The following is a 72,089-nucleotide window of genomic DNA, read 5'->3' as shown; positions in this document are numbered from 1 at the left end:
AGGAAGAATAAAATGTTTCTGCAACATATTCATTAGCCAACAGGACCAACAAAAGTAGACAGATCGATATTGATCGCAAACAAGTAAAATCACATTCTAACAGATAACTTGTGACACACCAATATATATATATATATATTTGGAAAGGTAACATGTGACATGCTCATATTAATAGAGTCAAAGTGAAATCTAACATTGATTCGTAACTACAAAACCTTGGGATAATTGTTGACCTTGATGTTATTTGATTAATAGAAATGATATACTTGCATGGAGAGAAAGCCTACAAGTAGCCTATGAAAGAAATGCAAAACATATCTGAAAGAACACTTGGGTAGATTCTGGATGAACTGCAAATTTCTTGTCAAGACATCAACCATAAAATGAAGCCCACTAAAACTGGATCTTAAGGAAAACAAAGAAAAAGCCATATGTTTAATAAGAGGTAGAACTGAATTTGACTTGAACAATGGCAGATCAAGTTAAAACTGGCCAAAAGTTCAAGAATAGTAAAGAAACTGAAACCAAGCGGATGAAACAATCACACAGCTACCAGAGAGGCCATACTGATTTATGCTTCAATCTGTGCTGAATCTGAAAATGAAGAAGCAGATGTTGTTGTAGAAGGTGAAGATGAGGAGTCTGAGGGGGGGTAACTTCTCATTATAAGTGGATTACCTATCCTTTTCTAAGTCACCTGGCATACGCCCCAGCCCTGATCCGAAAAGGACAACAACAATTCCAAGAGACAGGCGTCCTGTCTGTTCTGGCTGCTGAGCCAGTTTGGGAGACATGGCTCCACGCGCTACACAGCCAAAGGGTCTTTCGAAAAGCAAGAATGAAAAGTGCCATTGAAAGAAGAAAAGTTGCTAAAACCCCGTCTTTTTCGGGATCAACCCAATAAAGTTATAATATGCAGAATACAAATGACTCTCATTTTCTTCCAGATGGTACTGTTGAGCGTATCCAAAACTTGTGACCGCCTCGCCTTCACAGTTGACGAAACGAGTTGCCTTTTTCCCATCTATATGGCCTCCAACTAATGGCCCCGCCTTCCGCTGCATACGAATTACGGCTCCCCCTCTGCTTTTTAGGGCGACGAGGAAGCCTCATACTCCACAGCTCTAGAGATGTGAGGCTAGCTCAACCATTTGTGCGTATCTTGGGATACTCACTCACTGCTAACACTTTCTTTGCCTGGCTTGCTTGTTTGTGTTTAAATAAAAGTGAGTAATCTACTCTTCCTATTCCTATGCACGATATAGACCTCACTAACGGGTCTCATTCTATACCTAGGTATGGATCTATATCACTAAGGTCAGTATATGAATCTGCTGCGTCTTTTATCTCCGCTAATGTATAACCTTTGAAACGCTTTCATTGGAACTTCCTTTCGGTGGAAGTTCACTTCACAACCACCTTTTCTTCGGGAAGGCATATAACCGCAAAGGATATTTAGTACTTCAATTATACCATTTGCTCCAGGATAATCAAGCACTAGGACATTAGGAACCAATGGCATGGAAGACCAATTTCACAATAACCATCCTGGCCACTAAAAGTTAAAGGAGAGTGAAATCCCTTAATGTGATGGAAAATTTTTGCCTCAAAATAGGTGATGGAAACAGGAAGGAGGATCATATGTGCCCAGATGACAGGCCCACACCATGGCCAATCGTATATGCCCAAGGAAATGTCGTGGCCCCAAATGCATAGCCTGACAAAAGTTTTGGCTGGACAATCGTCAGTGCCCAGATGACCCAGCCTATTACAGCTAATGATATAGCCAAATATGGATGACTATGGCTTGCATGGTTAGGGATGACTAAACTTTGTGATGCGTTGGATATATGATAAAGGCACTATGATGAGTGCTCACCCCCAAAGCATATTGTATGCGCTATATTCATAATCTTCTCTGTTTGAAAGACCAATATGGTGGGCTATAATTGTCAAAAATACAGGAATGCAATTACCAAAAAGAAACAAGAACAAACTTATTGGCACAAGGCATTCAAAAGAAGTTCAGGAAAAATACTTCACAACCTCACATGAAACCAGTGATAACTGATATATGTTATTATTTTCTTTCAAAACAAAACAATAAGCAAAAAGTGTCTGATTCATGAGGACATTTTACAGGTATGTAAAAACAAACTAACACCACAATTGTTGGAAAGCATAATAATGTAAATAAGGTGTAAAAGATGCTTACAGGACGCAAAGGAAGACCAATGAGGTTAAGAACAACGTTCCTTTTTGGTGCAACCAGTTCAGGTGGATGATGATATCTACATGAGGAGCCAAATTTACAATCTCCCGTCCTCATGTAATGCGGACATTCCTGTTGGCCAGGTCTTTCTGGAAATGAGTATTCCTTCTGACTACTTCCTGGAGGACCAACAGATGAAGTTAAGGGTTGATACGTTCCAGTATAGGTAGATGCTGCTGGATACAAGGGTGTCATCCCATAAAGGGGCCCAGAACCAACAGAGGCCTGAGAACTTGGAGAGGGTACTGGACTTATGGGTACCTGCATCAGGTGGTTATCAGCTTCATAAAAATGCATAGGGTTCAAAACAATAATAAAATAAGGAAGCTCCACCTACCGGGTAAGAATTCCATCCCGGAAAGGGAACCATGCTTGGTAGCAGCACGGGACCATAAGGACTTTGAACATATGAGCCCGATAGCAGAGGAGGCCTTGCAACAACTACCCCATATTGTTGTGATGAAGGAACAGATGAAGACTGCACACCTGGATGTAATGCTTGTGTAGGCATAGCTGCAACCGGTGGTGCCAATGATAATGGTGGAACTTGTATGCCAGCAGGTTGCGGATGATGGAATTTACACGTCCCACCAAACTTGCACTGCCCAGTTTTTACATAGTAGGAACACTCTTTTTCACCCTGTTATTCGAAAAAAAATCCCTGTTTAGATCGAACTTAAGGCACACTGAGGAAATATGATTCCAATAAAAGAAAATATTTGAGATATTAGGCGAAGACATCAAGAATACAGACCTGACGTAACGGATACCCAAAATAATTTAGTGATACAGGGGTAGATTCTCCTCCCTGCCGAGGATGGTGGTATTTACAGGAAGCACCGAATTTACATGTCCCTGTCCTCATGTAATACTGGAAATGCAATAGCAGGATAGTCAGCACGATGGGGGGACTCACTATTTTCATAGATAATCAAATAATAAAATATCACAAAATATATAAAAAACAAAATGCTTTATTTTTAAAAATTACAAACATGAACTGTAGCAATCCAGCAGAACTGAGAAAATGAATGTACAGACAGTTTCCTATATCAACCATTTTGCATACAACGCAAGCTTCAAAATCAGCTACAACGACAAAATTCAGTACCTGGCATACAGGCTGGCCCACTCGCTCTGGGTACTCCCCTCCACCAGGTCGTGCAGCTCCTATAACCTGAGTAGTGCACTTCCGTCAAACTCAATTAAGGAATCACTATATCAACTGTATAGATCTTATTCACTTAACTTCGAACATATAAAAATTCCTTCCACAAATAGTAAAAACTACAATACCTTCACCTCAATTACACTAACCAAACTGCTCAAGTGTCACAAACCCAATAGGAACCCAACATAAAGCTAAGATCAAACCAAATTCAACTCACAGAATCCGAATTGATCACATTGAAAACCAATAGGAACTTCCAATTAAGCCCTAAATTAAACAATGAGGGAATTTCAAAAAAAAAGAAGTTACCACGCCGCGGTCACGGGGATGATTGAACCGACACCGGGAGCCGTACCCACAAAACCCGGTTCGCAGATAGTAGATACAGTCGGCCTCATCCGGTCGTTCAGGGTACGATTCCGGACCGCCCAATCCCAATTGCCACATAGGCTCTACATTCCGCAAAACACACAAAAGATCAAAACCCAATATAGCTCGCATACATTCCACTGCAATTTCCGATCAAAGTCGCCAGAACGCAGAGGATTTCGATCAAAACAACAATGAAACTGAAATGCAGGGTCTCCGAGCTTACCTTCCAGTCCGGTTTCGGGTCCCTGAGCGGTCCATTCAGGAGACGGATCGGACATAGAGCCTTCAGTAGTCAGACCGTACCGCTCCATTGTACGGGCTCGGGGAGGGATTTCGGAACCAGACAAGAAGTGGGGTCCTGATCGTACAGTAATCCGAGGACGGTCCCAGAATGCTTCTGTACAATGAATGAGAGGTTCCGATCAAATGGGGGAGATAGACAGAGAAAGCCCGGAAGTGTTTGGATATCTGGGTTTTGCACTTTGCTCTCTCTTTCACACAAACAAACACACACACACACACGCAGTAGCGTCTCTGTTTTGGTTTTGGTTTTGGTTTGGTGCTTTTTTTTTCCGGGTTTGGGGCTGCTCGCTCTAAATTTTCCTCTCACGTTCTCTTTCTTTTCACTCACCCTCTTACAGTTTCAAAGCGTTTCGTTTTTTTGATGATCTTTCTTTCCATTCCATACTTTGAGAGAGAGAGAGAGATATTTCTTTGTTTTTTTTCCCTTTTCTTTCGATGGGTCCGGTGGTGTATAAACGCGCCAAACATGGAGTAATTTTCCTTGAAACAAATTGCTCGAATATCTTTATTTTTATTTTTTTTTTCTGAATTAAAAATAAAGCATGCTTATTTATTTATTTCATTTTAGTAGAAGTTAAATAACGGGGGAGTTTCTGTTAGAGTGTAGGCGTCGGATGAAACGACAGGAATGCCCTTGAGTCCCGTGAGAGGGGGCCCGTGGTGAGTGTGTGGAAGGAATGGATCGTGTGATATGACTAAGGTTGTCCTTTTGCTCCGAGTTATTACAAAAAGGTCGTGATGGGAATTCATGGGATTACAAATAAATGAATCGTCCTCTGCTCAGCTGACTACAGCCTGAAAGAAAACGAGGTAAAAACAAAAAAATAAAAATAAAAAAGGTCATTTTAATGGATGCATTGCAAAGAACAATTCTCCCTAAAACAAATGGTGAGAAGGTAAACGATTTTATTTATTTTAATTTTTTTTTTTTTTTTTTTTTACAGATAGAAAAAAACAAAACAAAACAAAATGATTGGGATCCTGTCCTCCCCACTGCCCTGCCCTTTTTATTCCCACCTTTTGAGTGTTATCAATCGCCTTCTCCTCCAACTCAGATCCACTACTTTTTACCATCAAATTCTTGGGGAATATCTAGTCGGCTTTGCATGATTCTCTCCATTTTAGGAGGGGGAGAGAAAAAGAGTCCTAAAATATTGAAATCTAGAAGATATTGTAATATCCTAGATATGCTTATTATTCATATTCACATCTAATGATTTTGGGTATCTGCAAATAAATTTGTGTATTTTATTGGTGATGTCAATTTGTGTATTTTGAGACGTAAATTTGCTTGTCAATAACTCATGGGAGAAAGAAGTTAGCCCTTGTGGGCCACTTCATCCGTATTTGCATACTTCGTATAAGTTTTAAAAACACTTTTTACAATAAAAGGTATGTAATTTGGTTGGTATAATCTTCAATCTTTAAAATAGAGGTCTGTAGTTTGAAATCCCCCTCCTCCAAATAAAAAAAAAATACAAAAAACATTCATACATATAAGTTTTAAAACGAATTCATTTGCAATCTTTTTCCAACAACTCTTTTTATTTATTTTAGTTTGCATGAGTTTTTTTTCCAACAACCGATATATATAGCAATACTGAATATATAAAAACAAAACAAATTGACAAAAAACAAAAAAAAACAAATTGTGAAATGGTAAGAGAAGTCGCTTTTACAAGATTGGTTTGGTGAGCATGTTAATGATTATGCTAATATCAAATTATCAATGCACTTTTATTTTTTAGCCTATAAATTCTCAAATTAATTACGTCAACAGCTTGGTTTAGGCATATTTAGCAGCCCAATAGGGACACCTGGGACATCCACCAACTTGAAAGCATTCACAACGCAAGTCGATGGGTGCAGCATAAGGACACCGAGAGGATGGAACACTTTTTGTGTCAACCAACGACTGACTGACACGTATTCCTCAAAGCTCTGGCTTGTGATCTTTTGTCCCAGGCAATTGATCTGCTGAGCCTGAGAACATTCCGTTTCATAACCTCTTTTTTTTTATAATTTAAGAAAAAATTTAATAAATACTTTCAAAACCTCCTTCTATTCAATCTCTCTTTTAAAGAAAATATTTAGAAAATAAATAGTAATATCCTATATTTGAAAAATTATTATTTATTTTTTAAAGCACTTTTATTAATATTTTATTCATTTTAATTAAATTAATTTTTCTTTCAATCATCTACACTTTCTCTCATACTCATATTTGTTATAGTTTTAAATAATAGTTTTAAAAATAATTTAAATAATTTCGAAAATATAAAATAATAATAATTTTAAAAAGATTAAAAATAATTTAAATTTTTATTTAAAATATTCACTAGAGTAATAGTTCAAAACATAAGAAAAAAATATTGAGTAGTTAAATTTGTAAATAAAAGTAAGAGAAAAATGTAATAAAGAAATAATAGAGAAATATTATTTTAATAAAATAGGAAATAGATAGAGAATGTGATGTAGAAAGTTTTTGAAAGATGAGTAAAATTTTAAAAAAAAAATTTAAAGAATGTACTTTTTAACTAAATTATAAAAAAATTTATGAGAAAACCAATGTGAATGCTTTGAGAGATCTCCATTCGAAAAGATATTTATAATTGTAAATTGTATAATTATTGTATAATTATTTTTTTAAAAATAAATAAAATATAAAATTCACATAAAAAATAATAAATTTTTTAATAATAGATTCTATTTATTTTTAAAATAATTACGTAACGTTTATGTAATTTATAATTATATATAAAATTATTTCATTATTTAAAGATTCTATATTAAATGTTTATTACCCAAATAATTATCTGAAAATAATCTTTTAAAAAAGTAAAACTATTTTTAGAAATAGAAAGTGGCTCTCACTCGTCGTACGATGGCGTGCGAATTGAATTAATCTTTTTATGTGACAAAAATGGCAAACATCCTATGTAGGTAGTTTTAGATGCATCTGTCTTGGTTCTCCAACTAAAAACCAACGGGTTGGATCACATGTTTTCATAAATAGACGGGTGAGATCTCTTAAATGTCATGGTTAGTACGGTACCAGAGTGGGAGTCGGGTAGTAGGTAAGAAGTCCATAAATTCATAATTGTTCTGCACACAAGGTAAAACGTGTGACCGGGTGTAGGCGGTGGGTGGCCAGAGTGAATGCAATGGAGGGAACATGGTAAACTGGTCATCAGGTGGAAAGTGAGTTTTCTGACTTGGACAAGCTTAGGCCACAAGTGGGTGCTTTTAAAGATTTGCTGCCATTGGTCAGTTTTTGAAGTGACGGTGACTGTGTCTCATCGAACCTAATGTCGGCGAGTTTTTCCTTTGGATTTTGTGGGTACGTTTCGTTGTTTGAATTCTGAAACTGCTACACCGAAGATTGTTACCGAAATCTTTCTACCGAAAGGTAAATGTTTTTTTTTTTTTTGCTTTTTTTAATCATTTTTTTAAACACTTTAAATATTTTTAAAAAATAAAAGAAAATTATAAATTCATTTAAAATAAAATTTTAATCATTAAATAAAATTTTTTTAAAAAAATAAAATACAATTCGGTAGAAGATTTTGATAACAATTTTATATAGAAATAGTATTTTCCTTCTTTTAATTACCAGATAACTTTTTTCTTCTTTTTCTTTTAAATTAAATATTAAAATATTTTTTTCCTTTTACTTCATTCCATTCGCTCAGTTTTTAAATTTTTACTGTTTACTTTTGATTAAATTAATAATTTTATTAATATATAGTGAGCAACCTATTAAAATGTCACATCAGTACGTGGCATGTCAGGTCAGACGTGCGTAGGATGCACCTTGCCTGAATTGTTCAAAAAATTGCTCGGATTCAGAAACAGATCAACGTCGCCTGCACCGCCCTTGCCGCACCAAGGGCGAGGTATGTTTTGAATGTAATAAGATTTTTTCAATAAGATTAAGGAATCTTATTCACTATTCACTCTTATATTCATTCTGGTTAATTATTATTTATTCTTATATTTTATATTTATAATTTTTTCATAAAATATGAGATATTTTTTATAATATATGAAAGTATTTTTTATAAATATAAGGTATGAAATGATGCATAGTAATTGATAAAAAAAAATTTTCCAACAGTCAAACATAACCTCAAAAGTGCCAAGCTCGCCTAGATATCCTTGGTGTGAACCAAACATCACCTATGTCATCTTAGATGATGATGCCTAGGTGTCTTAGAAACACGTTCAGATGGGTTTAACTTTTTAAATTGAAATATATGAAATAAGTTGAAATAAGTTACTTTTTTTAAAAAGTAATAAATTTCATTAATAATTAATTCGAGATGAATCAAGATGAATTTAGTTTGACTCAATCAAACACAACCTAAATAGTATATCCCAAGAGGTTTTTTTTTTTTTTTTAATAAATTATATTATTTATTATTTTACATAACCTGTGGCATCGAAACACTAGTGACATTTCATTTTAACAAGTTATCTACAATAATAGAAAGATTGCTATTTTAAAATTGTATTGTTTAAATGATATTGTTATTTACGTGACACACAATCATTCATATTGTCCAAATTCGCCCGATTGGATATAGATGTGAGATTTCACTTTATCTTATCTCATTTTGTTTTAATTAATAATCTTATTATTACTTACAAATCACCTCAATTCTTCTTATATTATCTCACTATCCAAACAGATTATACGATAGATCAGCCGTATACTAACACAAGAATTGACTCGATCAAAGTTAAAAGCATTTGGAGTAAATAGCTTAAAACTAGAGTATAGAAATCTTAATATATAGAAAAGGCAGAGCATAATAATTATTTTAGTATTTAATCAGTTTTCAATGAGAAACTATATTTTATTCTCAATTTTTCAATGTCACATTTTAATTAACATTCTATTTAAATAATTTTGATATGAATTCATTTAAAAGTATATCGTATCAATCGGTGTAACTAATTTTCTAAGATTATGAAAGATGAGACTGTAAAGGACGTGTCCTACTACCAATCATGATTGTTAATTTGTAAATTGTTACGTGGGCGGCACAATGTGCCTATGACAACTCCGATACTTGGGTTTTTTTTTTTTTTTTAACTTAACTCCGATACTTAAGTTAGTAATAAGTGAAGGATAATAATTCATGAATACTCAATCAGATGATTTAAACGTTACCTATTGCCCCTATATATAGGAGTAGAGAATATTGGATTAGTACTATAAACTGATTAACTTTGCACAATTATTAGCTATTAGAAGGCTTATCCCTGATGCATCAAAATTATCTAATCGCCATATTATCCATATTCATAATGTAAGGGTTTATCCCTAATAATCAGGACGGCTAGGGCCTGCGTTAAACTACATGATTCATTTGAGTAGCTATCTTTTATGGTGATTACACCCAAACTAGTACGCGGTGTTATAGTATAGTTTAGAGTGTCGATCCACATGAAGTCGGAAGGAAGACAACAAGACGTAAGCTTAAAAGAAAAGATCAAATTATAATATGATAAGAATCTGAAAATTCTACCTAAACGTAATTAAAATGAGATTAGAGCATGGATAAGAAGACAATTAAAGTTTTGGGCTTCTATCAACCGGATCCAATGCTATGAATTTTTCAATCCAAACAATATATACAATTAAGAATTATAGCACCAAATTTGTAATTGAAAGATATGACATTATATTCATCGACTTTCTCAAATTTAATTCTAGAATCTATTATCTTTTTAGAAAATACGGGTTTTATATATAAAAATGAATATCAGATCTAAAAACGACCCTATGTTCATAAACAATAGTGCAGCAGAAGATCACATCAATGTCATGAAAAGCTTGTTTAAGTCACAATTATATATTTATAATCCTATAGTTCAACAAAATCAAACCATAGTAAGATTTAGTATAATTGTCTCAAACTTATAATATCCAAAACAAATGGAGAATTGAATTCTAGAATCTTAAACAATAAATCAATTGAAATAAAGCTAATCAATTTCCACCAATCAATTTCCACCCTAGACTTTATCCAACATTTAGTTCTCCATAGAAGAATTAAATAATAAAAATAGAATTTTTCTCTTCTCTAGAACCGTGTCTCCTCCTCTCCAAAAAACTCTCAATTTCGTACTAATGAAATACTTATATAGGGTAGGAAAGAAATGCTAATGTCTTTCATATTCCCGCATACAAAATCACCTAAATTTAGGACTGATCTTGGCAGTCACGTACGCGCTTCAGAAGTTCGAACTTAGAAATCTTTATTAGAGACAACTTTGTAGTCCCTTAAGATATCTTTCTAATTCATCAAGAATCGAATCAATACGATATTTGAGCAGAAAGTTATGATTAAAACACTAAAGTATGTACATACTGTCTTCTAGCGAATTTCGGACTGACTATTTCTCTTGATCCGAATTACTCTTAAACTCCATCATTATCCTTATTTAAAGAGTCCTATACTCCTTGAAAATCCTTAGGTTATTCCAAAGTCTTGCCCACTTGAAAGTCTTTTGAATTTAACTGAGTTTGGACTTGCTATTTTATAAACTTTGAAATTAAACATAAAAATCTGCTCAAGAGTATCCCAAAGTAAATAGAAACTCAATTCAAGAATACGCATTAATTCCTATTATTTCTATTCATATTTTAGCATTTTAGTCCAATAATAGAGTATTTAGAGTGCACTTTCGTACACTCATCACAACCCCAACTCTCTTATTACTAGTCTCTAGCAATTTTCATGCCAAAATAATGAAGAAGACCAAAGAAAATCACACACAAAGGCCACCAAGTCACACTTTCCAGATTCATATATCAAAACAATTTTAGGAATTCAATAACCCTATCACAAGCAATCCAACTATAGCAATCCACAGAGTGTGTGTATTCTAAACTATATTTATCTAACTAGAAGCTCTGATACATGCAACATCAAGAATATCTTAAGCAAAAGGTTCAACTCCATAACTCACGAATATAAGAGTGTTTCGTGTGAGGATTCTCTCTATGGAGTTGACAATAGGTGTACACACACTCCCATGAGGAATTAGACAATTATGTATAAGCAACAAACAAACATTGATATTATGATAGAAACACTAACAAATCAGACTTCCACCACTCTTTCCAAAAGCTTATTTAGGATCATGAAGGTCAACACAAAATGTTGTTACATGGCTTGGGTTCAAGGTTATATAAAAAAAAAGGATGAAAATGATTCAAAAACTTCCAATTACATATAAGGGGAATCTTATTAAATATCTCAATAGACCACACTTCTTACTTGATGTACTTTCTAACTTTTTAGATCATCGAATAATAATATTTTTACTTCTTCTTCCTCTTCTCTCTCTCTCTCTCTCTCTCTCTCTCTTTTTATTCATAATAATTTGATGAATAAGCACACGCCACTTTGGTATTCTTGCATATCTACCCAACCTCAACTTTTTTTTTTTAATTGAAAAACTCAACACAAAAGAAAGAAGATGCAAATTCCACACCTAATATACACTTGGAAGTAAAAAGGGTAGAAAAATCAATGTATAGACCATACTCTAATGTCGAGAGGCATGAATGATATGGGCATATGAAAAGAAAAAGCTACATATGTTTATTAGCTCAAAGTTGGCTACTAGGGGTCTATGATGGAAATGGTTAGCTTGAAAGGCTCAAACGTTGATCCTAACTTGACCTTCATCATATCCCAAGTATATCCATCATCTTACCACAAACTATGTAATGATATTCTCAAAAGAAGTGCCCAATTCAACAGATCAATGAACGCTAATCACAATTTACTGTATTTGTAAGCTCTCAATCTTCTCCAAGACTCACATGAACACTTAAGCAAAAGAATTCTCTAACTACATGTATCAAACCACCATCTTACCACAAAGTTCGGATGAGTGCATTAGGGGTTCTGTGATTGCTTCAGCCAAAAAAAAAAAAAAAAATTTGGTGGGTGAATTCACGAAGATGGCTATGAATAAGAATAAGTACAAATGTGAAAATGATACATGTGTGATGCAAATTAAAAGAAAAATTAACACATAAAAATATGTCATAAAGTTCCAACGAGCATTTTAAATACTGAATTTGCGCCACCACCCCCAACTTAAATGAAACATTGTTCTCAATGTTTAAGAATTAAATTTTAATGGAGAGTAACTAAAAATGGTAGAATACACCTGATGAGTGATGTGGGTAGCTCGCTAAGCACCAAAGATGGTAACCTGAAATGACAAAATGAAACTAACCTGCAAACAAAAACAAAGAAAACAACAGCATATAAAAAGGAAAAGAAAAAATAATAAGACGAAAAAAAAAACAAGACAAAACAAAACAAAGAAACACATACCTGCGTGGTGTGGTCAAGATTGATAGACCGGATCCACAAATGGAATGTTTTCCACTTCTGAAACTTGCCTATCAATTAATACGTTAAGGCATTGACTATTTACTTTAAAGATCCGACCATCCATAGGATCCTCTATTTCTACTGCCCCACTTACAAAAATATTTTTCACTACAAAAGGGTCAGTCCACCTAGACCGAAGTTTTCTTGGGTGCTTATAGAGTCTAAAATCATATAAGAACACTCGATCATTAGGCATAAACATTTTTCTCAAAATATTTTTGTCATGAAACGCTTTTATTTTAGCCTTATAGATTCTAGAATTCTCATAAGCATCATTTATCAACTCTTCTAACTCAGTCAATTGAAATTTTCTAACCTTACCTGCTTCTCCTATGTCAAAATTGAAATGTTTGATGGCCTAATAAGCTCGATGCTCGAGCTCCACAGGTAAGTGGCAAGGCTTTCCAAAAACAAACCTATAAAGTGACATGCCTAAGGAAGTTTTGAAAATTGTACAGTATGGCCAAAGCATATCAACTAGTCTCAAAGACCAATTTTTGCGATTCGGGTTGACCATTTTTTTCTAAAATTTGCTTAATTTTCCTATTTGCAAGTTTTACCTGTCCACTTATCTAGGAGTGGTAGGCAGTAGAGATATTATGAATCACCTTATATTTTTTCATCTAAGCCTCAAAAGAATGGTTGCAAAAATGTGTACCCCGGTCGCTAATGATAGCACGTGGTGTACCAAATCGAGATAACACATTCTCTTTGAGAAATTTAATTACGCTCCTATCATCATTGCTCCTGCAAGCTGTTGTCTTTACCCATTTTGACACATAATCTACTGTCACAATAATATATTGATATCTAAAAGAAGGAGACAATGGTTCCATAAAATCAATGCCCCAACAATAAAAAATTACAATCACTAAAATTGGGTTTAAATGTATCATATTATGACAGGACATAACTCCTAATTTTTGACATTACATGAGCGACAATTGATATTTGCATCTTTAAATAAGGTGGGCCAATAAAATCTACATTGTAGAATTTTATAACAGTTTTCTTCATTGAAAAGTGACCCCCACAAGCTTGGGAGTGACAAAATTCCAAGACGCTAGTAATCTCTTTATCAGAGATGCAACGTCTTAAAATTTGGTCAGAGAAGTATTTGAAAAGAAAATGGTCATCCCAATAGAAATTACGTACCTTAGTCATGAACCTCCTTTTGTCCTGAGTGCTCCAATTCACCAGCATCTCACCTGCAGCCAAATAATTCACAGTATAAGCAAACCATAGTAGAGATGTAATAGAAAGTAAATGTTTATCGAAAAAATCATCCCTGATTGGCAGGTGGCCAGAGGTGTCCTCAAATATGAGCCTCGAGAGATGGTCAGCCACTACGTTCACCACTCATTTCTTGTATTTGATGGTGATGTCAAATTCTTGTAAAAGTAAAATCCGCCGTATTAGTCGCGCCTTAGCATCTTTCTTTGTTAGAATGTACTTAAGGGCTACTGCATGATCGGTGAAAATAATAATAGGAAAACCAATCAAGTAAGCACAAAACTTATCCAAAGCAAACACTATAACTAGCAACTCTTTTTCAGTGGTGGAGTAATTCATCTGAGCACTATTTAGAGTTCTACTAGCATAGTAAATGACAAAAGGCTTCCCCTCCCTTCACTGTCCAAGAACAACACCTACAGAAAAATTACTAGCATCACACATGATCTCAAAAGGTAAAGTCCAATCAGGTGGCTGCATTATGGGTGTTGAGGTAAGCTTGCCAATTAGGGTTTTAAAGACCTCTTGACAAGCTTGTGTCTACTCAAATGAGGCATTTTTAGCTAGGAGGTCACATAGTGGTCTAGATATGGTGGAAAAATTTTGTATGAACCTCCTACCAAGGCCCGCATGACCAAGATAGGATCTCACATCTTTTACTGTCCTAAGTGTAGGCAACTTAGAGATTAATTCAATTTTAGATTGATCAACCTCTATCCCCTAGAAGAAATAATATGCCCTAAGACAATACCTAAATGTACCATAAAGTGATATTTTTCCCAATTCAAAACCAATTCATTCTCCTTACAACGAGTCAACACTCTCTCTAAATTCAATAAGCATGAATCAAAAGAAGATCCAAAAACAGTCAAGTCATCCATAAAAACTTCCATGCAATTTTCAATCATGTCACTAAAAATGCTCATCATGCAACGTTGAAAAGTAGCAGGTGCATTACACAATCCAAATAGCAAAAGCATAAGTACCAAAAGGACAAGTGAAAGTGGTTTTATCTTGGTCTTCTAATGCAATTTCAATTTGATAATAACCAGAATAATCATCCAAGAAACAATAGAAAGGATAACCAGCCACACGCTCAAGAGTTTGATCAATAAAAGGGAGAGAAAAATGGTCTTTCCGGGTGGCAGCATTCAATTTTTTGTAATCGATGCACATATGCCACCTAGTCACAAGTTTTGTAGAGACTAACTCTCTCAGGTCATTCTTCACCATAGTAACACCTGACTTTTTAGGAATAACCTGTGTAGGACTTACCCATGTACTATCAGCAATATGATATATGATTCCTACATCTAATAGTTTCAACATTTCATTTTTCATCATTTCTTTCATAGTGAGATTAAGCCTACACTGGAGGTCTCTATGAGGGCTAGTTCCTTCCTCCAAATTAATTTTATGAGAACAGACCAGGGGACTAACACCTTTTATATCAGTAATGCTCTAATCTAAAGCTGACTTATGCTCACTTAGGGTCTGAATTAATTTCTCACATTGAGACTCGGATAATTCAGATGAGATAATAACAGGAAAAGTATTACATAGACCAAGGAAAGTATGTTTTGAACCCTTAGACAGAGGCTTCAATTCAACTTTGGGTGCTTCCACACTTGAAAGAATTTGTTGATCACCTTTCTTAGGCAACTCCTCAAACTTCGATTGCCATATCCAAGTGCCATAATCCTGAGTTCTATAAAAAATAAAACAAATATCAACTACATCAGATGGATCACTGATAGAATCAAACTCAAAATTAACAAGAAAATACTCAAGGGGATCAAAATCATGGGCTATAAAAACTCCCCTATCCGTGAGTGAGTCAATCATGTATGTCTAATGGCTCTCGTTATCATCTTCTGGTTGTTTTGCAATACGGAAGATATTCACCTCGAGAGTCATGTTTCCAAAAGATAGCTTCATGAACCCATTCCTGCAATTAATAAGAGTATTAGCAATGGAAAGGAAATGCCTACCTAAAATCAAAGGACTTTTAGAAGTAGTATCAATAACAGAGCTAGTGTCAAGGATTAGGAAATCAACAGGATAATAAAATTTGTCAATTTGAATTAGAACATCCTATACCACACCCCGGGGTACTTTGATTGAACGGTCAGCCAAATGTAATACCACAGTAGTTGGTTTGATTTCTCTCATCCCCAAATGTAAATAAATAGAATATGGCATTAGATTCACGCTAGCTCCTAAATATAGCAAAACTTGCCCAAACTCATGATTTCTAATGCTGCATGTAATGGTTGGACAACCAGGATCCTTGTACTTGGGAGGAATCCACTGCTCAATTAGAGCACTAACTTGCTCTGTCAGGAACGCTGTCTTCTTCACATGGTGCTTTCTTTTAACTGTACACAAATTCTTGATAACTTTTGCATAAGTAGGAACTTACTTAATCACATGCAAAAGAGGAAAATTGATTTTCACTTGCCTTAGATTGTCTAGGATTTCATTGTTAAGATCCAGAGTTCGCTTGCTTGTTTTTAAAACTTAAGGGAATGGTACCTTAACAAGACTCTTTATCACCTCAGGTTCCTTGGGCAACTTGACATCACTACTATCTTGATCCTTTTCAACATCATCTGATTTGTTCATTGTTGGGATGTGTAATGACTTACCACTTCCTGTCACAATGACTTTCACATCCTTGAAGTTCTCTTGCGCCATGTGTTGTCCATGTGGTGCAGACTGAGCTTGAAAAGGGAACTTACCTCGCTCATTCACACTTAATGAGCTCATCGATTTGGATACTTGGCTCTTTATCTCTTTTTTTTTCAACAATCTACGTTATCAAAGATTCAAAATTTTGGTTAGTCTTATCCTGTGCCTTAATAAAAGCATGCAAAGTGTCTTCTAAAGGACTCCTAGAATATGAAGGTACATGATTTGGTACAGGATATGATTTAGGGGGTTGTGCAGACAGTTGATTTTCAGGCTTCCAGCTAAAATTGGAGTGATTGCGCCACCCTGGCTTATAGGTATCAGAGTAAGGTATAAAAAGCTTCTTGTACATATCTAAGGCAATACATTGTTTCTCATACATCCGTCTCATCTCAACAAGTGTGAGACACTCTTGGGCGAGGTGATCTATCCTGCCACAAACAAAACATGGTCCAAAAGACTCTGCATGATTAGTCACGTGTGTTGACTTTAAGTCCTTAGTCTTTAACACATCTAACTCCCTAGTGAGCATCTGAACCTTAGCCTTTAGGTTATCTTCTTTCTTGATATGGTAAATTCCACCACCATTTGGGTTTCTTGCAATCCAAGTGTGAGTTTTTTCAGCAAGCTCATTGAGGTATTATATGACCTCATTAGGATCTTTCTGTAAGAACTCATTATTACACAGCATCTCCACAAATTGACGCTTTCTGGGTGTAAGTCTCTCATAAAAATAGCTCACTAAGCGTCAATTCTCATACCCATGATGAAGACACATACTCAACAACTCCTTAAATTTCTCACAAGACTGAAACAAAGTCTCACTGTCCTTTTGTGCAAAGGTGGAGATTTGTCTTTTTAAAATATTGGTCTTATGTTGAGAAAAATATTTATTAAAGAAAACCCGAGTCATCTCATTCCATGACCCAATAGATCGTGGTCTTAGCAAATATAGCTAACTCTTAGCTCTATCCTTCAAAGAGAAAGGAAAGAACTTAAATCTCACAACATCATCAGTTGCATTTTGACTATGAAAAGTCGCAACTATTTCCTCAAACTCCCTAATGTCCACATATGAATTTTCATTTTTCAAGCCATGAAACGTAGGTAGTAATTGTATTATCCCTGTTTTAAAATCCAGTTGACGAGTATTAGCTGGAAACATGATGTATGATGGTGTGGCTGTGCATGTAGAGTGGAGGTAATCTTGAAGAGTTCTGGTGAGTTGATCTTCATGTTTACTCATTTCTTCGGAATTAGATGGACTGTCAAATAAAGGATTTAAAAAATTTGATTCTGACCCTCGCACAGGCCTACAAGTAAATCTACCCAAGATGTCTTTATATATGTGCATGCAAGGTAAGAAAATACTAAAAAAATAAAAATACTATAAAAAGAAAGAAGAAGAAAAACAAATAATTGAACGAACTAAAAGAGAGAATGAAATTACTGCCTTTACAAGCTGCTGAAAAGAAAAACTATCTAGCAATTCTTCTATCGTCTCTCCGACAATGGCGCCAAAATTTGATTACGCCCAAACTAGTACGCGGTGTTATAGTATAGTTCAGAGTGTCGATCCACAGGGAGTTGGAAGACAAACAACAAGACGTAACTTTAAAAGAAAATATCAAATTATAATATGACAAGAATCTGAAAATTTTACCTAAAGCACGTAATTAAAATGAGATTAAGGCACGGATAAAAAGGCAAGTAAAGCATTGAGATTCTATCAACCGGATCCAATACTATGACTTTTTCAATCCAAACGATATACACAATTAAGAATTATAGAACCAAATTCCTAATTGGAAGATATGACATTATATTCATCTACTTTCTCAAATCTAATTCTAGAATCTATTCTCCATTTACAAACTACGGTTTTCATATATAAAAATGAATATTAGATCTAAAGACGACCCTATATTTATAAACAATAGTGCAGCAGAAGATCACATCAATGGTATGAGAAGCTTGTTTAAGTCACAATCATATATTCATAATCCTATAACTCAACAAAATCAAACCATAGCAATATTTAATATAATTGTCTCAAATTTATAATATCCAAAACAAATGAAGAATTGAATCCTAGAATCTCAAATAATAAAACTTGACATATGAATTGAAGTATTTTCACCAATCAATTTCCACCCTAGGCTTTATCCAAGATTTAGTTCTCCATAGAAGAAATAAATAATAAAAATGGAATTTTTCTCTTCTCTAGAATTGTGTCTCCTCCTCTCTAAAAACTCTCAATTTCGTGCTAATGAAATGCTTATATAGGGTAGGAAAGAAACCTTAATGTCTTTCATATTCTCACATATAAAATACCTAAATTTTAGGACTCATCTTGGCAGCCACGTATGCACTTCAGGCATTTGAATTTAGAAATTCTTATTAGAGACAACTTTGTAACCCTTTAAGATAGCTTTTCAATGCATCAAGAATCGCATAAATCTAATATTTGAGCGGAAAGTTTCAGACTGACTATTTCTCTTGATCTGAATTACTCTCAAACCCCATCATTATCCTTATTTGAAGAGTCCTACACTCCTTACAAGTTCTTAGGTTATTCCAATGTCTTGCCCACTTGAAAGTCCTTTGAATTTAACTAGGTTTGGACTTGCTCTTTTATAGACTCTGAAATTAAACATAAAAACCTATTCAGGAATATCCCAAAGTAAATAGAAACTCAATTCAAGAATACACATTAATTCCTATGATTTCTATTCACATTTTAGCATTTTAGTCTAATAATAAAGTATTGAGAGTGCACTTTCGTACACTCATCAATGGGCCTTGGGCCCCTAGTTTGGACCAAACCAATATTAACTTCTCCAGTTACCCTGCTAATTTCTCTCGCATGTAAGCATGGGAAATTCACCAATGAAGGAATTGTAAATATATTGATTTACTCAGTCAAAGATGCTTGAGACCCTAGACTACCCCGCTAGAGATTTTGGACCTATGGACTACCCCGGTGGCCCATTTATTACTTTACTCGTTGTTTCTACTTATTAAGAGACATGAATTTTAAACTTGGGAAATGTGCGTATGTTACCCAGTAATTGTCACCAAGTTCTCTTTCAGTCACGTCATTTAATCAAGTAATGATGATTTGCAGTTATTACCTGCTCTTCATTTCCCTACCCCTTCTCATTTTTTATCTTCTTCCCAATTTCTTCCTGTCTTCTTTACACTCTTGAGACCCCACTATCTCAACTTCTTTATTTGTAACACTAATCTCCCCCATTTATTCCTTTCCCTCTGCTTTTTGGTCATCCTCATGGCCTAATGAAACTTATCCCAAACCCTACTGTCCCGGAGTCTTCTTTTGCTAAAGACGTCCCATGCTTCGAAGGTTTTGGGTGGCGTTCCATCCTCATTGACAGGGACTTGGTGAATATGCGCAATGCCTATGGGATCCCAAACTCAATACTCCTAGAACTCCCTCACCGTGGTTTTTTCGATGAAGAATGATTCGTCAAAAAGGTTGCTCTTCCTATTCGTGCCCTAACCACAATTTGCAATTTCCTTTATGTCGCCCAATACGCGACGTTCTTGATCTTATTCAGCTAGCCCTTATGCAGCTTCATTTTCACGCGTGGTGGGTTCTTCTTTGTTCTGGCATCGTGTTTCGTTGGGTTTTAGAACCCGCTAGGGAAGAATAACCAGATTTAACTGCCCGAGAGTTACTGGCGTTTTATTCTTTGAGGAGCTCTCTAGGCAACATTTGCAATTTTTGGATTAGGAAGTAGTGTTTGGCCTGTTTTGGGAGCTGCCATTCAAACGTCAAACAATGGACGAAGAATTTTCTCTTGGTCTCTAGCATAGGTTGGGAATACTCCAATTTAGAGGTTATGCGCTAGGAATTCCCAATTAGAGCTTCCTGGAGTAAGATTCTCGACGACAAAGGCCTAATGGCGGCTTTGAAACCTCTATCTGAATGGGAGCAATCCCGTGTCAATATGGTTGCTACCTGGGTGGCTGAGCATGAGGATGACCTTTGGACCGAGGACCTCTTGACACCCGCCAATATTGATTGTTTTTGGTAATGCCTGATTGTTTGGAGGTCAAGGGTCACCACTTCCTAAACAAGGTCGTGGCGCCATCTCCCCTAACTAACCTTCCTCTGAGTCTACTCTAAAGGCTTCGCGGAAGCATTCTCATCATGCTACTACGGATACACATTCTCTTGCAGTGAAGAGGGGGAATGCAGGCACTGGTGTTGGCGCCTCCCCCATGGCTTACCGACCTCAGGGTATCCAGCCTTCTACCCCCAATCGCTCACCAACATGCGTGCCTTCTCCAGGTCTTGAAGACGTTGTGGGCTTGATGGGTCAAACTCTTTCAAACTTGGCGACCGCTTTTGACTTTGATCTTCCTTCTCAAGAGCTTGATTCGGCATCTAGCCCAACCTTCGAATTCCCTACATTTGAAGCTTCTGATTTGCCAAGGGAAATCGGTAAGGTCAACGTGGATATGGACGCTGGCTTTTCGTTGAGCCTTGCTGACTGGGCAGCCCACGAGGGAACTCAGGGCAATGAAGATGGTGCCCTAGGTGACTGTGGTATCCAGGGCGGCGACGCTCCTATTTTTTAAGAAAATGACTAAGAGAGTGAACAATTCCCCATTCTTTGCCCACTACAATCTTAGGGGGAGAGACTCCTCCACTTGACCTAGGGGCAGGCGGCGACCATGTTTCTATGCCCTCTCATTTTCCCTCCTCCTTTAGTGATGACACTAAGTTCCCTCCCTTAGAGGAGGGTGTTCCTCTGGGTGATCTCACGAGTGAGGACATCAGTCTGTGGGATGTTGAACTTTCTTACACCAATGTTGTTCACCTGATGGGAGATTTGGGTAAGGCCCCTGGGATTGGAGCGGACTCAATGGTGGTGTCTTTTGAGGCTTTCCCCCTCGGTCCCCACTATGAGCTCTGAGGTGAGGTACGATGGGGAGGTGCATGGAGGTGCTTCCACCTCCTATGGTCCTACTAGAGATGAAGTCGTTAGTAGCATAGCTAATCGGCGAAGGAACTTCCTCTTTGGGATAGCTCTGACTCTGCTTCTATCACTTCTCTTTTTTTTTTTCCTTTTTTTTTCTCTCTCTATTTTTTTTTAAACTTTCTTCGGTTTTATCGTTGTAGGGTGTCGACGATTTGGCGGCCTGGATCTTGGAAAATCATGCTGAGTTGGAGGATGAAGCTTGATGAAGCTTGCTTTAGGTGTGTCTTTTCTTTCTACACTAAGAGAGAATCTGAGATATGGAGGGTCGAAAAGACAGAGTTGGAGATCCTACTCGAGCAAGTGGATGGCTACGCGCACTCTCTAGTAGGTGAGTTGGACATTCTTTGCGACGAGGTTTTCAACCTTCACGATGAACTCCGTCGCGCTAGGGAGGTCCAGGCCTGGGGCAACTTTTGGTTGGGACTGTAGGAGTTAAAGCATGATTTCGCTAGAGCTCAACTTTCCTTTGCTCGGGGGGAATTAGAATCAAAGTGGGGTCGTGCTCGCTCTGAGCTCTTCGCCCTCAAGGAGGAGCTAAATTATGTCCGACATGAGTTGTCTAGTTCTTAGCAGCACTGCTATGAACTCAGGGAGGTGTTGGCGGCCTCAGACAAAAGCAAGCAACAAGTTAATCTTGACTTCTCTAAGGCAAGGAGAGCTTTAAAGGAGTTGACCAAATGGCACCAGGAATACAAGAAAAATACGCCACCATAGACAAACAACAATGGAAGCTTAACGAAATGCTTCTTCATAAGGATGTCCAACTGAAGGAAAAGACCCAACAGGTGAAGACATTGGAGTCTGACTTGGCGGCTGTGAGGGTGGAACTTGTCCGTTTCATCCTTAGTTGGCGTGGCATTAGGGATCGTGTTTTTGGTTATGGGTATGGGGCCGGCGTGCTATGGCTTAAATCACACTTGTTGGTCAATCCCCAAACTGACTTGAGGCGTTTAGATTTGGAGATGTTTAAACCTAATGCAGACTCACGTCAGTTTGTTGAAGCCTTTGGTCGGGACACCATGTCCAATGCCTTTGACAGTCCTTGTCCACCTTCACCTTCCGACGATCTTAGCACTTAGCCCTTGTAATAGCTGTCTACCACTGCTACATTTGTAATAGATTTTTGTAAATAATATAAATACTTTTGTACTTGCCTTTTGTACTAGTGCATGTTAGGAACACTTAGCCAATTTTGACTTTTTATTATGTTACATTTTGCTTTGATTTCACGAGACTCTTTCTTTTTACTCTACGAGTGACTTGTTTTTGTACTTGTCATTGTTGTCTTCTACACCCATTTCCTTTGAACCACGAGTCTTTGTATTTGATGTTGGTGTTTAAGGGTCGTGTGGTCTATTGATCTCCACGCCCTTTTTCCTCGACACCGCTAGTCTTTGAACTCGTCATTGGTGTTTAAGGGTCGTGTGTTTTGTTGACATCCGCACCCTTTTTCCTTAGAACGCAAGTGTTTGGACTCGTCATTGATGTTTAAGGGTCGCGTGATCTATTGACTTTCGTGTCCTTTTTCCTTGGCACCATGAGTGTTTGGACTCGTTATTGGGTCGCGTGTTTTCTTGGCCTTCGCGCCCTTTTTCCTTGGCACTGCGAGTGTTCAGACTCGTCATTGGTATTTAAGGGTGGCGTGGTCTACTGACCTCCACGCCATTTTTCCTTAGCACCGCGAGTTTATACTCTTCATTGGTGATTAAGGATCGCATGGTCTGTTGACTTTCGTGCCCTTTTTCTTTGGTAGTGCGAGTCTTTCTACTCATCATTGGTGTTTAAGGGTCACATGGTTTATTGACCTCTTCACCCCTTTTTCCTTGGGTGAGTTGGTGTTGGCCTAGAACGGACGCTTATTTACTACAAAACATAATGAGGAATTCAACAGTAGAAATATAACAAATTAAGAAATCAACATAATCAGTGGTAGAATTTCTTCAAGTGTTCTACATTCTCTGGGTGTTGCAGCTCTTTGCCTTGGCTATCCTTCAAGTGGTACGACGTAGGTTTGTGGTTGGCCACTACCATGTATGGTCCTTCCTATTGGGGTCCGAGCTTGCCCTTAGCACCAGTTCTCCTATCTTGAATGTTCTGGGTCTAACTCTCTTGTTGAAATAGTATTATGCTTTTTTCTTGTTGAGTATCATCCTGACTTCAGCCGCCTCTCTCTCTTCCTCTAGAAGGTTGAGGTGCTCTTCCATAGCTTCATCATTCTTGGTGGCCAAAAAATGGCTGGTTCAATAACTTGGCATACCGACTTCCACAAAAGGTACTGCTTCACTCTCGTATGCTAAGGTGAATGGGGTTTCCCTTATAAAGGTCTTTACTATGGTCCTATAGGCCCACAATACTTCTAGTAGTTCCTCCGCCCATTCCCCTTTCTTGTCCGTGAGTTTCTACTTCATCATTCCTACAATACTTTGTTCGAAGCCTCCGCCTATCCATTCATCTATGGGTGTCCTAAAGATGAATTTTTGACCTATATCTTTAGTTCAGCACACCACTCCCTGTAGTATTCTAAATCAAATTTTTGCTTATGATTCTGAACCATGCTTTAAGGAATTTCGTACCGACAAATGACATTCTTTCAAAAGAATTTCATCACGGCTCTGGTCGTGATAGTCGCCAGAGGTTCTGCTTCCACCCACTTTGTAAAGTAGTCCACTGCTATGATCGTGAACTTGACTACACATTTCCCTGGCGAGAAAGGTCCAACTATGTCAACCAACCATTGGGCAAACGACCAAGGGGCGGTCATGGAAGTAAGCTCCTCTTGGGGACATGTGATACTAATGCGTACGTCTGACATTTGATGCACCTTTTTGCAAATTATTTACCGTCTCTGAGTGTATTGGGCCACTTGTATCCTGCCCTTACCACCTTTCTAGCCAATGCCTTTCACCCGGAGTAGTTTCTGCATATCCCTTCATGTATCTCAGCTAAAATGTACTGTGTTTCTTGTGATGAGATGCATCTTAGTAAGGGCAGTGAAACCCCTCCTATAAAGGATCACATCCAACTTTACGAATCTCGCAGCCCTTTTCTTATCTTTGTTGCCTCTTCTTTCCCCTCGGGAAGTTTGCCTGCATCCAGATGCTTGATGATATCGCCTGCCCACTCGGGCTCATTGCTGCCTACCATGTAGACTTCTGGTCCTATCGCTAGGATTTCTATTACCCTTCTCTTGACTTCCCAGGGGAGGGAGAGAGTCCTCCATCCCCGAAGCTGTACACGCCAGCCTATTCGCCACTGAATTGCTAGGCCCTTGTGCTATGCTAAAATAGAAAAATCGGTCACGTACCTCCCAGACTTTACTCAAGTATTTCTTCAGGTTTTCTCCCTTGGTGTCGTATGTTCCTAACACTTGGTTGACTGCTGCCTGTGAGTTTGACTTCACCTCTACCTCGATCGCCCCCAATGCTTCGGCCATTAAGAGCCCTACTACGAGTGCCTCATCTCCTGGCCGTTGTCACCAAGGCAAAAGCTAACATCTCTACTCGTGGATATCTAACTTCTGCTCTCCTAAAGGCACGACTTGTATAGTACATGGGCAGTTGCGCTGCCCCTTCTTCCTTGACAAGGACGGCTGAAATGACGTGGGGGATACCGCTAGATATGTATAGAGTGTCTCCTTCTATAGGTTGCCTCAAGAGTGGCAGATTGGTCAAATGTTGCTTCAGCTTTTAGAAAGCTTTGTCACACTCCTCGTTCCAAGGGTGTACCTTCCGCAATACCCTAAAGAAAGGGAGGCATTTGCCTGTGGATCTGGATACGAACCTGTTCAAGGCTATTATTCTTCCCGCCAGCTGTTATGTGTCATTTAGACTCTTTGGCGGCTTCATATTCATGATGTCTTCAATTTTTTGTGGGGAGGCTTCAATTCCTTTTTCTAACACGATGAACCCCAGAAACTTACTCAACCCTACTCCAAACGCGCACTTCGATGGGTTCAGCTTCATCTTGTACCGTCGTAATACTATGAATGATTCTCTTAGGTCGGCCAGATGTTGGGGGGGCTCTTTGCTTTTAACTAACAGGTCATCCATGTAAACTTCCATAGTCCGTCCTATTTGGTTCTTAAACATTCAGTTGACTAGCTTCTGGTAGGTTGCCCCTGCGTTCTTCAGGCCAAACGACATGACTTGGTAGCAATACAACCCACGTTCTGTGATAAATGAGGTCTTCTCTGCTAGCTACATTCGGATTTGGTTATAGCTTGAATAGGCATCCATAAAGCTCAACATCTTGTGCCCTGCAGTGGCGTCTACGATGACATTGATTCGTGGTAGGGAAAGCTATCTTTCAGTCAGGCTTTATTTAGATCGGTGAAGTCCACGCACATTCTCCACTTTTGGTTTTTTTTTTTTTTACCAGGACAACATTAGATAGCCATTCGAGGTAATGAGCTTCCTTGATGAACCCTACAGCGAGCAGGCATTCTATTTCATCGACGATGGCTGTACATTTCTTCGTGCTAAATAATCTTCTCTTTGGACACACCTTCTTGTGCATGGGGTCCATGTATAGTTGGTGTTCAATAACGTTGTTGTCAATCTCAAGTATATCTTCGTGACTCCAGGCGAATACATCTCACTAACAGTTGCTTTAGGGTCTCTTAGTCTTTTGGGGGAATTTTAGTCCCAATCTGTGTTGTTGTATTGGAGCAATCTGGGTATAATGTTATGATCTCTAAGGGCTCATTCACCTTTACTTACTGTAGGTTTTGCTTGTCCCTCACCTCTTCGCCCCTGTCCAAAAGGACTGTGGGGGTGGGGGCAATGTACCCTGACCATCCTCCTAGGTGGCCTGGTTGTCGTTGCCTGCAATAGTGCATACTTCACCCCCTTTGCTCCTCAGTTCTTGCACATAACATTCTTGTGTTAGGGCTTGCTTGCCTTGTGCTTCTCCCACTCTGCCTTCGGTTGGGAACTTCATCTTTAGGTGGTACGTAGACGTAATCACCCTTAGATTGTTCAATGTTGGTCGCCCTAGTATAGCATTATACGAGTTGGGCGCCTTCATGACTAAAAAATGGATCATGGTGGTTACGGTACGCATCCATTTTCCTATCGTGACTGGGAGGGTAATGGCACCCACTGGTTGGATCAAATCTCTAAAAAAGCCCTTCAATGGTGTGGAAAAGGGTCTCAGTTTAGTGGCATCTATGCCCATCTTTGCAAAAGCCTCCAAAATAATATGTCTACTAGGCTCCCATTGTCAATGAGGATGCGCTTGGTAGCGTAATTAGCGACCATGAGGGTTACTACTTGTGCATCATCATGAGGGTGCAATACTCCTTCACAATCTTCTTCCCTGAAAGAGATAGCTGCTGAGGTGTCAAGTTTTTGGTGCTTAAGCGACCTGTCCGCTACATAAACTTCTTCATATCTTGCCAGACGAGGATGCGCCCCCAGCAAATCCGCCTACTATTGTATTGATTTCGCCTAGGGGACCCACCTTTCCTCTATCGTTATTCTAATGCGCCTTGTCTCTATCATTTTTATGGGTGTCTTCCCTCGATAGGCGCTGCCTATCCGGGCTGCTACTTCTACGGGGTTGTGTCCTTTCTCAAATTGTCGTTTGGATTTTGCTCGTTCCGCGACCATTCGTTCAAGCTGTCGAGTGCTTGCCAGTTCGGTCACACTCTTCTCCATGGTCTTGCAATCCTTTGACCAGTGTGAGCTTGTTTGATGATATTTGGAGTAATGCCTGCTAGTTATGGGCTCGTGGTATTCTCTTTTTGACTATTACTTTTCCTGCACATTCAAATTATTGTGGATGAATCGGGTATTATACTCTTATCGCCTTTCATGCCTCTTGTTTTGGTGGTTCAGTGCAACTTTCTTATCCCCCGAACTGCTTTTGTGTTCCGCCTTCGCCTCCCCTTTCCTTGGTTCTACAAGAGCCTGTAATGTATATTCAGCATTGATGAAGTCATATGCCCTATCGATGAACTCTCTCAGGATAGAGGGGGTCTTTCTAGCCATGAACAGTTTCACGGCCGGATCCCGCCTAACATAGAGTAATCTTCTCATCTCGGTCATCCGCCATCAACATTTCTTTATTAAAGCGGATGAGGTATATCATTAGGCTTTCCTCTTCCCTTTGTTTGACGATCAAGAGGTACACCGCTGGGTGCCAAGCTCCTATTGGGCATAAATTGTGTTAAGAATTGACTGGCTAGCTCTTTAAAGCTATCGATTGATCCCGACCGGAGCGTTCCAAACCATCCTCTCGCCATTCCCCTCAAAGTTAGGGGAAAAGATCGACAAGCGATGTCTCCTAGGAAATCGTGGAGTGTGATATGCACCTTAAAGTTCTCCAAGTGATCCTACTGGGTCCTTGGACCCATCATACATCTCTATCTGTGCGTTATAAGGCAAGTCCGTGCGACTCAATAGTTGTTCCACCGAGGAAGATCCTCCCATTTTTTTGTCATCTCCTCGTACTTGTCAGCGAGGTTACATAGCTTGTCATGCAGCTTCTTCTTTTCCACATCCTCCGTGTTCACTCTCCCATTGCTATTTGCTTCCCCTTCTCCCTGTTCGCTATGGCCGGACATGGTAGTATCACCGAGCTCAATGTTGCGGCGCTTTACTTCCTCGTTCTATTTCCTTAGATTTTCTATAGCGTCTAATGCCATTTTCATCTTCTCTTCATTAACTGCTAATCGTGTTTCCATGTCTGCAGGCATTGCTTCTGGTTCACGATTTGCTTGAGAATGTGTCACAGTCAGCATAAGGGAACCACATTGAAGTCCAATGAAAAACTAAAATCACAGATAACAACATCACACAGACGGTGCCACTGTAAAGAACGTGTCCCACTACAAATTGTGATCGTTAACTTGCAAATTGTTACTTGGGCGGTGTAGTGTGCCTATGACATCTCTAATGTTTAAGTTAGCAATAAGTAAAGGATAATAATTCAAGAATACTCAATCAGATGATTCGAAGGTTACCTGCTGCCCCTATATATAGGAGTTGAGAATATTGTATAAGTATTATAAACTGATTAACTTTGCACAATACTTAGCAATTAGAAGGCATATCCCTGATGTATTGGAATTATCTAATCACCACGTTATCCATATTCATAATGTGAGGGTTTATCCCCTTAATAATCAGAGCGGCTAGTGTCTGCGCTGAACTACACGACTCATTTGAGTAGCTATCATTTATGGATGATGAGCCATGGACTTCTAGTTTGGGCCAAACCAATATTAACTCCTCCAAAGACATTAGTCTTAAGTCAAGGAATACATTTTAAAAGGCTATAACTTATCTCATTCTTCTTAAAATCTGGCAAAAATCTGGCTGGAAAATCAAATAATATCTAACTATTGGCTGTAAACCCTTGTTTAAAAGTCCATTTGATGCTCCCAAGCCTAAGTTGAATCATAACTCTGACAAAATGAAAATTGAGAATAAGATAAAAATTGATGAAGAGACAGGCATGTTTGACAAAACACAAATTTTTAATATTTCTCGTGACTTCATTCCCAATCTGCATCATTCAAACATAACAAAAAATTATATTTTAAATTGTAAACTTTTTAGCTAATCATTAATCAAAAGTAAAAATTAATACAATTTTTACAAACTTTAAAATAAAAATAATATTAAAAAATATATTCAAACAACATTTTAATTTTATCTATCTATTTTCACAAATTTTGATACAATACTTTATTTTAAAAAATATTTTTATTCAACTTTGTTATCTCTAATTTTCCAAAACGTAATCTCCAACAAATATTCAAATATTTCAAAATATTTTTAATATCCAAACATGCCCTAGGCTGGAAGAAATAAAAAGCTAGCAATGAAATGACATAAAGAGATGGCAGCGACTGAAAATGGGGAAATGGTATAAAGTAAGGTCTCATTTGGACGTTGGGATTAGATGAAATATGATTAGAACTTTACGAATATTAGTGAAATAGTTTGAGTTAAATGTTTTATGAAGTTTTAGAAAATAAAGAAAAAATGTTAAATAAAAATATTATAAATTTAAAATATTATTATAATATAATTTTTAATATATATATATTGAGATTTGTAAAAATTGAATTACGTTTTCTATTTTGTTTGGAAGTTTGAAAAAGTTGTAGTGATTAGATAAAAAATTTAAAAATTAAAAATTAAAAAGTGTTTGTATATTGAGATGAAATGAGACGAGATGAGAGGAGATAAGATGAGACCATATTGCAAACCAAACAAAGCCTAAATGAGTCAAGTACTAAAGGGCATCAAGGAACGACTAAGGCAGGTGATCTTCGTTGTTACAAAACGAGAAACCATCTCCTTCCCCAACCTCTCATCCATCTCATTATTGTCTTAGTAACTAAGGGTAAAGCAAAGGAAGGTAGCTCGTATAAACACGAGAAATAATAGATTTCTCCTCTCCAAAACCCGTGAACTTAAGTTTAATTATCGAGTCACATTTTATACGATATTGTGTCTCCTCCTATTTATATTCTCTATATTTTATTTATTATTTAAATCATGAATGAGCATTCCAAGAATAGTACCATTGTCCAAGCATCTTCGTATTTCATTCAACCATATTGTTAGCATCTAACGTTGACATAAAAATGCACTAACAAATATGTTTTGCATCACAACCAAATATAGATTCAAACAAGAAATGTAAGCAATATAATTAATGATGGGAAAAAACCAAATTGAATAACACAAAGATTCCAACTTCTGAACTTTTGTTGAAAAATAAAGGGAGTATACCATAAGCATTTAGTTTATTATAACCTACCAGTGGCGTGTATGTTGTTGTTGAAATCACGGTAGCGCATGGAACTCACACGTGAGACGGTGAAATATTTATTGATATAATAGGAGGCGATCAAGAGCGAAAATAAGAGGTGGAGGTAGACAAAAAGTATCTTTATTTTTCAGATAGAACTTAAAAGTGGAAAAAAGTATAGACGGCCACTTCCTTGAACAACTTGGCCTACTCTTTCGCCGTGACAAGCTCGGCTTTTAATATCTTCCGCCGATGACAAAGCTGCTTGACCTGCCCCCTGCTCTATTTGTGAGCAAGCTGGATTTTCACTAGCTCCACTTCCAGCCGCTAATTCTCCTCCCTCTCCCCCGAGCACATCACAGGGCTTGTTGTACCAACAAGCGGAGGACTAGTTCTCTCCTTCAACAACTTACTGGCCATCCACAATGAAGGTAGCCAACTGAGATACACCTTGTCGACAACAAAAGAAAAAATGGGAATAGTTAGCTTAGGATTCCTAAGTGATAAAACAGTAGAAAAGAACAAACCAATGCAAGAGACCTCGGAGAATAAGCCAATCAAAGATTTGGTCACCCGTTTGAGAGACTCTGCTCGAGCTCCTCCCCCCTGTGATCGAGCGGATAAAGGAATGGCCTCCACTGGGCTCTCTTCGAGGGATGGCCGGGTAGTCACCCCCACATCTTCAACGACACCCACGACCCTCTCGATTGGGCTGATGTAAGGTTGGGAGTTGGGAGAGAAGGTGGCCCTTAGTGATAGAAGGAAGTTGTCTGCCAGGACTTTGAGGCCCCCTCTCTCACTGGAGCTCCGTGGACTATCTCCCTCGCTCCTCGCCTCCACGGCCACCTCAATTTCAGTAGCTAGCGACCTTGTGATAGGCATGAGAGAGATAACAACAGTCCTCTTCTCTTCATCAAGGTGAGGAGCCACAACCAACTTTGGCTCCACCTCTTCCCCTCTAGAGGTTCTCCCGACGGACTCTTCGGTGGAGGCCGCTGGGATTTTAACTGCGGCGGTGGTAGGAGCAGGACCCTCTGGTGGTGGTTGGATGCAAGGGGACTTAGGGGAAGACATCCTCTCCACACCTGGACTGGAACCCCCTGTGTGATCCCCAACAACAACCTCGAAGACTTGACGTTCGATGGTGGCCTGCGCAGTAGATGGGGAGGAGGGGATCATCTCCACATTCACCTCGAAAGGAGGCTCCACCAGTGTTGACCAACGAGGACCTGTTCCAATAGGGCCCCATAGAAATGCGTTGAGAGCATATTTGCTCCTCTGGACAACCTACGCGGACCCATCGGTGCAACTGGCACCGCGATGGACTTGGTCAAAGCGGCTGCAAAAGGAGGAGCGACTGGTCGACTGGTGCCTCCGGGACGGCAGGGCTTTTTCCTCCTTGGCTCCTAGGTAGATTCGTTTGATGGATAGATGGGGGAGGCATAAATGGTGGAGGATGTAGTACCTCAATCATCGTTGAGGACTATACCAGAGGAAATCGAGGAGGGGAAACTGGGCTGCTGTCAAATCTAGCAACCTTCGTACGGACTTTCTTCCCCTTGCCTGCAGAATGAGGGCTTGTCGAATCCTTCCTAGCCAGGGCAACTCTGGGTTGCATGGGAATGGTAAGGGTCATCGAAAATGGTGTGGCCAAGAGAAGGCAAGAAGACCCTTATATTTGCCCCCCCCCCCCCCCCAAGAAGAGCCTCCGAGAGAACATCAACTAGGTGTTTATGTACTCATTCTCTGACCAGAGGAATACGACGCAGCTCATTGGGAGGGGCCTTCGGCCGTACCGCTTTGTAGTTAGGAACCACCCCCCATATGGCCCAAACTGGGACCTCACGACGATTCACCTGCCCAACTGGAAGTTCCCACCCATGACTGGACACGAAGAAAAACTTGGGAGTTCAATCCTTGACTTTGCGAAATCGCGATTCCAGAGAAACGAGGGCATGCATCGCCCTGAAATTGCAAATATTCCCCTCACACTTTATAAGGTTATGAGTAAAAAAATTCAGGTTTGAATCCGACAATGCTCACTACCAGAGGACGTAGCAACACATCAAGATCCTCCAAGCATTTGGGTGGAGCTGAGAGGGTGCCAATGCGAGGCAATCTAGTAGGTTGCAAACAAGACTAGAAAGGGTAACCTCAGCCCACAAGAGAACATGCTAGGAAAGAGGATGACCTTCAAGGCATAACCCTCATTGTCGATAGCCCCCTCACAAAGCCCAAAAACCTAAAAAACCACCTTCTCCGAGACATGAAAGGTGGAAGCCAGTAACAATAAGAACTCAGGGGTGACATTTGATCGCCAGTTATGTCCGATGTAGAATTGCTCCGCAGTGCGAACCTCAAGCTGGTCCAGTTCCCCTAGAATCTTGGATTGAATGGTCTTCTTGAGAGCTATAGAGATCGAGGTTGAGAAAGGCAATGAAGAGGAAGAGGAGTCGAGCAAAGGAAACCAGAAAGTTAGAATAGAATGAGACGAGGATGTGAAAAAGGTGGGAAAAAGAGAGCAAAGCCATGTTTACATAAAAGTGAAATGACGGTTGCCCTTCCGTACCCACGTGGTAGAACGAGGGATATTAAAGGGTTTGGATCCAGTGAAACATGAGACACGATGCGACGTGAAAAATAAACGGCGCCTTGAGACAAGTCTGAGGAGTCTAGTTGTTAGGTTAGAAAGGGTAAAAACGTAAAAGAAGGAAGGAGAAATGCCAAGAAGAGGGCCACAACGACAAAAGGAGAAAATTTAAATAAACAGTCGTGGCAGGTAGCATCCCAAAGTCGTGGGAACGCACATGCCCAATGGAGCTGGCAAGACGTGGGTGCATCCCACATCATGGGTTGTGCAGTACGACGTGGAGAGAAGGAGCTGCCTGATTCCACCAATGCTGAGAGAGTTGAAAGGAGGCAATCGAGTGCGAAATCTAATCGTTAGAAAGCGTGCCAATAAAGTCAAGATGAAAACTATCGCCCAACATCACTAAAATAATGAAAAAGCCATACAAGCATAATCTTGAGCCGAGAACCTTACAAGTATAAGAGCCGGGAGAGTAATAACCGCTCATTTCTAGGGAAGAGGATCTTAACGACAGAGACAACAGAAAAATATATAGCATGAAGACAAAGGCAAAAGGGAATTCTCATTGGACTAGTCTAATAAGAATTGACGGGGTAATTGTAAAGGGGTTTTTCCCTCTATCGACCCTTAAAGCAAGCTCACAAGGGACCATTGGGGAAGTAAGTCAGAGAGCCCGACCAAACCCAATCAAGGCACGACTAAGGCAGGTGATCTCTTAATTCTTACAACGCGAGAAACCATCTTCTTCCCCAACATCTCATCCATCTCCCTGTTGTCTTAGTAATTAAGTGTAAAGCGAGGGAAGGTAGCTCGTATAAACACAAGAAAAAATGGGTTTCTCCTCTCTCGTGAACTTAAGTTTAAGTGTCGAGCCACATTTTATATGATATTGTGTCTCCTCCCATTTATATTCTCTATATTTTATTTATTATTTAAATCATGAATGAGCATTCCAAGAATAGTACCATTGTCCAAGCATCGTCATATTTCATTCAACCATGTTGTTAGCATCTAACATTGACATAAAAATGCACTAACAAAAATGTTTTGTGTCACAACCAAATATAGATTCAAACAAGAAATGTAAGCGATATAATTAATGATGGGGAAAAACCAAATTGAATGACACAAAAATTCCAACTTCTGAAATTTTGTTGAAAAATAAAGGGAGTATACCATAAGCATTTAGTTTATTATAACCTACTAGTGGCGTGCATGTAGTTGTTGAAATCACGGCAACGTGTGAAACTCACGCGTGAGACGGTGAAATATTTATTTATTTTTTTATTTTTTTATGGAAATAGTCTCATTTCATTAATGAACCGAAGTTACAACTGTGACTTATCAATACATGAAAAAATCCAGACTATAAGCCAACTACGCATAAGCTCTGGGGCTTCTCCACACACAAATTTCTTTGTGGCAAACATTGTCTTTAACTCCTCAATAAACTCTCTCATAACAGAGAAAGAGTTCTGTAAACAGAACCTGAAGGCCCCTCTATCCTCATACGGAGGAAAAGTACAGGACACTGCTATGGACACTAAATCCAATAGCCTATTTCTATTTTATTAAAAACTAAAATAACAAGAAAACAAATAAAACACATTAACAACTAACAACTACTAACTAACAACTAAACTACAAAACCACAAGCCTCAATATGACCTGGACGTCATGCCCACCTCAGGCATCGGCATCTCGAGCCCCGACGGCACGAGCACTCAGCTCACGCACGGACACAACAGCCTCCACTACGCAAGTAGCACCTACGTGCGAGCACTGGTCGTACGATATCACAGGCCATGACATCGCCCCCCACTCTCGAATAGCTCTTGCCCCAGATTACGGACGATCCAAAGACACAACACCTTACTTAGGTTAACAAAAGAACACAAGAACACAAAAACGAACATATCAAAAACTGGAGTAGAACAACAAAGAAACAAAAGACCCAAGCGAATGAACAGTGCATGATGCGTCGGCAGTGGCGCATGCAGGGTACTAGTCACTCGGGGAGGAAAACCGATGGTCAATCTTGGAAGCCCCGGAGTCAAGGAGTCTAGAGATGTGGAGTGTGGCATCGGCAGAGGGTTCCGTGGTGACGTGTGATGGGCACGCGTCGAAGAGATCCGGAGCTTCGTCCCGCTCGTGCGGGCTACGCTCCACTCTGATGAACGCCAAATTTGGTGGTCTTGAAGATTGGTGGTTGGGCTTCATCCAGGTGGGGCGCGTGTAGGAGGGTGACTGCTACAAAGACTTGAACGGCGATCCTCCCTTATTCGGCCTGAAAAACAAAAAAACAAACCCAAACACTACACAGAAAATGACATGGACAGACGAGAAGGGGAGGGGAAGGAGAAAGAGCGGGGAGGAGCCGAAACTCCCACCGCCTTTGAACCGAAGCTCCCACATTAATAATGCCGTCCCAGAAAACACATTGCATTAAAGGATTCTAACAAATGAACAGTGGAAAGTACATAGGTTCCTCAAAGTCAAGGATAGGTTGTCCCTACCCGAAACCTAGTATAAAAGTTGATCCTCAGGTACGAAGAACTCTATCTGATCCTTCTAAGTTTACAAACTACTAAGTAGATATATTGACTTTGGCATCGGAGACTCCCCAACCACCACCAATGCCCCTCATTCTTCGTGTTTGCTTAGTGTGTAGGTGAAAACCCGAATACCGGAGTTGCTGGAACCTGGCTCAAAGGCGTGTGAAACACGACGTTAACAGTGGCGTCGTCTGTGGAATCTTTATAGACTTCACGTGTCCGTCGTATGCCTGCGACAACCTATTCTCTAACAACTCGGGAACAAAAAGAAGTGACGTCGACAAACATAAAAGCAAGGCTCGCCGCAATGGAACAACTGGTGGGAAAACTAACTACTGAGGTGGAGACCCTCCAGAAGGAGAACGAGATGCTCAAAGTAGCCACCAACGAGCTAGAAAATGAAGTAGAACCAAGCAACAACGAGCACGTGGGATCTAGGAATGCAGGAGGAGAAGGTGATGCAAAGGAAGAAAGAAAAAACATGTTGGATGAGCTACGTAACCTCCAAGGGAAGTACGAAAAGATGGCGATGAAAATGGGCACATCGTTATCAGTAGACCAATTGCTCACAATTAAGGGTCTACCTTACAACGATAAGGTGATGGTCGTATCTCTACCACCAAAGTTCAGAGTGCCCCATGGACATGTACGATGGGACAAGAGATCCCCTTGAACATCTGGAAACCTTCAGAGCCCACATGACTCTACATGGTTTCCAGGGAGAAGTGGTCTGTAGGGCTTTCCCTCTAACCTTGGGGGGCCGGCGAGAGTATGGTTTGTGTCTTTGGCACCTGAGTCCATAGACGGCTTTGGGGAGTTGGCCTACCTATTCCTTACACAGTTTATGGCAAGCCGGAGAAGGAGACACCCCGTGACATACCTTCTCACCATCAAGCAGGGGAAAGATGACAGGTAGAAGACATACCTATTCAGCTTCAACGAAAAAACAAATGACTACAGATGACCAAGACGAGAAGATAACTTTAGCGGCGCTCTTGGGAGGAGTGTGGCCCCTATCCTAGTTCATGGCAGAATTGGCGAGGAGAACCCCCGTCACGCTGTGAGAATTTATGGATCAAGCCGACAACTTTATCAATGCCGAGAACACACTTCAGGCCTTGACCGAGCCGAGGAGGAAAGAACTGAAACAAGCGAAAAAGAAAGGAAAAGCACCAACTAGGGGCAAGGCTCACGAGAAGCTGGAGAAAGGGCCTCGTGACAACCGGAGAGAAAAAGCTCCTACGAAGGGCCTAAGGCTTCAATTTGATCGGCCGGAACTCGCCATCCAAAAAGACGCCGCCAACCCGCCCAAGAAGACGGCTACAAGAGCACCAGCCATCGTTAGTGCACCTACAACCAGTCCCCCACTCATAACACTGAAGATTGGCTTTCCTTGAAAGAGGGGAGAGAACAAGCTAGGCAGCTTAGGCCACGGTACCCTCCCACTTAGAGGCCAGAGAGGGAATGGAGGCAGAGATCTCAGGAAAGAAGTGAGGAGAGAGTCAGAAGGCTAAGGAAAGAAGGGAACTCAAGGCAAAGAGTGGCTACACAGGGACCTTAGTGCAATGGCCCCCGCACACCACATCAAGAAGGGTCACCGCTAAGGGAAATCAGAACCATCGTGAGAGGGTTCGCTGGCGGCGGCCCAACCTCATTCGAGCGGAAGGCACGCGCCAGGAGAGTGAGATACCAAGACGTGTATTTAGCAGAGTGCTGCCCCACCAAGTATAGAAGAAACGACCCGACCCCCATCATTTCCTTTGAAGAGGATGACAAGGAGGGGGTCCTCTACCTACACGACAACGCCCTGGTGGTGACTATGTTGATCGCCAACTTCACCACTAGGAGGATCCTTATTGATAACGGCAGTTCAATAGACATCCTATTTTGGAAAGCCTTTACACGAATGGAGATAGATGCTTCCCGACTCCAATTAGCCCCCATGCCATTGAAAGGTTTCTCTGGAGACATGGTTTAGCTGGTTGAAACCATCACATTGTCCATCTTGGCAGGCAACTCCCTGTCGATGGCCTCTGTCATGGTTGACTTCCTTATGGTAAAGGCTCCTTCATCATACAACGTCATAATTGACAGACCCACCCTTAACAACTTAAGGGCAGTAACATCGACCTATCACTTGAAGATGAAGCTCCCAACCTCTTAGGGGGTGGGAGAAATTCGAGGAGAACAAGTCCTAGCGTGGGAGTGTTACGCGAAAGAATTGAAGCCAAGGGATGGTGGGGTGCACATGGTCGATGCCAAGCGTCTGCGGGAGCTTTATTGTGAAAGAACCTTATGACTTGTAATTTATATTTCCATATCGATAGTGTAAATTCTATTAATGAGAATGTGGCTTTTCGAGGATAAAATGTGTCTCAACAATCTCAACTCCTTACTCCACTATCATAATATCCATTAACGTAATCTCCATCAACGTAACCTCCATCAACAGAATCTTTATCGATGACACTTACCTCCCTGCGAGGTACCAAAGTGATGAGTTACTCCTACGTTTGCTTTATCCTTCTTGCAGCGGAAAGCAGGCCAGTTCCCGACTACCTAACATTTACCTTTCTCGTAAGCGTCAACAGGCAAGAGTGAGCCCAGTCCCAAATTGCCCGATAACTTTCCTCCCCGCATGAGGTAAAGGGCGAGATGCGCCTTAAGGCCATCTCATCCCTCCCATGATAAAGAGCTGGTCCAGCCCCTCGGCTGCCTAATAACTTACCCCGACTTCCGCTACAACAAAGAGTGGGATCAGCACCAACCTGACCCAAAGCTTTCCTTCCCTGTGATATCAACGAACGTGAACAGGTCCAGTCCCAAACTACCCTACTACTTACCTCCGCATGAGGGCTAAAGGGTGGGCAGGCAGCCCAACCTCCCTTGTGGGGGGAGCTGGTCGAGCATCTAAGCTCCCCGAACCACTTACCCCACCGCTATCACGTTGAAGAGTGGATTGGCTGCTTAGCTATCTGACACTTATTTCCCCACGAGGTACCAAAGGGATGAGTTACATCTAAGGCTGCTTTATCCCTCTCGTAGTGAATAGCGGGCCAACCCTCGATTGTTTGACACTTACCTTTCCCACAAGCGTCAACAGGAAAGAACAGGTTCAGTCCCAAAGTGCCAGATAACTTACCTCCCTGTGGGAGATAAAGGGCGAGACGGAAAGCTGGTTTAGCCCCTCGATTACCCGACAACTTACCCCGACCTCCGCCATGATGAAGAGTGAGATCAATGCCAATCTGACTCAACACTTACCTTCCCTATGATGTCAACAGGTGGGAGCAAGTCCAGTCTCAAACTACCCAGCAACTTACCTCCTCGTGAGGATTAATAGGTGAGCAGGTGGCCCAACCTCCCTCACGTGGGAGAGCAGGTCCAATCTCTTGGCTGCTCGACGACTTACACCACCCCCATCACGGCGAAAAGCAGACCAACTTCTCAGCCGTCAGACAAATTACCTCCTCGGGGGGCTAAAGGGGCGGGCTTAGCCTAAAGCATCCAGACCCCTTCCCTGATTGAGAGTGAGTTTAGTCTTTCGACTATCCAATATTACGCCATCTCCAACAATAGAATGCCAAACAAGCGATGCCTCGAACTCCTCACCTTGCTCATTCTCCACCAAATGAGACGCCAAGCGACTAACGCCTCACATCTCCAACAAAACAACCCATGTTTGTAAATTTTGCACTTGTAGATAGATGATGAAATATACTAACTAATTTATTTTCTCCAGCGATATATTAGACGTACCCACTGGCCTCATGGCAAAGGGCAGACCACCTTTTTAGCCATCCTATAAATTACCTCATCGGGGGCCAAAGGGTGGCTTGGCCTAAGGCATCCCTCCCCCTCCCCTAGTGGAAAGCGGATTTAGTCCTTTAACTATCTGACATAGAGCCATCTCCAAGAACGGAACACCAGGCAAATAGTGCCTTGGAATCCATGCCAAACTCCTCCTCCACTAAATGAGAAGCCAGAGCGAGAAGACTCCCCAACTACGTGGTGGCTCATGCCCCCTGGGGGAATATGGGTCTGTTCTCTCCATAATCCAAGAAATGCATCGATACAAGAAGGGGAATGTTCAGCTAGTAGGGTAGGCACTGGCGGGGTTGCCTGAGAGTGCGCTTGGCATCGGCTCCTTCCTTATGAAGGCCCCACACTCCAGCATCGTTGGGTCCGGAGGGAGTACTTACACTCTCAATGCCCTCGAATTGCTTCGGGATTCAAGAGCACGGGATCTCTCACTCTTTCCAAATAGCCGTGATTCCAGGTGTCACCATGTCTCCGTGGACTTGTCAGTCTATGAGGCCGACGAAAAGACCAAGGATGCCAAGTACCGTGTTTCCACAGACTTGCCTAATCCTTGCCTCAATCAACAAGGCCAATAAGAAGATTAGGGAAGTCAAGTACCATGTTCCATGAACTTACCTAACCCTTGCCCCAATCTATGAGGCCGGCAAGAAGATTATGGGAGCGAAGCACCATGTTCCCACGGACTTGCCTCACCTGTTGTCTCAGTTACGAGGCTGACGAGAAGATCAAGGGAGCCAAGCACTATGTTCCCATAGAGTTGCCCCACCCCTTGCCTCGGTCTACAACACTAGCGAGAAGGCTGGGTAGCCAAGTATCGCATTCCCCCAGATTTGACTTATCCCTCGCATCAAGCCCGCTAAGCCGACAAAAGAAAAAGAGAGGGAAAAGAACATTAAGAAATGAACAGAGCAAATGGCAAACAAAAAAAATAATTTTATTGACAAGTTAAACGTATACAAAGTGTGAGCAAATGGGCGTAAAGATGTCTAAAGATACTTGGTCAGAGTTTCTTACAAGAAAAGGAAATAATATATCTAACTTTACAAATAGAGCAACATGAATAAAAACTAAGGTGCAGGAGCGTCAGGATTCTGCTTGGGAGCATTGGGTTCTGGCGCAGGAGCATTTGGATATGAGTCGGGAGCATCAGAATCGGAAGGGAAGGCGATAGGAATCATGTCTCTGCCAAGGGTGCAGCCATGCTCGAGCACATCTGGGTCTGGAGGGAGGTCGCAGGGGTCAAGAGGTCTTAAGTGTGCCTCTAGGGCATGCTTGTTTGGAAATAGATCTCATCCCAAAATTCTCATCTCATCTCGTCTCATCTCCTTCCCAAACATAATTCAAATACAACTTTTTCAAACTAATCATTACAACTTTTCTAAATTTTCAAACAAAAAATAAAAAATAATTCAACTTTTTCAAATAAAAATAATAATAGTATAAAACTATATTCTAACAATATTTTAACTTTTTAATATTTTTTATTCAACTTTTTCTTTTTTTTTTCAAACCTAGAAAATACTCAACTTAAACTATCTCACTACAATTCACAAACTATTTTATTACTATTCACAAAATTTTCATCTCATCTCACTCTCCAAACGAGCCCACGTCTGCCTAAGGGTTCTCCAGAATGTGGTCCCGCATCCTTTTGAGGCCTTCAATGTATCCGTACGACCAAACCTGGTCGCGGCCAAACACAACCGACCTCAGCTGTCCTTCTAAGAGGGGAACAACCTCCTAAACTTGAGACAGGTCACTTCGCCAATCTTCAATGACCACCGTCTGGGCGGCTAACCTCTTCTCGGCTCCCTTTAAATCTTCGACTGCTTGGTCGGTCCTCCACTTCTCTTGGTCGGCAGCAGCCTGGGCAACTGCCAACGAGTCTTCCCATCCTTTCAAAGTTCAGAAAGAGACTGGCAATCTTTATCCAACTACTTAAGCCGCTGGACCTCAGAGTCTCAAATGCCCCTCAAGTCGGTATTTTCTCCCTACAAGCTCAGTGATTCCTCAAAAGCTACCACCTTCACGGTCAATTCATCAACTGGCCCCTCGGTCGAGCTCCTCGTTGCCAATGCAGTAAGGTTCTCATTACGAGCCAACTCGACCGCTCTTTCACCGTGACAAGCTTGGCTTTTAATGTCTTTCGCCGACAACGAAACTGCTTGACCTACCCCCGACTCTTTTTGTGAGCAAGCTGGGTTTTCACTAGCTCCACTTCCAACTGCTCCTTCTCCTCCCTCTCCCCCTGAGCATATCGCAGGGCTTGTCGTGCCAGCAAGCGAAGGGCTGTGGACGCGAGGGGACTCAAGGGAAGACATCCTCTCCATACCTAGATTGGAACCCCTTGTGTGATCCTTAATAGCACCCTCAAAGATTTGACCTTCGAAGGCGGACTACGTCGTAGATGGGGAGTAGGGGATCATCTCCATGTTCACCTCCGGAGAAGGCTCCACCAATGTTGACCGATGAGGACCTGGTTCCAATAGGACCCCATAGAAATGCGTTGAGAGCATATTTGCCCCTCAGGCAACCTGCGCAGACCCATCGGTGTGACTGGCACTGGGACAGTGACGGACTGAGTGGTCAAAGCAGTTGCAGAAGGAGGAGCGGTTGGTGCCTCTAGGATGGTAGGGCTTTTTCCTCCTTGGCTCCTTGGTAGATTTGATTGATGGATAGATGAGGTTAGCTATGGGGGAGGCACAAATGGTGGAAGACGTTGTACCTCAATTAGCACTGAGGATTGTTCCAAAGGAAATCGAGAAGGGGAAACTGTGTTGTTGTCGAATCTAGCAACCTCTGTGTAGACTTTCTTCCCCTTGCCTACGGGAGAAGGGCTCGTTGAATGCTTCCGAGCCGAGGCAGCTATGGGTCGTAAAAAATGATGTGGCCGAGAGGAGGCAAGAAAGCCCTTATATTTTCCTACCCAAGAAGAGCATCCGAGAGAACATCAACTGGGTGTTTCTATACGCATTCTCTAACCAGAGTAATACGACGCAGCTCCTTGGGAGAGGCCTTTAGCCGTACCGCTTTGTCGTTAGGAACCACCCCCATATGGCCCAAATGGGGAACTCACGATGATTCGCCTACCTGGCCGAAAATTCCCACCCATGCCCAGACACGAAGAAAAACTTAGAAGTCCAATCTTTGACTTTGCGGTAGTGCGATTCCAGAGAAATGAGGGTGTGCATCGCCCTGAAACTACAAATATTCCCCTCACACTTTATAAGGTTATGAGTCAGAAACTCTGGGTCTAACTTCGACAAAGCTCGCTACTAGAGGATGCAGCAACACATCAAGATCCTCCAAGCATTTGGGTGGTGTTGAGAGGTGGCCAATGCGAGACGATCTAGTAGGTCGCGAACCAGACGAGGGAAGGGTAACTTAAGCCCGCAAGAGAACATGCTAGGGAAGAAGGTGACCTTCAAAGCATAACCCTCATCGTTGAAGCCCCTTCACGAGGCCCAAGAATCTCAAAAACCACATTCTCTGGGACATGAAAGGTGGAAACCAGTGACGATAATAACTCAAGGGTGACATTTGATCACCAGTTATGTCCCATGTAGAATTGCTCCGAGTTGCGAACCTCAGGCTAGTCCAGTTCCCCGAGAATCTTGGGTTGAAAGGTCTTCTTGGAAAGCCATAGAGATCAAAGTTGAGAAAGGTAATGGAGAGGAAGAGGAGTCGAGCAAAGGGAACAAGAAGGTTAGAATAGAATGAGACGAGGATGTGAAAAAGGTGGGAAAAAGAGGGCAGAGCCGTGTTTACATAAAAGTGAAATGACGGTTGCCCTTCCGTACCCACATGGCAGAACGAGGGATATTAAAGGGTTAAGATCCCGTGAAATGTGCGACACGATGCGACATGGAAAACAAAACGAAGCCTCAAGACAAGTCTGAGGACTCTAGTTGTTAGGATAGGAAGGGTAAAAACGTAAAAAAAAAAGAAGGAAAAAGGCCAAGAAAAGGGCCACGACGACAAAAGGAGAAATTTAAATAAACAACCGTGGTAGCTAGCATCCTAAAGTCTTGGGAACACACATGCCCAATAGAGCTGGCAAGATGTGGGTGCATCCCACAGCACGTACTGTGCGATGCAACGTGAAGAGAAGGAGTCGCCTGACACCATCAATGCGGAGAAAGCTGGAAGGACGCAATCAAGTGTGAAATCCAACCGTCAGAAAAACGTGTCAATAAAATCAAGAGGAGAACTATCGTTTGTCATCACTAAAATAACGAAAAAGCAATACAGGCATAATCTTGAGCCAGGAACCTTACAAGTATAAGAGCAAAGAGTGTAATAACCGTCCATTTCTATGGAAGAGGATCAACGACATAGACAATGGAAAAGTATATAGCATGAAGACAAAGGCAAAAATGAATTCTCATTGGACTAGTCTGATAAGAATTGACTGAGTAACTGTAAGGGGGTTTTCCCTCCTATTGGCCCTTAAAGCAAGCCCACAAAGGACCATTGGGGAAGTAAGTCAAAGAGCCGGCCAATCTCAATCAAGGCCAACAACCCTCATCCAAAGGACTCGATGGGCCTCTGCAAAGTACTCAGCCCACGAGCAAAACCCACCCCCGAAGCAATCCACGCATAGAGAAAGTGGACGGTAGGGGCAGATGAGACTTGCCGCCCTGACACCATCTCGATTACACCTTGCCCTTTGGAACCTGCACAGGCAGGTATACGAGAAATATGGAGAATCATCGATCTCCTAACGGCAGGCATGAAGAGACTTAATAGGGAACGCCTGCAGGATAAAGTGAGTCAAGAAGCCATACTGCAATAATGACACCACTACCCGAACTCCACGCCGCATTAATGACTCTCTCCAGAAGTCACATCACATTTTAAATGATTCTGACAAATGAACAATGGAAAGGACATAGGTTCTTTAAAGTTAAGGATGGATTGTCTCCACCCGAAACCTAGTATAAAAGTCAATCTCCAAGTACGAAGAACTCTCTCTGATTCTTCTAAACTTATGCACAAACTATTAAAGAGCTGATTTTGGCATCAAAGACTCTCCGGCCACCACCAAGACCCTTCATTCTTCGTGTTTACTTAAGTGTGTAGATAAAAGTTCGAAGATCCGAGTTACTAGAACCCGATTCAAAAGTGTGTGAAATATGACGTTAACAAGATCATCGAATGCTCTTGAACTTACAATCAAATATCGGGGTTCAATGCTAGAACGCTGCCCCCATTTCAGCTAGTGCACAATTATGGCAAAGATTTGATGCTTTATGTGCTTCTTTTTGTACTCATCTATCTGTCAAAAGGGTTTCTGCAATTCTTGGTCCAGTGGATCTTGGGTTTGTTGGGCCTTTTGATTTCGAAACTTGAAGAACCGGTGATTTCTTCATTTGGATTTCATTGGGCACTACTTCATATACCATATGAGGGGTTACACACGGCGTCGGGAGGGAGGTGTGTGGGATGAAGGGAAGGTGTCTATGGTTTTCGATGCCGAGTTATAATTTTTCTTTTTAATAACTTAATGCTGCCACGTGGCTTAGCCACATCAAACGGGCAAAACGAGCGACAACGCTCAGCCGGCCCGGTAGCTATATGTAAAGTTGTAAACGTCGGGTCCAAAAAATACCCGACAAACCCGTATTCTGAAAACCTAATAAAGTACGGCGTCTGGTTTAAGATTCTGAATGTTTGATGCCGAAAACCTACCTGTGACAGATGATAAGGACTCCTGCTCGGCCGTTTCCTTCCACCTCCCACTATTCTGGTAGAATTACTAGTTTTTGCTCCATCGCAAAGATCCAAAACTAGTAGGTGAGCTTTCTTCTTCCCAAACCATCTATGCTGAATTTCTTCTGCAAAACTGTTCTCAATGGGACTCATTGCACCATCAGGGCTGCCTTGGCAGCCCCCAAATCATTATCATATTCCAGACACATCTCAAGCACTTCAAACCAACACTCATTTACAGTCTCCTATCTCATGAACTCATGTGGATTATCCCCAGACACTGCACTATCTGCTTCTCAACATGTTAATTTTGAAACCCCAGATAGAGCAGACTTGGTCATTGGCTTTTTCAAGAACCATGGTTTCTCAGAATCCCAAATATCAACCGTCATTCAAAGAGTCCCTCCTGTGCTTTTAGCAGATCCGGAGAAAACCCTTTTGCCCAAGTTGGAATTTTTACACTCCAAAGGCTTTACAAGCTCTGAAATTGTTGGAGTCGTATCTAGAAACCCACCCATATTGGAGCGAAGTTTAAAGAAACAAATAGTCCCTTCTTTTGTTTTCTTCAGGAACTTGCTTGGAACCGATGTGGAGGCTGCTGCTGCTGTTAAACGCTTTTCGGGTATTCTCTCTGCCGACCTTGACACTTTTGTGGCTAATATCGATATCATGCGAGAAAATGGAGTGCCCGAAACAAATATAGTTAAGTTTATCAAAGAACACCCCCGAGTTTTCATGACAGATGCGGTCAGGTTTAAAAGAACTGTGGAGGAAGTGAAGGAAATGGGTTTCAATGCCTCAAACGTGAAATTTGTTGAAGCTGTTTATGCAATGACAGGAATGAGTAAATCGACGTGGGAGAGGAAGGTTAATGCTTATAAGAGGTGGGGTTTATCTGAGGCAGAAATTATTGTAGCGTTTAAAAAGCATCCCTTGTATATTTTAGCTTCTGAGGATAAGATTGAGAGGGCAATGGATTTCTTTGTCAACAAAATGGGTTGGGAGTCTTCGCTTATTGTTGAGCGCCCGATACTTGTGTTGCTGAGCTTGGAGAAGAGAATTGTTCCAAGGACTTCCGTTATTAAAGATTTAGTGTCGAGAGGTTTGGTCAAGAAGGATATTTACTTACCTACAGTGTTCGAGTATCAGGAGAAGAAGTTCCTGGAGAAGTTTGTGACGCCTTACATGGAAGCTTCTGAGCTATTGAAGCTGTACGAGGAAAAAGTGGATCTTTCAGAGATGGGAAGAGAGTGGAATTTGTTAGGCAAAGAGTGAGATGAAGGAGTTGTAGCCCAAATTTTGGAGAAGCGAACTAGTCCAAATTTTGTTTTGTAATTTCTGCTGTTGGGAGATCTGGTCAAGATTAGGGTGACTTTGCCTGTTTGAGGATCATGAAATACTCTTTTCTGCAGAATTGTATAAAATGTTATTGAGGAAGCTCCTTATATATATTGAAGCTTTATTAAGGGAGAGAGCTTGGGCTGCTCTTGCAAATGTTTGCATCTTGAATCCAATTGCTTTATGCTTCCCTTATTCTGTTACTTGATCCCATTGTTCTTGAACTTGCTTTAGTTCATATCTTAGAGGGCAATTCATTCTAGTTATGCTATCTACAATTATGAATCATCCATTGTTTCAGCTTAATTTCGACAACATAATGTTCATCAATAGTCCGTCTAATATGCTGGAATACTCGGTTCTTGCTCTGTCTTGAATAAACCCTGCAGCTAATTTCATGAGGTCACTCTTGTATAAGCTCAATGATGAATTCATATTGGTATTGTGAGATTTTTTATTCAATTCAGCTATGCTTATTGCACCTTTGTATTCTACATAAAGCTGCCTGGAGGTCTTGAATGTGGTGTGCAATCCACTTTATGGGCATGAAACTTTGTTTTTTCTCATGTTTGTGGGTGAAGAATGCACTTGGAATCTATAAAATAGTGCCAGCATCTCCTTTCGTTTGTGGAGCTCCTCAGATATGCTATACTTGGGATGGATAAATTTTGAGAAATCTACAGCAATCTGAACGAGGTTACTGATTATATGGGATGAGTCGTTTTGACACTGGATTTTGTTAAAATCTTTGATTTTTTGTGGAATATTCATTCCATAGAACTTTATAGTATGATCATGGAAGTTCTAGTAAATACAATTTTGCTTCTTGGTTTCTCAAAATGGGCGGTGCAGAAATGAACGGTGACACTGATAAAGGAAGTAAAATGTTTTAAATTTTAAAAAAATAAATTCATAAACTAATGTAACTTGATGTACTCTATTAGATTGTAAAAATATTTTTATTATAAAGTAGATCTAATGTATTATATTATGTCACGTTAATTTTTTGGCTTATTTTTATAAAATCTCTTTGTGCCTATAGTATTATTAAAAATGAAATTGTCAGCTTTTTATTATAAATATTACTATAAATATTAAAATATTCCTCTTATTCTCTAAAATCAAATTCTTTTATTCGTATGCTCATAATTTTAATTATTTTAATCCTTCCATTAGTGAATCATTAATAATTTCTCAAACACACCACGTCATCAACATCAATGATGGGGCATTGCCTGGATTACCCCAAACCTTCATGGTTAAAAATGCGATATTTCTTATTTTATTTTTTAATATTTAGTTTTATTAAATGATAATTGGTATTAACATAATATATTTAAAGAATTATTAATTTAGGGATGAAAAAATTAAAATGATTAAAATTAAAAGCAAATGAAGTAAAAAATTTAAATTTTAATCAAAGTTGAAATCACAATAAGCAAAAATAATATACAAATTATTAAGATTATTTAATATTTAATTCTTTTCAAAATTGTTAAGATCTAAAATAAAGAAGAGAATCTTAGACTACGTTTGATAAATGAGGTGATTTAGGATGATCTGTAATTAGTAATAAATAATAATAATAAAATATTAAATAGTAATAAATAATAATAAAAAATAGTAAAAAATAATGATAAAATATGAAATAATAATAGAGTGATCCAACTGGCCAAACACAGCCTTAGATTCTTAAGACGTAGCTCAAGCTGTGTCCCCTAGAGCCTGCAAGAACCGAGAGTTATAACTCATACCTATATCCATGGTTCTGATTAAACCAACTGTGGCACGTGTACGGCTGAGGCTATTACAGACCACCGGGACCTCTAGGAGGTTTCATACACAATAATCTTTCCATGCTCAAAAAAATAAAGGAAAAAGAAAAAGAAAAAACGATGAAGAAATTTTTTCAAAAAAATCTGGAAGTGAAGATTAATTACAAAACTCTGTGTGTCTGTGTCTCGTATTTATGTTTATTTATTTTAAAGTTTCGCGGTTATGCCCAAATTCTCAATTTCAATCTTCTTTCTTTTTCTTCTTCCTCTGCATCATCACATCTTCATCACCATCATCTTCTTCTTCTTCTTCTTCTTCTTCTTCTCCACCACTCGGTTCTCGTCCCCGTGAGCTGCTCGATCGGTCGGTGGTTTTGCTCTCTCCCTTTATGACGTAGCAGACGCGATTTGATCGGTGAGTGCGCATTTGCTGATTGCTCAATTCTCCTCTATTTGGGGCTGTTAGAGGTTTGAATTCCCGACCGTTCCTAGAAAACTGAGGGTTCTGAAAGAGATCAAAAGCGTCTGAATTCTATGTTTCGTTTTGCGTTCGGTGTAACTCCAGTGAGTTCCTTCTTTATCCCTTTTAGTTTTTCTTTTTATCCGCGTCTCGGATTGTGATATTTTCGTTTTCACAAGTAGGAGTTTCTCTCACCTTTCGCTATTGTTTCTCAGCAACCAAACGATTTAGGATCGTTACTTTCTATTTTACTATTCCTTTCTTGCTCCGAAGCTATATGAGTTTTAATCGGTTTAAATTTTCGTGTCGTCTCTCAGTACATGGTTGGCAGGAAATCTGAAGGAAGGAAAATGATAAAAAGAATTAGATTGGTTATGCTTCTTATTGTTTCAGCTTGTAAAACGGGATATCATACTTTGCATAAGTCAAAGTAGGCGGAGGATTTTGGTTCTCTCCGATCTAATGAATGTAACCTGAAATCTAATATCTCTTTGATGGGGTTTTTTCCTTTTCATCAATCAAAACTTTCTTTGACGGGTATGGAACGTATGTGCCGATCCTGCTTTGGCAATCTTGGTCACTGGCTAAAGTTATCTCTCTGCACGTGTATAGGGTATCTTAATTCAAAATTAGTGTATGGAGCTATCTTCCATTGAAACGGTTTTGAATTTCATTTGGCACCGTGAGGAAGTGCAAGGGTGCTCAAGGGAAGGTAAGAAATGATGATAAGAGATAAATCTGTAGATCTGCCGGTATACAGTGACACCATTTTGATTTAAACGTTGCTTCAAACAATTGCAAAGTGTTAATTTAGAACTTACAGGTTTAAAACTTAAGCAGACTAAGGTGAATAGTTTAGTAAAATTTATTGGGAAAGATTTTCCTTTCCTCCCATATTCAGAACGTAAAATAAATGCTAATTTGCTGTCTAGTTTGCTTACTCTTCTCTTCATGTTTAAAACTTACATGTGCTTTGACTGCTAGTACTGCTTCATTGAACAAAAATTGAGCCATTTCTTAGGGTTCCTAACCTTTGATCAATTTGCCGTAAGACCCTAAAGAAAGGAAAAAAAGACAAGATTTTAACATCTTCGTCCTTTGTCATATTACTTAGTGGGTCTTGGATCTCCACGTTTGAAAACTTTAGGAGATTTTGTTTTCCAATTCTTTTCCTACCTTTGATTAGCAAATAATGCATTGAAGTTATTTCCATGTTGATGTTGATCTAACATTTATGAGGATGTAAATAATTGTGTAATTACTTTTATAGCTTACTAGAGATTGGCAGTTCAGTATCTACCATCTGCACTCACCCTGTGTGACAAGGTGTTTTACACACTTCTTCCAGAATGATCACTTTGTCATTATCTCTTTCTTATTCATCTTCATGCTTCATTAAACATTTTTTTGTAAGTCATGCTTCATAAAGCATCTACAATCTTCTGTTCTCAATTTGTGCGCACATGCGTGTTTATCCGGTTCAGTTTCTTTCTTCTACCTCTATTTCCATTTGGTTTTTAAAGCTGGATTGAGGAAATGAAATTCTCACTTTCTCTTACTGTATGTCAGCCAATTTAAATATGATTTTTTTCTTAGCTTATAAATTGGAGCAAGCCACAGTTTTTGGATTCTTTTCTTTGGGGCCACAAAGGCAGTGGTGTTGGGGATCAAGATGATTCTAGTGAAGACTCTGAAAATGTTAAACTTAAGTTTATTAGATTTGCTTTTCATCAGGGATTTTGCTTTACTAACTCATGCTTTGCTTTTTGTATCATGATATGTTATAGACAACTAAGGAAGTTACTTCAGGCTGAAGTTACTCATGGCCCCATCAAGAAAATCGAGAAGCGTGAATAAGAGGTTTTCTTACATTAATGAGGTTGCTTCTAGTAAAGATGGAGAAAGTGCCAACAAAAGGCAGCGGGTTAGTCCTGGCTATGTTCAGAAGGTAATTATTTTCTGAATTTCTATATTTGAACTTTGCCCAATGTATTTATGCTAACAGAGTAAAAAGTTGTCAATATAATTGAAATTGTAATAAGCAACTTGCTGAAAATTTGGATTCCTTTTTATTTTATTACCATCTTCCTATTGTGTAGAAGAGGAAGTTGTCTGACATGTTAGGACCTCAATGGAGCAAGGACGAGCTTGAGCGCTTTTATGCAGCATACCGTAAGTATGGGAAGGATTGGAAGAAGGTCAGTGCAAACTTCATTTCATTTCTGCTCTTGACCAGTGTTAATTATATATCTATCTTACTTATAAAAAAAAATTATATATCTATGACTGTTACTTGGACTCCTCAGTGAATGTTGTAGGAACAACCTTGCAACTTCATGGTTGAAGTTTTTCATTATTCTACTTAAATTCCTAGTTGGAATCTTGTCGATCTTGATACTATAGATATTACATATTCTGGTTTTTGTTACTTCTTTCTTTAGGTGGCTGCTGTAGTGCGTAACCGATCTGTGGATATGGTAGAGGCCCTTTACACTATGAATAAGGTGCTCATGAATTTCAATAACCTGAATTTGCTGAGTAGCTCGTCCTGATTCTTTACCTTATGGTGTTTCTAATATATGTATTGTAATTTTTTGTGCCAAGTTTTATTTATAACGTTAATGACAGTCAACAGATTATTTTTCTGATTTATGTTTGTTTGTTTTCATTTAAAGGATTGCTGATTCTCTGTGATTAAATTTTGTTGGGGTGCCTGATTTTTTATCTTCTGTAATTTTTGCGACATGATGAGATGACTTTTGGTTAGTCCAATTTTTGTTTGCCAAACTTGGTGACTTGATTTTATGTTATGATCTCAGGCCTACTTATCTCTTCCAGAGGGTACTGCTTCAGTGGTTGGACTAATAGCGATGATGACTGATCACTATTCTATGCTGGTGAGATTGGATTCCAAATTTAATACTCATGTTTATAACTTTATACTCTTATAACGATCGTATTTTCTGGAATTATCATGCTGTTGGTGCTTTAGTTGGTTTGCCTTGGGTATACCTACTGAAAGGGAAAGGAAATACACACCTTTTGTGATGAAATATAGTTTTTTTTTTTTTGCTGCTTAAATCAGGCTTGTCGAGAATGCAGATGATAGAATATACAATTGTTGATTTAGATATCGTGTGTTTGTACAATTTTTTGGATAGGAGGGACTGGAGATTTGATACAACTTCTAAAATTCTGGGTTTTTTTTATTAATACTGAAGGAACTTTTTGGCTGCTATCATGTAAGCATCATCTGATTGCTGGTAATTAAAATGTGGCATTTGTTATTTACTTAGAGTGAAATTCAAAATAATAAAATGGGTAAATAAGAGGAGCAATTTTTAAAGTTCCAAGTTGAGGCGATGAAGCTGTACAATGCCATATCCCCATTGTCTATTTGAAGTTCTTTATTTAGGGGTGACCTTTTTCAGAGGTGGGACTATACAGTAGGAACCCTGCTTCAACCTTTTGTTTGCTAATTAATGATTTTTAAGTGTTTATATATGTTGTTATGTGCTGTTTGGTGGTTTCTACTCTTTGGTTTGAGTATTGAACATATATGTTAACTAATCTATTGAGTTTGTCTGCATCTAGACCGATCAAAAAAAGAGTTTGCTTGCATCTAGAAAGTGCAACCAGCTTGTGGGGATTGCACCAATTGAACTAATTATATATTTCTCGAGATGGCAGGAGGGAAGTGATAGTGAAGAAGAAAGCAATGAGGGTGCAGGAGCATCTCGTAAGCCTCAAAAGCGCGCACGGGGAAAAATCCAGAATAGCACCTCCAAAGAACTAGCTGGGCATTTTCCTGAGCTTTCACGATCCCACTCAATTGCATCAAGTTATGGCTGCCTGTCATTACTAAAGAAGAGGCGCTCTGGTGAGGAAAGATCATGCTCTCTCTCTCTCTCTCTATATATATATATATATATGTTACATGCATGCGTGTGCATTGGTAGTTCAGCTGAAGATTGAAGTTAAAATCTATAAGTGTTTGTTTTTGACATCTTGTTGCCTATGTCCCAATTTTGTTGACATTGTTTTGGAATTTTTTCTAGGAATTAAGCCCCACGCTGTTGGGAAAAGGACGCCTCGTGTCCCCGTCTCGTACTCTTTTGATAAAGATGGTCGGGAAAAGAAATTTTCTCCAGCTAGGCAAGGTTCAAAACAGAAGATGGATGCTAAAGATGATGATGTTGCTCATGAGATTGCGTTAGTGTTGACTGAGGCTTCGCAAAGAGGAGGTTCTCCACAACTTTCGCAAACACCGAACAGAAAATCAAATGGTGCCGCACCATCACCAGTTCAAAATGGTGAAAGGATGGTGAGTATACATTTAACTGACAGCTTTTTTTGCCTTCTTTAGTAATACTTTATGATAGTTAATCAATTGCGACTGTTGTTGCTAATCAGCATACCGAATCAGAAATGACCTGTGCCAACCTTCGTGGTAGTGAAGTGGATGAGGGTGGTTGCGAATTAAGCTTAGGAAGCACTGAAGCTGATAATGGAGATTATGCCATAGATAAAGGTTATTTAAGGGGCAGAGAAGGTGTTGGTACCGTAGAAGGTCAACCAAAAAGGAAGAGATACTCTGGAAAGAAGCCAGAAGTTGAAGAAAGCATAAACAATGATTTGGATGACATAAAGGAAGCCTGTAGTGGGACCGAGGAAGGACAAAAACCAGGTGCTGTCAAAGGAAAGCTTGAAAGTGAGGTTGTGGCAAGGTCCTCTTCCAAGGGTCTGAGGAAGAGAAGTAAGAAAGTTTTGTTTGGAGGAGGTACATCAACCATTGTTCTTAAGCTAAGCCTTTGCTGATAGTAATATTTTTTTGTTCTTGTTACTTATCATAAAAATATTCTTTTTCTGTTTTCCTCTCTTTCACTCTATAATGAAATATTTGTACACCTTTATTGACTGAATTTGAAGTGAGGATTGCTAACTTTTTGGAGCCAACTTGACCAATTTTCTCTTTGTTTTTCTGTTACTTTTGATAGTATTTTGTCTTTGTTTAATTAAGTAGATGGAAGCTGATTATTTTTAATAGAACAGTTTAAACTCCCAATTTTTATTTCTTTCATTAAATACAGGTTTGTGATTAGGAAACATTGATTATTGAGCACAATTTACCTTTTCTCTTTCAGATCTAGTTCTTAATTTACACTTCTGGGTCTTTAGTCTATGGACCAAGATAAAACTTTTGAGTTCCTTGAAACTGGTTGGATGCCAACCCTGACAACAAAACCTTTTTGCTTTTAACCACATATTCTCAAACTTGAAATAACTCATACCCCTCTAAATACCTCCACAATCAAGACTAATGAGGAAATGATCAAAGCAAGAGTTTGGGTAGCCTCTTTTGGAAAAGTTCAGTAAAGTGTGCTTCCCAATCATGGGATACAAGGAATCTATCAATTCTAGACCAAGGATTGCCCAATTATCAGACGACATGAATGAGCCTCCAACAAGTGGAGACACCCAATCATACTTATTACAGTCATTTTATTTTTCTAGGTTTTTATCAGGTGTCTAATCAATTTGTCAAATTTGCATGGTTTTTTTTAATTATAATGATAAATGTCCTAGGACTCCTTCCCCACAAATGAAATTGTTTTCTTGACCTGTAAATTTTACCTCTTTCTTCACTTTGGTGAAGCATGTTTTTAATTTTATTGTTTGCTGCTCTTCTTTGTTGTAGATGAAGGCTTTTCTTTTGATGCCCTGCAAACTTTGGCAGATCTGTCTTTAATGATGCCAGATACTGGTAAGATATCTATGTTTTGACAGACACTGCTTTGAATAACAAGATTTTCTAAAATTATCACCCAAGGACTAATCTGTGACATGACGTGCGTATTTGCTCTTGCCTTCTATCTCCTATCATTTCAGTTGTCCTTATATAGTGCATACACTTAATTGTGTTAAGCGTTGATGTTTTCAGATTTTAGTATTAAATCTCTTTGTGCAATGACATTACCTGAAAGAATAAAAAAGTAAATGGTAGATTACACAATACTTCATTGAAGTTGGTTGTTAGTTAAAAAGGTTTATCAAAGAAATATGAAGTTCTGGAGTCAATACTTGTAATAAAAATTGCTTTAACTAGTCAACAAATGAAGTCTTTGTAGGAAATATCAATCCTTGAAAAAATATCATGATCTGATTATTAAATCTCCAAAATAGAAAATGATATAATATTAAGAAGCTCTTTGTTTATACAATTATGTCAATGAGGTGAGCCTCCAATATACTTTAGGAGATTTTGTTCAGTAAATGCAATTTGCGGCCTTAAAAATGCCAAAAGCTTGTTTTTTACCACCTTGTAATTTGCTACTTCTATTGCAAGCAGGGTCTGTGTGAGTTCTCATTCATGTTGTCTTAAATTTTTAAACGCTTTTTTCAATCTAGAAAAGTTATTTCCCTAATGCTTGTTTCAATGTTGTTGATTTCACTGACAATGATGATGCTTGCTTAAAATAATGCCATGCTGGATTGGTAGCCGTCCATCCTTTTCTCTCTACTACTTTTTGATACCTTGAGGTTATCTTTCCGTTTGCTTGTTTCTGTGATATACATTTGGCTGGCCGGAGAATGACAACAGAAAATATTTGGGTTTTTGCTAAGCATGCAACTACAAGCTAGTTTCCCTAAAGATCTGATCTTCTGTTGTGTTCTATTTGTTAGAGTTATCTGGTCAGGTCAAAGAAGAAAGTCTTGATGTTGTTGACAAGTCTAAGGTGAAAGAGAATCATTCTATTCCTGGAGTCAAAGTCAGTGCTTTGAGAACACCTAAACTGGGCAAAGGTTTTGCTCACCACATTGGCGATACTTCTGAATCAAAGGAGGAAGCTCACCAGTCTAATACTGGAATGCGAAAAAGGAAACAGAAATTTTTACCATTCAAAGTAAGAAAATATTAAACTTCACCTTAATCTTTGTTTGGTCTTTACCCGAATTGATGACTACATGCAAGTTTCTTGTTAGTTGCAGATTTTTGAAACTGAAGCACATACAGATTCTCATCTAAGTGAGCCTAAAAAGTTTGAGGTGCGCTATTGTTTACATCTGAGTTTATAATAGGTGCTGTTATAGCTTCCCTAAAAAATATCTCGTTTGATGTTGGCATACTTGGTAGAGATTATATGTATATGAAGATATGCCTAGTGTGAGCCCCTCCAAAAAATTCTCATTGGAAGAGTATTTTGACACCCCATTAGATTACATTGTCCTCTTATGATCTCTTTGCTCACCAAACATCAAGATGATAAGAAATTAAGATTTATTTCATTCACAAATACAGAAAATAAATGAGTTGATGGATTTGATAATATATAAATCCAGAAGATTTATGAATATGGTTTACATGTTAAATGGTGAAGGTCTGTATCAACTTCTATGAGGCTGATGTGCATTGGTGTCATATATATTGCTGTTTGGGTTTGGATTGCACCTGGATACTTTTTAAAGGAATTAGACACTTATCTTCACAAGGGGCCCATGCTTACATTTATTTAAGATTTTTTTCAGAAAGGAGAAAAAATATTAGATCTGCATTCTCTATTCTAATCTTTATTTATAGCAGATTGAAGCAGATATATTTTCTTGCAAGCTTTTCATGGTTCATTTGCTTTGGTTATGTTACAGAAATCCATGCTTTCATTAACAAGTCACCTAATGTGGTGAACCGTCAGTTCCAGCATTGCAAACTACTAGGAAGGAGGCCAGCATTTAGATCAAGCAAACCTGTAGCAGCCTCCTTCCTTCCCTGTCTAGGCTTGTTAAATTACCCTTAATCAACTGCAGGCCTTGGACATTGATGTGGAACCAGAAAATTGCCTAAATGAGGGTTGTTAAGACTTGAACCAAAGACCTCATATACAACAAGGCTTTGATAGGTTGGTGAACCATAAGACTGAACACCTCAAGCCATTAGGACGTAGGCCGATACATCAAGCAAATCATTGAAAGTTTGAGTTCTAGGTTATGCTCATTTTTCTTCAGATCTTTGAAAGTTTCTAATGGAGTACAGACCTTAAATTGAAATTAGTTATCATGTCTTTCTTTATCATATTTTATAAGTTGTTTATTACAGGAATTCTGAATAAATTGTGTTCTTTGTATCCTGTGTATATTCTTACTTGGGAACCTGGTGTCTATGCATCCTGCACTTTTTTGTAGGCTACTGCCGAAGTAAAGGTGTCTTTGAGTAAAGGCAAACGCTCCTCTCATAATACTACACAATCAAAATCTGGAAAGATGGTGAAACCTATGGAACATATGTCTTCAAGTACTGATCTTGGAAGGGAAAGGAATGATTCAGCTCTATCAACTTTACAGGTTTCATCAGCAGACCAGGTCAAACCACCAACTAAAGTTAGGAGTAGGCGGAAGATGGATGTACAGAAACCAGTGATACAGAATGATTCAAAGTCTTCTGGAAATATATTTATTGAACATCCCAATATACCCATTCCTTCCCTCCACGACAGAGCACTTGCTCTCAAGGTTGAATATTCATCATCATTTATATTGCCATGAAATTGAGTCTCTTGAATATTTTGATTATGTTTCTTATATAGTTTTTCATTACAGGAAAAGCTCTCTAATTCCCTATCTTGGTATCAAGCACAGAGATGGTGCACTTTTGAGTGGTTCTACAGTGCTATCGATTACCCATGGTTTGCGAAAAGGGAATTCATGGAGTACTTGGACCACGTTGGATTGGGTCATGTTCCAAGATTAACCCGTGTTGAATGGGGTGTCATAAGGAGGTATTTAACCCTCTATCACTTCTTATGTTTGATGTTCATACTATGCTTTCTCACATTCTTGATCAAATGTCTTCTACCAAGTGCTTGATTTCTGATATCTTGTTTCTGCAGTTCACTTGGCAGACCCCGGAGATTTTCTGTCCAATTTCTGAAGGAAGAGAGAGAGAAGCTATATCAATACCGGGACTCCGTTAGAAAACATTATGCTGAACTACGTGCTGGTACCAGGGAAGGACTTCCAACTGATTTAGCTCGTCCTTTATCAGTTGGACAACGTGTTATCGCTCTTCATCCGAGGACAAGAGAAATTCATGACGGAAGTGTATTAACTGTTGACCATAGTAGGTGTCGTATTCAGTTTGACCGGCCTGAACTAGGGGTTGAATTTGTCATGGTATTTTTTATTCCTTCTTATTATGTTGTTCTACATTTTACATTCTTATCTGTTTGAAAGCTTTAAAGATCTGGCCCAGTTAAGAAGTTTGTTTTTTGTATATAAAAAAGGTGATGCGAAGACAATGAATTCATGCCTAAAATCTTAAGAAATTTTCTTGATTCAGTGATTTGGTTTTTTCCTTTGGCTTGACAATACTAGATGGGTGGTTTTGCTGGTGTATTTTATTTTAATGATGCTGTCCTATGCTTGTGGGTACAGGGTTTGGACCTTTTCAAATTTTGTTTTCTTACATTTTTCATGCTCATTACTTACTGTTAAAGTATAGCATTAGTTGTAGCTCATGCACATTAATTTGAATTTATTGTTCCACTCATTGTACTAATATGTTTGGTAGTCATTTTGGTACATGTATCTGTGAGGCTTTTCTAGGATGAGACAGACACACTTCTGTTTTCTTATCAGATAACTTATAAAAGAATGTCAAAAGACAGTTTGAGCATAATATGGTTTATGATGAGATAGGAATACTATAATCTGTTGCAAATGTATGTATTTGTGATATAAAACGTGCCTTTTCTTTCTCAACTTTGTTTTTGCTAAGAAGGTTTGTTTTCGGGTAAGTTAGCTAAGATGGTGTTACGATGAACTAACTGATTGAATTTCAGTCCTTTATTGTGTATTGCATTCTGTTTGTCATTTTGTGTTGTTCCTTAAGGGATTGCATGGTGAAATTGATTTTTTCATCACAGGATATTGATTGCATGCCTTCAAATCCATTGGAAAATATGCCTGCGTCTCTTAAAAGGCACAACACTGCAGTCAATAAATTACTTGAGAACTGCCATGAGTTCAAGACTAAATTTGCCCCAAGTGAGAACCTGGAGAGCATAGATGGTTCTTATACATCCCCATCATGTCATCACCACATCAGCAAGTTTTTAAAGCAGGTGAAAGTCAGTAGTTTCTGGAATTTATAGTCTTCTTCTCTTTTTTTTGTGCCTCCCCGCGGGGGGGGGGGGGGGGGGGGGGGGGGGGGGGGGGGGGGGGGGGGTAGGGGGGGGTTACTGCTCATATTCTTTTGATGAATGCCATTTTTTACTCTCTATTGGATCGTGCTCATGTTGCTCAGAACTGTTCTGCTAATGTTGTTTGCAGTTGACCCCAATCATCTGTTTGGTTGCTGATGTTCTACTCTCCCATTTATAGGGCCTAATTTTCTGTTGTCCATTTTGTTTTGTCCAACTGCCCAAACCTATGGTCTCATATTTCGCCACTCTAGAAAAATTTGACATGGGAAAATGTCTGAAAGCAAAAATAGTGTGTTATTAACTAAGCCAAAACTGTCTTGGTCAGGCTGGTTCACCAAGTTCTAGTGTGCAAGTTAAAGTAAGGCCTGGTGAAATCACTAATACTCAACAAGCAGCAAATTCTCAGCTTTCACTTCTTGCTCAGATCCAGGCAAAGGAAGCTGATGTACAGGCTCTTTCTGTATTGACTTCTTCTCTTGACAAAAAGGTTGTACTGCATAATATATATATATATATATATATTAAGAAGAATGGGTTTTATATTACAAGTCCCGTCAGCCTCGGTGCTTGAAATTTGAGCTGATGGATCATGTTAAAACTTGTAGAAAGCCGTGGTATCTGAGCTGAGGTGCATGAATGATGCGGTTTTTGAAAACCAGAAAGATGGGGATAACTCTCTCAAGGATTCAGAACATTTTAAGAAGCAATATGCTGCAGTACTCTTACAGTTACATGAAGTCAATGAGCAGGCATGAATTTCTGTTTAATGACTTTCAGACTTGACTCTTCTTATAGCATAATGTGCTACTTTGCTTTGACCGTGCAGCAATTGCTTGAGTTTATTGCATTTCATGTGCAGGTTTCTTCAGCTCTATTTTGCTTGAGGCAACGCAACACGTATCAAGAGAGCTCCCCACTTATGTTGTTGAAGCCCGTGTCTGGTTTAGGTGATGCCAGTGGTCAGTCAAACTCTTTTGATTGTTCAACTTGTCATATCCAAGATTCTGGACCTCATGTTGTTGAGATTGTTGAAAGCTCAAGAACAAAAGCTCAAACTATGGTTGATGTGGCTATGCGGGTATGGATACAGCATTTTAGTCTCACTTAAAAAAAAATTGCAATTGTTCAAATATCAATCTTATGTTATTTTACACTTTTTCTTTTTTCAAATTTGACTCATTCTTTACCATTTGGTTGGACTATCATGTTTTAATATTGTTGTTTGGATACAAATAGTAGGACATGCTAGAATGCGCTTGATGGGTGCCCCACCATTATAGTGAATCTCTCATTGCATTAGGGAGTTCCCATGCCCCTACAATTTTAGATATGCATAATTGGTCCTAAATTGGAAAATTCAATGCAAATATTTTGTTAGACCTAGGGATGCATTCTATTGTGTAGGAATATACGGATGATAGATGGTTTAGTTTCAGGCTATTTACTGAAATTTCTGAAAAAATAATATTTTCTTTATAAAAATAAGCTTTTGTATGGGCCACACTGACATTTTACATAAGTTTACAAGGTTAGTCCATCGTAGTGGCCAGTTTGGTTCTCTAGTTTCCAATGCAGTGCTTCTGACTATGATTTTCTATTGACTTCAGGCTGTTTCATCTTTTAAAAATGGGGGAGCTACCATTGAAATGATTGAGGAGGCTATAGATTTTGTAAATAATCAGCTTTCAGTAGATGATTCTAGCATGTTGGCCAGGAGTGCTTCTGCTCCTGCAGATTCAACTCATATTACTACTCCGGTCTCTCAGGACCAGTCAACTGCCTGTACGTCGGCAACTACTCATGCACCTGATCCTAAGTCAGACAGATTGACTGACCAAAATGAAGAAAAAATCCCTTCAGAATTAATTGCTCATTGTGTTGCAACTTTGCTCATGATTCAGGTAAATTCTACCATATGTTCCATAATTTTCTGTTCACGATCCTAAAGATGTTGACACCAAATTAAAAGGTTAGATATGCTGCAACTTGCTATTGTTTGGTGGTGTTTCCTAATTCAAATTAGCCATCCCCAAACACCATCCTGCCACAGTGCCTCTTTGTCACTTGTTTAGATTTTAAAAAATGCCTTTATCTGCTTTTGCCTTATTTATTTATTTTTTCTTGTAACGGAATTACCTGTGAACTTTGGTTACTACACTGGTTCTAGTTTGTAGCAAATGATCATTGTCCCTAAACGATATCTAGTTCTCGGATGTTAGGCATTTTGAAAATGCCAATACTTTCGTCCCAATTTCCTCCCTCATGAATAAGGGGAAGAGCATGAGAGTTCATTTGGTGTGAGTTGTATTTACCTACCAAAAAAGGAAAAGAGACGTATTTGGATGAATTGTGTTTCCCTCTCCTAAAGAAGATGGGCATCTTTAGGTATGTTCATGGTGGGGTACATCTTTTTTTTTTATCACTAAAACAAGGACTGAGGATAAAAATAGGCATACGGGACATACACAGGAGTGGCACCTAAGCATGAGTGTCCAACGATACAAGGAAATTATGGCTATTCAAGCCATCAAAATTGATTGCAATTGACCAATGAAATAAAGATTAAAAAACAGAAGTCTACCCTCGTCCATTGACTGTTGATGATCCTCGAAGCTTCTTTCATCTCACTCCCTCCAAAGACACCTTCATAGACAAATTGGGACCATTTTCCATACTGCCGCGATTTGAGCATTACCATGCACAGCCCATTCCAACTTGCTAGGAAGTCAACAACCCTTCTCCCACTCTAGCAAAGAATTCATTCAAGAGTGACATGGCCACCTTGCAATGAAGTAGCAGGTGATCAACTGTCTCCCCTCTCTTTTTGCATGTACAACACCAATCCATAATAATAAACAGGTGTTTTCTTAGTTATCTATAGTGAGAAGTTTCCCCAATGAGGCTATCCATACTAAAAAAAAAAAAAAAACTGCTTTTAGGGGAGCTTTGGTCTTCCAAATGTGCTTCCGAAGGGAATGGGATTGCATTGTATGTGGTGTGAGACTTGTAGAATGAACAAACAGTAAATCCTCTTTCCTCACAGGTCGCCACACCAACTTGTCAGCCTCTCCCACCCTCACTCTAGATGAGTTACAAGATTATAGAACTCAGAGAAAGTAAAGTGTTCACTTCCCAGTCTTGTGCAGCTCAAAAGAAAGTGATGTTCCATTGGGGAGAGGGTACATCTATATTCTTGGGGGATTGAGATTTTGTAGCCAGAGAGTGATCATAGTCACTCGGTAGAACAAACAAATCAAGTTTTATTTTCCCTAACCATATGGTATTAGTGGTTGACTGGTAGTGTATTGGGCATTGATCTTCCACCTGACAGCCAAATATGTCCATGAGATGTCGATTACTCGCTTTTACATAGCCAGCTGATCTCTGAACTCTCTGAATTTTGAACATTACGGTGTGAAATACCAATAGTATTGATAAACAATAATTAAAAAAGAACTCTCCACTAAACTTGGAGGAGTGGTAACAAAGTCATTCTTCTTTGGAAGCAAACAAAATATTATGCATTTAGTGAGGTTTTAAAAAGTCAACTGAATTAGGGTTTAAAAAATCCAGAGCAAAAATTTTGCATGATAGATGGTATTATAAATAGAAGTCCTTGCCCTTTCCAATATCTTCTGATTGTAATATTGGTTGGATATTAGCAATATTATTACCGAGTTCATGGTTATGTTCACTGCTGTACCGAAAAATATGATAATTTGTAACCTGTAATTCTAATAATCTTCACTAAAAAAAAATTGCAGAAGTGCACAGAACGGCAATTTCCACCAGCTGATGTCGCCCAGGTACTTGATTCTGCTGTAACAAGTTTGCAGCCATGTTGTTCGCAGAATCTTCCAATCTACGCAGAGATACAGAAATGCATGGGAATTATTAAAAATCAGATATTGGCACTCATACCTACGTAGGTAATTACTCCATTCTGTCTTGACTGCAAAATCTGCGCTGGTTCTAACAAATTTCTTCTTCACCTCACATTTTGAACATGATGTGCGATGTTTCACCTTAATCCCCTTTTTCCATTCACCAACTAGAGGGATCGATGATTCAATAGATGTATTAAAATATCCGGATTAAATTTTTCCAACTGATTTCAGTACGTGAAAGCCGGCATTGTGTTTGCTTCTGCTTTTTTATGATGTTTTTGTATTCTTTCTTTATAGTCTTTTTGAAAGCTTAAATAATTAGCACTCGGAATGTTACGAAGCACTACTAACCACTACACTGCAATTTGAGTTTGATCTTTTGCTTGAACAAAGCCCTATCTTGCCATAACTAGGATCTGACTTGACAGGTCCACATAGGAAGATTAAGGGAGAGGGAGAAAGGGCTGTGATAATTATATGATACAACCAGGCTCTGTGGGATACCTTGGGCTTTGCTGCTCCTCGTTAGCTTGTCCACGTCACCTCAGACCAAGCAATCAAGCAAATTCGATCACCTTCAGAAAACGAGGTAAAATGAACAACATGAATTTGACCAAACCACAAATTCATTGGAATGCAAATTAAAATTTCATGTATGTAGAATCTCTCCAATCATAATCTGTTGTTACAAGTAGTAGACTGTGAAACCATTGGCGGATCCCGCCCGCAAGGTACCGACATGCGAGCACTCACCCAATGGGTCGTGTACTAACAGCCGTTGCCGCATGTTGGTCATACATTATAAACTAATGCACATATTAGATGATGTCTCTCGCACTTTGCAAGTATTCTATTACTCATGTTGTCTGCTTTTTAATCGGTTAAAATTTTAAAAGTCTGTTTATAAAAAAATCTCCGGATGGAGTATAAGCTTTTGCACCACAGCAGTTTCAGATGGTAGGGTCCAACCACATCCACACGTCATGGATTGAATGGGGGAAGGGATCAAATACCGCTCGCTCGCTCGGGCTTGCGAGGTATTCCCTTGTGTTCGTGATTTTAAATTGGTTTGTTGTATCGTGAGCATATATTTTCTTTAAATAAGTCACAATGAAAGCTTTATATAATATGTAGAATATGATGTTAATGGGAAATATTAAATGCATGAATTCCATAACTCTTCGGGGTTGGTCGTAGAGACACGGAGGGGATCCACAACTCTCCACATGTTAATAGACAAGTCAAGCAGCTCTTGGTGTTAACATTACAATTTTATTTTATTTTTTGTTTTTATGAACAAGAAAATTTTTATTGAGACAAGCAACAAGGCAAAGTTAAATACACAAGAAAGTATACTAATACTAAACCTAGTTACAAGTCAAGACCTAGAAAAAGAAATAAGTCATGGACACTAGTTCCTTTAAAAATAATAGTTGAAGCCCACTGAAATAAGATGTTAAAGAATTCATCCACCGAACGTTCCTTATTTTCAAAATGAGTAATATTAGAGAGAAGTTACTGTAGCAGTGCATATTTTACATTCATTACATGGCTGCTTTTAGTTATCTACTTTTTTATTTTAGACTTGGGAGATGTGTGGTCTATATGATGTCACATCATGTGTATAAAATGGTTGCTCTCAACAGTGACTTTTATCTATATTTATTCTTTTAAAATAACGACTATTCTTCTTGACCCAAATACACCACACAAGGAATAAAGGGATCAAACAACGGTAATTTGCAAATTACTCCTTAAACCTCTCCAACAAGTAAAAAGATCCACCACCCTCCTAGGCAATCACCCAAGCCATTCTGCTCCTACTAAACACTTTGTACCATGACACCCTAGCCACCTTACAAAGTAGTAACAAATGATCCAACAATTCTCCAGGTTTTTTGGCATAAGAAACATTAATCCATAACAACTAAAACCACGTTTCTTAAGATTGTCCAAAGTCAGAATTTTCCCTAAAGAAGCGGACCAACCAAAGAATGCAATCTTTGAAGGAACCTTGTGCTTCCAAATACTCTTCCGAGGAAAAGATTGTACCACATTCGATCTAGTCAGCATTATGTACAAAGAACGAACTCAAAACTTCTTATTACCAATATGAACCTAGACCATCTTATCACTCACATCCCTCCCAAGCTGTGTAGCAGACAATAAGCCAAACAAATTAGAAACTTCATTCATTTCTCAGTCATTCATATCTATGGTAAATTGAACATTCCATTGGGGTGAGCCACTACAACCCAAAATCTCAATAAAAAAAGCTTCCGGATTTTAAGAAAAACAAAAGAGAACTGGAAAAACAACACTAAGAGTGAACGAAAGAGATAAATATGGAATGTGCATAGTATTCTTTTTTTTTTATCGGTATGGAATGTGCATAGTATTCATCGAACATTTATTCCGACAGCTACAAATATTATAACTGCATTAACTTAGATTTGAAAAGACAGTTCGATTTTAGATTGATTCATTGAATCAATTTAAAATTAAATTGATTTTGATGAATTTTTTAAATCATTCACCGAACCAATTTAATTGATTAATTCAAACTGATTTTACTTATTTTCAAATAAATTCTAATTGATTTTAAATTGTATTTATTTTCTAGTTACGTCTAATAACTGATTTTTTTTTTATTTCTTGTACAAATAGGATGGAGTCGGGTTGTCTGGAAATAATTTTCATTTCATCTCATCCCATCTCATCTCATTTCCTTTCTAAACATCACTCAAATACAAACACTTTCAAACTAATCATTACAATATTTCCAAACTAATCATTACAATTTTCTCAAACTTCCAAACAAAACACAAAAAATATCTAACTTTATTAAAAAAATAAAAATTATATTAAAAAATTATATTATAACAATATTGTAACTTTATAATATTTTTTATTCAACTTTTTTTCTCTCATTTTCCAAAACTCAATAAATACTAAACTTAAACTATCTCACTACTATTCACAAGCCATTTTATTACTATTCACAAAATTATCATCTCATTTCATTCCTTAAGCATCCCCTAAGAACTCTACCACCATACCTTGGATCATGCCTAAAACAAATTTTGGAACCATCACCAACCACAAGATTAACATGTTTTGCGAAAGCATCCCTCCCAGCCACACCTAATACTTTTACTCACCCCCACACCATAAGTACATCCTACCTTCTTAGAACTCCATCCCCATAGGTACTCCCATATTTAGAATCAATCACAACCCTTCACAAGGATTCACAATCATGATGATACCTTCACTTCCCAATGAGAGAATGAGAGATACTCAACTTTCGAACCCCAACCCATCACACGACAAAGGAGTATAAATCTTATCCCAACTAACCAAGTAAAATCAAAGTTTTAAAATTCATTTCGTACAAGTCGAAATGGCCGAAATGTTTCGTGTCGAAACAGTAATCGGTACAGGATAGGGTACTGTTTTGTACTGCCTCAAATTCCGGCCATTTTGGCTGGATTTCGATATTCTGACCAAAATGGTAATTTTGGACCGAATTTAACTATTTGAGGTAAATGGCATTTTTTAGAATACATTAAAAATGGAGGGACATAAACGTAATTTATGCTCTTGGTCTCTTCTCAAACTCTCAAGTCTTCTCCCCCATTCAACCATTCCTTTGAAATCAAATTTGAAAATTTAAAACCCATACTTTTCTCTCCGTCTATATCTCTCCAATCCAGTCACCAGTGCCAGCCACACTCTGACGACCGAAAGTCAACGGCATCCCAGATTTGCAGCTCGAAGTTGTGTCCTAAGACACCCAACTCTCTATTCCATGTGTTGCTAACTTGCGAAGTCCCTTATTGGTAACTTCATAAACTCTCAATCTGTAGTAGTTCATTATTTACACCAAGATCCCACTTTTTATGAATACTAAATACAAACTGAAGTGACCGAACTATTTGGAAGGATTCACTACAAGAGATTGGGATTTTTTAGACAAATAATTTTGTCTCAAAAAACTCAATTTTCATCCCAAAATATTTTTGGAGATGAAAAAATTTCGTCTCTATTTTGTCTCGAAAAACCTGTCTCAAAAGGTTTTTGGAGACTTCTCAAAAAATAATTTTTAGAGACGAAATTGGACAGAACCAGTTGAAACTGTTCAAATGGACTTTTTTTTTTAAGACGAACTATTTTCGTCTCAAAAAACCGTTCGAATGGAATTCAATCAGTTCGAACCGACACATACCGTTCGAACAATAAGAAATTTTGATTCGAACTAATGACCATGTTTGATCTTGTTCGAACGAACGGAGTGTTCAAATAGATTTTAGACATTCGAACTAATAAATTTTTCAAATGACTTGTATTCGAATATAAATTTTTTCCTTTCAAACAAGCTTTTTATTTTCCAAAATTTTGTCTGTTCGAATGTGATTTTGCATATTAATGTTGTTCGAATAAATATTTTATTGTTCGAACAGCCGTATGGACTGTATTTCTCGGTTGTCGTTCGAATGTGTTAGTTTTTGTTCGAATGAGTCTGTTTTTGTTTGAATGGATTTATAAATAGTAATTTACCGTTCGAACTAATTATTTACCATTCAAACGGTAGTAATCGTACAAAACCCAATTTAATTAAAAATATCATACTAATATTACATAAATTGTAATTCAAACATCACAATTGTTCAAATGTTTTAGAACATCATAATAGAAAGACAATTAAAGAAAAAATAAATTTTAAGATTGTGGTGGTGGCATAGAGTTTTGGGACATCAGTGACTGCCACTGTTCAAACACTTTTTGTACCTCCGTCTCCAGTCTCTTCTAATCTCACCTCAAAATTTGTTGTTTGATCTAATCGAGTCAGCAACTCTTTTTCCTTGGACCTTAATCATTCCATCTCAAGTGTTGTTTCCTCCAATCCCTTAGTCTTCTCGTCATTCAATCTGGCTTGAGAAGAGGATGATGATGTTGAGGATGACTTCATGCAATGTCCTAAGCACCTCAAACATCCAGAACGTGATCCAAGAATTTGAGAAAGAATCTGAGCATCGTTGACAGATGATTCATCAGATGGATCCGCAACAGTTTTCTTAAGAAATATCATATTGTCCTACAAAAAAAATATTAAAGTTAGTATAAGCAATAGAAATATTATTTGACAATGGAATTAAAGAAACTTAAACTTACATAATTTGTCTCTGCTTTGGGACTGGTCCAAACATCATCACGATTTTTATGTACTTTAGCATACAATTGGGTCAAATCATAGTCAGCATGACTTTTTTCTTTCTACAAAAGGAAAATCTATATTAGAACTTAAATCAGAAAAATGTATTATATGTTAATATTTAACAGGAACTAGAATAACTTACCATTTTTTTAAACAAACGATGAAAAAATAGAGAACCCGTATGATGGTATATCGTTAAATTTGATCTATTTGCTTTGTTCATAGTACTCCGTTGCTAAAAAAATATATTATGTCTATATATTTAATACATCTATTATATACTATTAAAAGAAGATAGCAACGAGATTATCTGATAAACAGGATCTTCAAATATATCACAAACCTTCTCTCATTCGTTTGGTGGCATTGCTTGGAATGGATTTTGGCGCGCCTTTATTGTAGTACTAAACTTATGATAGTGTGCATGGCATTGACCTTTGTACTTTCAAAATGCATTCGACATCAGTTTCTCAACCGTTAGTCAATCCTCTCGTTGGCCAAAATTAAGTTCAAACTCGTCCTTTCAAAAATTATTAACAATTAGTATAAATACAAAATAATTTTAAATTAACATGTTATACTTAGTTTCTTGGGATGTAGCTTATTACCAGGCAACGATTTTTTATGTGGTTTTTCACATTTTGGGAAAGTTTAGCCCATGAGGATTTAGTCATCGGTGCATATGTGCAAGTAAGCGTACCAAAATAAGAAGCAAGCCACGTTGCCGAATCTCTGGAGCCACTGCTATGATCATTAGGAATATCAACTTTAATTTTATCCACTTTCCTCACTTTCTCTATGCAAACACCCCTCGTAATGTCTCGACCTCGGTGCTGGCTTACAACAACTATATATACAGTAATTAAAGCATATATTTTAATTAAATTAAATTATTTTATAGATATATATATTACTTAAATTGAGCATTAAATGTGGTATTTAATTTGATAAAATATCTTGTTCTGGGTTTGGTGATGTTGGTATACTATTGATGGCAGGTAAACCACGCGGGGAGTCGGTAATAGATGGGGTTGACGCACGTGTTGCCTTGCGTTTGGGAGGCATATCTTTTTGAAATTATAATAAATTATTATTCGAACAAACGTTACGGATAATTATAAGAATGATACTTACACAAATATCTGTTTGAAATTCATTCACTATCAGTTTTGCTAGACCAGTTGCCCTCATTCTCACTAGACACTTCAGTTGATTCATCTTTTTCAGACATTACACCCTCAATTACTTTGGATTGAACATCTTCTCTATACAATGGGACCATGTCATATTGGCTTAGATCAACAAATAGATTGATACCTGATTTGTTTTCTTGATATACTTCTTCATTTGTTAGATTATCAACTTCTTCATGTGGTTCGTCTGCCTCTGGAATGTAATCATATACATTTCTTGGTACAAACTTCTCCACTACCCGCCATGGGTTCCCGTACTCTAGATCATCTAAATAAAAAACTTGATTCACTTGGCAAGCGAGACCGAAAGGATCGTCCTCATACCATATGCAAGATGTATTGACACTCACAAAATATTCATTGTTACGCACTCCTAACCTAGGATTTGAGACATCCCACCAATTATATTTAAACAATAAGACCATATATATCCCCCACGTACTTTAACGTTATGATATCTTCCACAATTTTATAGAAGTCAATGTTATCATCCCCATGGCTTCCTTCGACTAAGACCCCACATTTTGAGTTTTCTTATACCGTTCTCTGTCAGCTGTGTGAAATCTATATCCACACACCAAACATCCTAAGTATTGGATGGCCCACCTGGACGGACCATATGCCAGAGCATACAGTTCTGGTGAGATTTCTTCTGAATTTTCACCATATTTCGATACAACTTACATCAATAAATATTATTATAGTTATTTGATTGTCATACAGCTATCGGGTAATTTGATTGTCATGAATCAATCACAGAATTTGTTTCTCTCATCATTTGAAAGTGTATACCATCCAATAGGCATATAGGCTGACGACCCATTATCTTGCAAATGTAACTTCAGTCTTATCCCCAACTCCTTTAAATCTTTACAAGAGTTAGCTATATCTTTTGTCTTCCTTTCTATTGACATCAGAGTGCTCAATATATTCTCACATATATTTTTCTCAACGTGCATAACATCTAGATTGTGGCGCAGTGTCAAGGTAGACCAATATGACAACTCGAAAAAAAATACTTTTTTTTTGTCCAATTCAACTCTACTGCTTGTCGTTTTCTCTTTCGAACTCTTGCATCTTTCCCAAATCTGTTTTCTGAAACATCCCTCAACTGCGCAATAATATCATTCCTTGACAACTCTAGAGGTGATGACCTGCACTCAACCCTTCCATCAAATATCGTTCTATTTGAACGCCATCTATGTGGTAAATATCGACGATGTCCCATGAAACATAATTTCCTACTATTACTAAGACTGTATATCTTTATTGCAAACAGGACAAGCCATTATACCTTTTGTGCTCCACCCAGACAAGTTCCCATATGCTGGAAAATCATTTATTATCCATATCACTGCAGCATGCATCTTGAACTCTCGCGATGAGGCCGCATCATATATAATGACACCCTGATCCCACAACCCTTTCAACTCTACAATCAGTGGTTGCATATATACATCTAATTCATTCCCTGGTGACCTTGGCCCTGGTATCAGTAGAGTCATCATAAAATAAGGATCATTCATACACTTCCAAGGTGACAAGTTATAGGGCATTAATATGACAGGCCAAGTACTATAAGAAGTGTTCATGTTGCCAAATGGATTAAAATCACCCGTTGTTAAACCAAGACATACATTGCGAAGTTCTTCGGCAAACCATGAATACTCGACTTCAAATTTCTTCCATTGTAAGGAATCTGCAAGATACGAGAGAAAATTTTCATTTTGGGTTCTTTCTGTGTGATGTCAAGACATATCTTTCACAGTCAACCAGGACGTAACCAATCTTTGAAGTCGAGGAATCAACAGAAAATGTCTTAGTACTTTTTGGGGTACATTATGCTTATCAAATGTCTATCTTGACTCATGACACACTGGACATGAATCAAATTCTGCAATCATTTTTACAAGTGTGGATGATGTTATAATCAAATCCTAGCACTCGCTTCAATTGCTTCGCTTCATAAAAATTACAAGGTACTATGTTATCATGAGGGAGAGCCTCTTTAAATAATTTTAGCAACATATCGATGGCTTTGGCAGAAATATGACAAACAGTCTCACCGTGAAAGACAACTTGCTATGACGGGTGCACTTCTCGTACAACTCTCGTTATGCATATTACTATATGCACTACTATATAAGAATATTATATGATAGTTATAAATATATAAGTATATTATATATAAGTATACTATATAGTAGTATATATTCTTGTAAGTGTATAAGTATTAGCAAAGTATAAGTATATATATTCTTATATAGTATTGTTATTACTATTTTATTTTATTGCTTATTTTATTGCTATTGATATTTCTATCTTATTTTCCTGATATTTACGATGGATTTTTATTATGCTCATAGTACTGGATTTCGCGATTTGTATGAGTTAAAATGTACAGAGTATAATTTAAGAATGGATCTACAAATCTTTATGGATAATATAAAAGATCTTAAAAGACAACAACAATTAATGAGGCAAAATTATACATTAATGATGACTAAATATCATGTCTATCAAAGTAGGCAGTCTGCAATAGAATACTATGAAGCTGACTGTACTTTCCTTAGAAAAGAAATTAATGCCATAAGAAACCATCTAAAAATACTTGCTTTATAAAAATAAAAAAAAATAAAAAAATAAAAAAGTAAAGGAATCATTGATACAAATTTTACAAAGATAACCCATAACTAGAGAGAAAAATGTATATTGGGAAGCTTGTGTCGGTAAGCCAAGAAAAACCGATGGTCAGCCCATTTAAGCCAGAGGGCTCTAAGGGTGGTCCCGGTGGTGTTCCCTCAAGTTCTTAATCTACTTATTTCTCTTTGGAAATAGAAAATTTTTGTTGAAAATCTGAATCAATGAATTCTTTATTCAAACCTAATGAATCTACCACTAGCATCCCTATAGAATCTGATAATATTAATCAAGAAGACTATAGTATATTAGATATAGAAAGAAATCTACAAGATTGGACAATTCCCGATGTTCCAAACAATCAAATATATAAAATCTCAACTTTTTCTTCTAAATTTTCATTCCTTACAAATTATACAATTAAAACAGTAGAGAAAACTATTAGTTTAAATAATGACTA

General features: G+C 38.7%; 3 protein-coding genes across 10 annotated transcripts in view; 2 read left to right on the top strand and 1 right to left on the bottom strand.

Moving 5' to 3' along the window:
* The window catches only part of LOC121267779 (zinc finger CCCH domain-containing protein 34-like), a 9,089-nt gene extending 4,585 nt beyond the window's left edge, over nucleotides 1–4,504 (bottom strand). The window contains exons 1-6 of the mRNA XM_041171843.1: nucleotides 4,039–4,504; nucleotides 3,753–3,895; nucleotides 3,384–3,449; nucleotides 3,027–3,143; nucleotides 2,610–2,912; nucleotides 2,216–2,533 (exon numbers count right to left, since the gene is read on the bottom strand). Coding sequence (XP_041027777.1) covers nucleotides 2,216–2,533; nucleotides 2,610–2,912; nucleotides 3,027–3,143; nucleotides 3,384–3,449; nucleotides 3,753–3,895; nucleotides 4,039–4,126 — 1,035 coding nt within the window. The 5' untranslated portion in view covers nucleotides 4,127–4,504. The remainder of the gene's footprint in view (nucleotides 1–2,215; nucleotides 2,534–2,609; nucleotides 2,913–3,026; nucleotides 3,144–3,383; nucleotides 3,450–3,752; nucleotides 3,896–4,038) is intronic.
* A 40,309-nt stretch (nucleotides 4,505–44,813) lies between these two features.
* LOC121235885 lies at nucleotides 44,814–46,522 on the top strand. The gene has a single exon (XM_041132317.1). The coding sequence runs from the start codon at nucleotides 45,034–45,036 to the stop codon at nucleotides 46,195–46,197; it is 1,164 nt and encodes a 387-aa protein (XP_040988251.1). The 5' UTR covers nucleotides 44,814–45,033; the 3' UTR covers nucleotides 46,198–46,522.
* A 1,721-nt stretch (nucleotides 46,523–48,243) lies between these two features.
* LOC121265070 (protein ALWAYS EARLY 3) lies at nucleotides 48,244–63,415 on the top strand. Of its 8 annotated transcripts, none has more exons than XM_041168556.1 (22): nucleotides 48,245–48,450; nucleotides 49,108–49,207; nucleotides 50,283–50,443; nucleotides 50,595–50,693; nucleotides 50,937–50,999; nucleotides 51,315–51,392; nucleotides 52,186–52,375; nucleotides 52,554–52,819; nucleotides 52,909–53,275; nucleotides 54,194–54,259; nucleotides 55,180–55,400; nucleotides 55,480–55,542; nucleotides 56,674–57,000; nucleotides 57,088–57,266; nucleotides 57,378–57,660; nucleotides 58,413–58,610; nucleotides 59,017–59,178; nucleotides 59,297–59,440; nucleotides 59,551–59,769; nucleotides 60,299–60,592; nucleotides 62,456–62,616; nucleotides 63,007–63,415. In XM_041168556.1, exons 3-22 carry the CDS (start codon nucleotides 50,318–50,320, stop codon nucleotides 63,014–63,016), a joined length of 3,516 nt encoding a protein of 1,171 aa, XP_041024490.1. In that variant the 5' UTR covers nucleotides 48,245–48,450; nucleotides 49,108–49,207; nucleotides 50,283–50,317; the 3' UTR covers nucleotides 63,017–63,415. The 8 variants fall into 8 exon arrangements, with proteins under 8 accessions (XP_041024524.1, XP_041024490.1, XP_041024482.1 ...); XM_041168548.1 differs by lacking the exon at nucleotides 49,108–49,207 and adding an exon at nucleotides 49,766–49,821 and having other exon boundaries at nucleotides 48,245–48,599; XM_041168540.1 differs by having other exon boundaries at nucleotides 48,245–48,599.
* Nucleotides 63,416–72,089: the final 8,674 nt, after the last annotated feature.

The sequence above is a fragment of the Juglans microcarpa x Juglans regia genome, chromosome 1D (genome assembly GCF_004785595.1).
Source record: "Juglans microcarpa x Juglans regia isolate MS1-56 chromosome 1D, Jm3101_v1.0, whole genome shotgun sequence".
Taxonomy (NCBI): Eukaryota; Viridiplantae; Streptophyta; class Magnoliopsida; order Fagales; family Juglandaceae; genus Juglans; species Juglans microcarpa x Juglans regia.
The sequence above is the reverse complement of the archived record's forward strand: the minus strand, read 5'-3'. Positions and strand labels throughout refer to the sequence as shown.

Excerpts from the sequence above, each read along its gene's own strand:
- LOC121235885 (XM_041132317.1), top strand. The coding sequence starts at position 45,034 with ATGCTGAATTTCTTCTGCAAAACTGTTCTCAATGGGACTCATTGCACC.
- LOC121265070 (XM_041168564.1), top strand. The coding sequence starts at position 50,318 with ATGGCCCCATCAAGAAAATCGAGAAGCGTGAATAAGAGGTTTTCTTAC. Across the intron at positions 50,444-50,594 it reads GTCCTGGCTATGTTCAGAAG|AAGAGGAAGTTGTCTGACAT; the intron begins GTAATTATTTTC and ends CCTATTGTGTAG. Across the intron at positions 52,376-52,553 it reads ACTAAAGAAGAGGCGCTCTG|GAATTAAGCCCCACGCTGTT; the intron begins GTGAGGAAAGAT and ends AATTTTTTCTAG.